This window comes from Chenopodium quinoa, unplaced genomic scaffold, assembly GCF_001683475.1.
Source record: "Chenopodium quinoa cultivar QQ74 unplaced genomic scaffold, ASM168347v1, whole genome shotgun sequence".
In the NCBI taxonomy this organism is placed as follows: Eukaryota; Viridiplantae; Streptophyta; class Magnoliopsida; order Caryophyllales; family Amaranthaceae; genus Chenopodium; species Chenopodium quinoa.
The window spans coordinates 2,430,568-2,502,656 of record NW_018745413.1 but is presented as its reverse complement, the minus strand read 5'-3'; the positions used below and the strand labels follow the sequence as shown (position 1 = coordinate 2,502,656).

Below are 72,089 nucleotides of genomic sequence, written 5' to 3'. Positions count from 1 at the left end.
AACAAAACAGTCTGACGCACAAAAAACAGAGTTGGCGCAAACCCTGCCTAACAAGCGCCAGGCACCAACACTAGCGCCAGGCGCCAATGGCTAGCGCCAGGCCTGGTTCCAGGCACCAATGCCTGGGGTCAAGGGCCCAGCCTGTTTTTAAAGCGTTTTCGAAAATCAGATAAGTTTGCCGCACTGGAGGATAAAATCATATAATTTCCTCGAAAATGCTATTTGATTTTAATTAAAACTCTAAAAAGTCAAAAGTCAATTTATCAATGCTAGTTGAATTAGGTATGAAAACAACCTTCTAGAAGACTAAAACCATTCCTAATTGCATTAGGAATGATAAATCATATTAGGCCCTCCCCTAGATCATTAGGCCGCACATAAGGCTCAAACCGGGCCCAGTTTAGTAAATAGGCCATAATTTCCTCAATATTCATTGGAATTGGGCTTATAATATATCGTTGGAAAGCTCTTGTCAAGCCCCATTCAACTACACTACTATTGGACCCATATCATGGACCAAGCAAACTGGATTGGCTGTTTTCTTAAAATAAGTTTTCAAAAACAGAGAGAAAATAAAAGAAATTAAAACTATCCGCAACACTAGACTTTCCACACTTTCACTTCATTCGATTATGATTCGACGTGAAAGGTACTCATCACTGGGTCTGGTTTTGGGGAGACACAAATGGGTGTCTACAAAAGCCCCCACTTTGACTGAGTTTGGAGAAACGTAAGTTTCGAAAACAAAAGTCAAAGTATCGATAGGGACGGAGAATGATTTTGAACGTTATGCGATCCTAAATCAATCTTGTAACGCTGATAACTGCAAAACTAGTGTTAGGTAAACAGATAAAAGAGTCAAGAAACGCGTATTTTGCACCGTCGAGCACACGTCTCTGAAAGTAACAGATTTGCTGCCGCTTTACTGTTGTTTTGATGACCTCTTGCAAGCTAGAGAATGTCATCCCTCTTGAAAACCGCTATGCCTGTAACCGCTTCCAATTTGGAAGAATGCTTCGCCTGAAATGATCCTCCTCTGCTTTGATAATATTCCACGTCCAAGGGAATACCATTGAAGATTGCTTCTCTTTAAACAAATCCTCAACCGCATTAATAATATTCCACGTCCAAGGGAATACTATCGAAGATTATTTCTCTTGAAACAATCTCCATCCGCATTATGACCATCTTACATGCCTAAGGGAACATGATTGAAGACAACTTCGCCTGAAATTACCTCCAGTTGTTTATGACAACTCTCTGCAAGCTAGGGAATGTCGTCGAAGATATTCTCGCTTGAAGTCATCCTCATTTGATGCGATAATTTTCCAAAGAAATTACCGAAGACCTCACTCTGTCGATCTTTAAAAGTTCGCCTGAACTTTCTTCCGCTATGCCTATACGTCGGCGCTTCTGTTGCTTTGAACCTATACGTCGGTGCTCTTTTGCTTTTGAACCTATATGTCGGTGCTTTTTGCGAATGAACCTGTATGTCGGTGCTTTTTTTTTTTTTGTTAATGAGCCATTGCTTAGGCGCTTTAAGCTAAGTGAGACAACCGTCCATTAGGCCGATCACTTTACGTAATCAAGCCGATTACTAAATCATGTCAAATTTCTTAGTGGGGCTAACTGGCGTACCAAGGAACCCAAAATATGTTACATAAAGGTAGAACAACTTCACCAAGTGGCTGGGTGTTCTAGAGCCGCTGAAAAGCTATTAGCGCCACACAATTAGCCTTAGCGCCAGGCACCAAGCCTAATTTTTGACGCCAATGCTTAGGGCTTGGCGCTAGCACGGGGATTTCCTTAAATACCCCTTTCCTCTTCATTTCGCTGCTTGCTCGTCGCGAAATCGCTCGAAAAAACCCGAAAACTTCAATTGCTCGGTTTTTGCTCATTCCTCAATCAAATTCACTCAAATTTGTTGCAAATTAAAGCTCTTTTCATCTATTTTCCCGATTTATGTAAGTTTTCTTCAAACTCACATCGGTTTTTATGAACTTTTGGCATGTTTATTCACGAATTTCATGTAAATTCGAAATTTATAATGCTCAATTTGCTTTGTTTGTCAAGTTTTATGCCATGAAATTGCTTAATTATGTTTATATATTGCCTAGGGAGTAATTTAAGACTTCTTTGACTCAATTTGGTGAAGAAATGACCAATTTGCCATTGTTGGACCTCCTAAGGTCGTGAAGAACAATGTGACTTGTTCTTGATGTTTTTGCTAGCAATTCTTGTCCAATTTGTCACAATAATTACTGTAGTGTTGCAAGAAATTGTGTGATTGCTTGAAAAAAGCCGTATATGCTCAATTTGAATTTGTGCTCTGTTTTAGTACTACGTACTCTGTTTTTTGCGAACATAGTATCATGCGGCTAGGCAAACCTTAGATAATATAGAACCTTAATTTATGATAATTTTGCACATTGTAGTATGGCTAGACAGCGAGGCTCGGGATCACGGTCCCGAAACACCCGACGGGAGCATGAGCCCGTAGAGAATGACGTCACACCTTCCACTTCGCTTGGTCGGCTTCCTAAGTGGGATGAGCGGACCCTGTTCTTCGCCCCCGTCCACCAAATTTCTGAGAGGGTGAGACGGGGCATCACGGTTGGGAGGATGCGCTATCACGGTTCCGGCTGTGATGGTTTGGGCGATTTGTACAAGATATACATCGCCGGGGATCTTGAAACGAGACTCCTATGGGAGTCTTGCGGACTGGCTACCCTGTTCGAGACCACCGAGGCTATGGTTGCCTCCAGCGGGGGTCACCATGTAGTGCGCGCTTTGGTGGAGTTTTTCTGGGACACCACCAACACTTTCCATTACACGATTGGAGTTCAACTCTGTGCCACTGTCGTTCGACAGTGGAATCGACGTCTTTTCTTCGGAGATCGAGGAGCTGTTGGGGCCGATCACTATTCGGGCTCGAGCTGAGGTCGAGACGACTCAGTTTAGTGCTAGGGGAATTTGCCGCTTGACGCTGGCGGCGGCTTTTAATAACGATGCGACCACCCGAGAGCAGCGAGTGCGCATCTTTGCGCTGATGTTGTTGTCAGGGACATTCTCCCCTGACAAAGGTAGTAGGGCGTTGCTTTACTATCTTCCTGTTGTCCGTGATCTTCATCGTATCGGGACTTATGACTGGGCTAGCTTGGCCTATGCTGATTTTGTTCGTGCACTAAGGGACTCGTGTCGGCACAAGTCCTTTGGGACGAACGTCGCTTTGTCTGCCTTTTGGAAGGTCATAGAGGTAAACATTATTCCCTATAAAGTTTAGCTCTACATTTTAGTTAGCATTTACTCACAATTTTAACTCCTTATAGATCTGGTTCTACGAGCACTTCCCCTGTGCTGCGTCGGCGAGACCGTCGCCGCACGGATTTTAAGTGAGTGCTTCTTGGGGCGGCCGCCATGTGGATATGTCTACTACACATGTCTGGAACTGGATCATCGCGGTACGACTTTTATTATTTATTTGCTTTTTCGCGATGCTTTAGGTATACTCTCGCCCGATTGATGTTCTTTGTAGGGGCCTGAGGTGGTATACCGGCCGTGGGGCGGCTGGACAGTCTATTCTAAGATTAAATGTAGGTCCTCTAAAGGATGCCTACTAGCTAAAGTTATGGATGAGGAGGAGGAAGCAGACAAAAATTAGAAAAGGGCTAGAAAAGAAAAGAAAGATTAGGAGCATTGCTTAGCTTCAAATTATTAGACTTAGTTTATTGTTTTCATTTAAAGTTTAATTTATTTCAGCTTAATTTAAATTCCATTAATAATGTAATTTTATTTTATTAATGAAATTTCAGCTTTTAATTAAATTATTTACTTTAAATTTATTTTATTAAAGCCATGAAAACCGAAAAATTAATTTTCCAGAAATTCTTCGAGTACAGAAAAAAATTTACCGAAAAAACACCGAATTTCGCCCAGAATTTACTTTGAAATTGGCGCCGCTTATTTGTGATTGGCGCCTGCCATTGAAGTCTGGCGCCAGGCGCCTATTTCATCGGCTGACACTGATGGTTATTAGCTGGCGCCAGGTTCTTCTCTGCGACGCCGACATTTGGCCGATTTCAGTCGAATTTTAAATTAATTATTGGCCGCGGAGATGTCAAAAAATAAGGTGGCCGCACCCGTAAAGGGTTGCCTACGTATCCTTTCTTAAGGAATCAGGCTGAACGCGGCTCTCTTGAGTATCCTACTCAAGTAATTATGGGTAGTATTTCTTAAGTTGGTCAAGATTTGTCATGTTCGAGAATTCATTGCCATCCATATCAGTTAGTTTTGCTGCACCTCCTGACAGGATTGTTTTGACAATGTAGGGTCCAGACCAATTAGGTCTAAATTTAGCCCTTAGATCTAAAACATTTTTCCTTAATGCTTTTAACACCAAGTCTCCTACTTTGATATTTCTTGTCTTGACCTTCTTATTAAAATTCCTAGCCAAACGAGTCTGGTAACACTGAGTGTGATGTAGAGCTTTTAGTCGTTTCTCGTCGAGTAGAATCAATTCTTCATATCTTGCCCTAGTCCATTCAAATTCATCGAGTTTACTCTCTAATGCAATGCGTAGAGATGGTATTTTTAGTTCGACAGGTTATACGGCATCCATTCCATATACCAAGGAAAATGGCGTATTTCCTGTTGATGTACGGATTGACGTGCGGTAACCCCACAATGCAAAGTGAAGTTTATCAGGCCAATCCTTATAATTTTCCGTCATTTTTTCGATAGTCTTTAAATTTTTATTAGCTGCCTCGACTACTCCATTTTCTTGAGGTCTATAAGGGGAAGAATGATGATGTTGAATGCCGTATTTTTATAGCAATTCTTCACATTCAGCTTGAAAGTGAGTTCCATTGTCACTTATCATTTCATGTGGGACTCCGTATCGATAAATAATATTTCTCTCGATAAAGAGTGCTACATGTTTTGTAGTGAGTTTAGCTTATGATTGCGCTTCGACCTACTTTGTGAAGCAATCAATTTCTACTAGAATATATTCGTGGCCTCCTATTCCTGGGGGAGTGATTTTGCCAATGATGTCAATTCCCCATGTAGAGAATGGCCATGGCGATGTGTAAGTATAAAGAAAGGATGGAGGGACATGTTGTAAATAGGCATAAATTTGGCACTTAGGGCATCTTTTTACGTATTGGTGGCAATCCCTATTCATTGTAGTCAAATAATATCCTTCTCGCATTATTTTTTGGACTAACATTTTGCCATTTATATGAGTGCCACAGATTCCTTCGTGGGCTATTCTCATTGCTCTTTGTGCATCCTTTTTTCCAACACATAAGAGAGCTCGACCCTTAGGTACCCTTTTATGTAGCTCGTTGTCTATGAGTACATATTGGGAAGCCAAAAGCCTTAATGCTCGTTTTTCTCTTTTGTCAGCATGCAGAGGGTATTCTCCTTTGGTGACATAATTGAGTATGTCCGTGTACCACGGTTCTTCTTCTTCTTCTTCTTCTTCTTCTTCTTCTTCTTCTTCTTCTTCTTCTTCTTCTTCTTCTTCTTCTCCTTGGACTACTTCATTGTCTTCTATAGCCTAGATGTATACTGGTTTGTGTCTATTTTCTATAGTTAGAGGCATTTACTCGATTTCCGTGGGAATCCTAACCATTGAGGCTAATCTTGCCAAGGCATCGGCAAATTGATTTTCCTCTCTAGGTAGATATGTATATTCTACCTTGTCTAGCTGATCGGTAAGAGTTTCTAGATAGGTTTGGTAAGGGGCTAGACTTTCGCTCCTTACTTTCCACCTTTTAGATATCTGATTGATAATCAAAGAAGAGTCTCCGAATATCCTTAACTTTTTTACTCCCAATGCCAAAGCTGTTTCAAGGCCTACCACACATGCTTCATATTCAGCATAATTGTTGGTAACGTCGAAATCAAGCTTTATGGAGATTGGAACATGTTCTTCTTTAGGTGATACTAGTAGTACTCCAACGCCACATCCCTTTTGGTTTGAGGCTTCGTCGAAGTATATGGTCCAAGTATCATCTTCAGTGACCATTAAGTCTTCATCTGGAAATTTATTGTCTTGTATTAGCGTCGAGTCTTCTATTGGAAAATCTGCTAGAAAGTCTGACACCACGGATCCTTTGATAGCTTTTTGTGGCATAAACCTTACGTCAAACTGGGCTAGATTGACTATCCATCTTGATATGCGTCCATTGAGTGTAGATTTCTCGAAGAGATACTTGAGTGGATCTAATCGGGAGACTACGAAGACGGTGTACACCAGCATGTAATGTATTAACTTGGTTGTGGCCCACACCAAGGCGAGGCACAACTTCTCGAGCGGTGTATAGCGTGCTTTGTATTCGAGCATCTTTTTGCTTAGGTAGTAGATTGCGTTCTCTTTTCCTTCTACTTCTTGTGCTAGCATGGCTCCCATTGTCTCTTTGGTAACTGTCAAATATAACCTAAGAGGTATTCCGGGAAGTGTTGGTGCTAATACGGGAGGGTTTGCGAGATAGGCTTTGATCTTTCCAAAGGCTTTTTGACACTCGTCATCCCATATCACTGGTACATTCTTTTTGAGTTTTTTGAAGATTGGTTCACATATTGTCGTTAATTTTGATATGAACCTACTTATGTATTGCAACCGGCCAATAAATCCTCGAATCTGTTTCTCAGTCTTGGGCGGTGGCATTGACATGATTGCTTTGATTTTGGTTGGGTCTATCTCTATTCCTCTAGAGCTTATGACGTAACCCAAAAGCTTGCATGAGGTGACTCCAAAAGCACACTTAGATGGATTCAACCTCATATTATATTTTCTTAGCCTTTCGAAAAATTTCCTTAAGGCTACTTGATGGCCTGGACGGTCTATTGATTTTACAATCATGTCGTCGACATATACTTTGACTTCTTTATGCATCATGTCATGGAGTAAGGCAGTTGCTGCACGTTGGTAGGTAGCACCCGCGTTTTTCAACCCGAATGGCATTACCGTGTAGCAATAAGTGCCCCATGGTGTTATAAAATTTGTTTTCTCCATGTCTTCTTCTGCCATGAGAATCTGGTTGTAACCTGTGTACCCATCCATGAACGAGAGAAGTGCGTGATTTGTCGTGTTATCTACCAGAATATCAATGTGTGGCAAAAGGAAGTCGTCCTTTGGACTTGCCTTATTTAGATCTCGATAGTCGACACACATCCTTACCCTTCCGTCTTTCTTCGGAACTGGGACGACGTTGGCAACCCATTCGGGGTATTTGGATACCTTGATGAAACCTGCAGTTATTTGTTTTTGAACTTCTTCTTTAATTTTAAGAGCTACGTCAGGTTTCATTCGACGTAACTTTTGTTTTACAGGTTTCATTCCTGGAATTAGTGGTATAGTGTGTTAATTAAATCGGTTCTTTCTTGTTTATTCAATGTTAATCCGATTTTAACTTCTCTTTTATGAGTTGAATCATTTGAGATATCAACTGTTTCAGTTTCTTCAATTACCGGTGTTTTCTTTTTGAGTGTTTCCATTGCTTTAATAATTTCTTTGTCTTTTTCATTGTTAGTTAAGCAATGCTCGTCATCTTGGGTTAGAGAAGAACACGAGAAGTAAGGGGACCGAGAAATATTATTATACTTTGAGATAATTACATCAAAGAGTGATATGTCCTCAGGGACTGGATCACTAACTATCCTAGGAGAAGAAATAGGAGGGGGAGGTGTTACTACTAAAGACTTAGAAGACTCTTGGGGGAAGGACTCTGACTCAGACGACTCTTCAAACATCAGTCCTTGCCCTGTCGTGATGGATATTTTCCTTCCGCTTGGAGTAGTAACCTTGATAGTCTTGCGCCACCCTTGTAGTGATCCTTCAGCTGGAGTAATTAGCTTTGAGGGATCGAAGCTTTCACTTTGTAGGACTGTTTGAATGAGCGAAGAGTTATCCTCTTTACAAGTTGGCTCATTCTTTTCTCTCCTAAACAATAATCCCATGACGTTAAAGTCAAAGCATGGGGGTGCTTTCTCCTTGTGGACATGAGTTGGGATTTCATCAGTGAAGTAGCATTCCAAGAAAATCTCGAATCCCGGTTGTCTTATGTCGTTTTACGACAAATGGCTCGGGAAATTCATGGCATGGATAGTCCTCTCCTTCTTTTATAAACTGACCATTAAGCGTAAGAGGATACTGATCCATTGGGATTGCTTTCTTTTGAATGCGAGCATCCCTACGTGCTTTTGACTTTTCCTAGGCTCGCTTGAGATCTTTCCGAGTCGGTTCGAAACCAAGTCCGAAAGTGTCTAACTTAGGGAGGCCAGGTGACTCCAGCGGTTTTTCCATTCCTTTCTTCTTTCCTAGGGTCATCGTAGGAAAATGTCCTTGTTTCTTTAGCGTGGCATTGACAATCATGTTGGAATAGGGGTCATGGCAAAGAGGGGTCATTTCATCCTCCTTGATTAAAGAGACTTCTTCGTTAAAGCCCCATAAATCTTCATCATCTTCATCGTGCTCCACATTAATGATTGGATTCTCTATAGATTTGATCCTCATAGGCGAAGCATCGATGGTGATTGGAATTCCCCCAACCATTGCTTTTACTTGTTGGTGGAGATATGAAGGGACGGCCTTTAGATTATGAAGCCAAGGGCTTCCCAACAACAAGTTGAATGAAGCTTTAATATCTACTACTTGGAAAGTAGTAGCATGTTCTATTGCTCCTGCCGTTACATTTAGGGTATTCTTGCCAAGAGCTTGACGACGAGTGTTGTCGTAGGCCCTTATTCCTTGTGTAGACGGAGTTAAATCATCGTTCCTTATGCCGAGCATCCTCGCAGTTCTAAGTGGACAGATGTTGATGGCCGATCCATTGTCTACAAGTGTCATAGGAACATTCATCCTCTTGCAAACTACTGTGAGGTTTAATGCCTTGTAATGTTTGTCACCTTCTGGGGGTAAATCCTTGTCAGAAAAGGTGATCAAATTAATCGGACTAGGAAGGTCACTTGTGAGGAATTTGGCTAGTCCCTCAGGAGTAGTGTCAGAGTCTATCCCAATTTTGTCCAAGGCATTCATTACAGCCAACCTATGTTCTCGAGATGTTTCCAGAAGTTTCCATACATTCATCTCAACTTTTGTCTTCTTAAACTGTTTAACAATATCATTGTCTTCAATGATAGGCATGGGAACTTGTTGTGTGGTTAGCATAGGTTGTGTTGAAACGGGAGGTTGCATTCTCCCGGATCTTGTGAGGACGTCTATTGATGAGTCTTCTTTAGCCCAAATGTCATCTGTGGTGTATGACACAGAAGGTGTAGGTCCTACTACATCCTTTAGATAGACATCTTCTTCATCGCTGTCCCAAACTCCATTAATGGTTGCATCCTCTTCTTGTTGAACTTGGACTAGTTTCTTTTCATCGATCATTTTCTAAACCAAATCCTTGAATTTGAAACAGTTTTCTATAGTGTGACCCCCTGATTGATGATACTGACAGTAATATCTATACGTTCTTTTCAATGATTCGAATGGTCTCGGTTCGAGAGGTTTCATCTCGCCACTCTCGGAGATCATTTCGAACATTTGTGCATAAGGGATCCCAATTGGAGTGTAGATTATATTGCTCTTCTTAGGTCTTTCAGTGACTTGTAAAGGAAAATGCTTTGCCTCATAAGTCGTTCTCACTTGTGTGAATTCCCTTTTAGGTTCATCTTTCGAAAGTGGAACCTCATCACATTTTTTTGGGATTCCTTTATAACCTTGAGAGTTTCACGTAGTAGATGCGATACCTCCATCATAGACAGTCTGAGCAATTGTATGTCTTCCTTACTTGCCGGTTCTGGAAGGTCATCCTTGACATCGAAAAAGATTTCATCTTCCTTTTCTATGGCACGGATTTCTTTAACAGTTCTAATGAGAGATGAGGGGTTAACCTCGTTTTCCTCATCAGAGATAGCCAGGGTATGAGCGAGAGGTGCATTGTCAATGCTTGGCTTCTTACTGGCGGGGGGCAACGGTAGCTTGTTGTTGTCGATTAAGTCTTGGATAGCTTCATTAAGCTTCCAACAGTTTTCGGTGAGATGGCCCCTACCTTGGTGATACTTGCAGTGTGCATTGGGGTTCCAATTAGCCGACCTCTTCTCAACTGGTGGGTCCCCAAATGGTCCAATAGGAGTTATAAGACCTTTTGCATTTTAATCGATCAAATGCGATGTCATAACTCATACCAATAGGAGTGAAGTTCCTCCTACATGGTTTCTTCTGTCATTGATTGTTCATAGCAAGGACTTCTCCTAAATTAAAAGTGCTAACGTTGTTTGAGTGGGCGGTTTTGAAAGAAGAAGGATTGTCGTTCTTCTTTCCTTTCCAGCCACTGTTGGAGTTATTGTTGGCAGCTTTTAACTTAGCCAACTCATCTTCAATATTGATCCCAATGTCATAAACGGCTTTGAAGGTGTGGAGATTATTTTGATACTTAAGATGCTTGGAATATTTTTCTTGAAGATTTTTTATGAACAGCCTCACAGACTCTTTTTCACTTGGAACCTCAATCATTTTAGCTGAGGTTTCCCTCCATTTGTTAAAGAAAGAGGTGAAGCCTTCATTCTCTTTCTGCTTGAGGATTTCAAGTTCCCTATGGTCAGTCTCGACTTGAATGTTACACTTGTACCTATCGACGAAAGTGTTTGCTATAGACTCCCAGGTAGAGGTCTTTTCTTTCTCGAGTTAAAAGAACCATTGTTGGCAAACGGTCTTGAGAGATAGTGAGAACAGAGAGGGGAAAACTTTCTTATCGATACCCTTAATACTCATTATTGTTTCGAATGCTCTTAAATGAAAGTAAGGGTTGTCAGTTGCCCTGAATTTTGGGATGTCGTTGGCGTTGAACTTCTGCGAAAGAAGATATTTGTCCACCGAGACCCCTTGTGATGTAAGCTCTTGAAACTTGTAGTCGCTAGACAACTTTCTTAAACTCTCTTGCATGAGGTCCATCTGTTGTTGCTTCACGGGATCATCGATCTTGAGTGCGAGAAGCTTCAACGTCTCAGGCACGGTAGCCAGTTGGTTTTTAAGATCATTGACTTCTTCTTGTGTTGCCATTATAGTCTTAGCTTTCCTCTTACGAGCTATGGGTTTGTCGAAAAGTTGGACTTGTACGAAGAGGTTGTCTTTGATTAACCGTCCTTCCTTTCTTGACCACGCGCTGTAAATTAAACCATTTTGCGTTTTAATTACTTCACTCAAATCAACTTGACTTTACGGTTTATTTTAAGGAAGAAAAACAAAAGAAAAGGGTGCATATTTTTGGTAAAAATAATGTACATATTTTTAGGGAACTAAGTACAGTTTTTTTTTTGGAGGATTAATATCCGACTTACCCCCTTAAAAAAATGACGGAAAAAACACGCACACAAGACTCTTTTAAACATGGTCAAAGTATGTGTATTGGTGTGTGCGTTGAGTGTAAGTGACATGCTAGGACTCTTGTATAAGACCATGGGACTTGGTGCCTAAACTCGATCATTGACTCAAATAAGTACTATTGACAGCAAAACTTAACCGAATTAATTCGAAAACTGATTAATTAGACTTTAGGTGATGACTCGACCAATATTCCGAACTGTAGCCCAAACGACATGACTGGCGTCGCACCGTGGAGCTTGGCGCCAGACGACAGAGCTGTCGTCAGGCGCTACACTCCATAATGTGGCGCTACAACTCAGACCTTGGCGCCAATATTGGAGCTTCGGACTGGGACTGTTTCCGGTGTTATTAGTCAATTGGGGTATGCCTAAAGTCGTACTAGGTCAATCCCGATTGTTAGACTTTATTAACTCAAATTAATAAATTAATTAGTTAGGCAAAAATCTTTAAGTTACTACTTTATTTAGTCTCAACACAAGTCAAACAAACGGTTAAGAGAAACATAGAATATATGCACAACAAATAATGCACAATTAGTCAAGTAGGCACAATATGATGCAATGCGTTTGCAACCTAACCATGGCTCTAGTTCTCTAAAGTTCGGGATATGGGTTAGTAAATAGAGGGTCCATGGTTAATTGTCCGGATTCACCGCGCGGAAGCCTAACCGTGAAGGGTTGGCGCGAATGGATGGGACACCGCGAGTTTAGAAAAACTCGCTTCCATGGTTTGGTGAATTCAACATCTCGGATGTACCCTTTGTTGCACGGAGTGTTCAATCGGGTAGATGGAGCATGAATTCCCAAAGGGTTATGTCCATATGTAGAACACATTTGGGTTTCAAAAAAGTGAGAAAAAAATCAATCAGGAAGTAGGATCGAGCAAATAATACGAAAAACCGGTCGAAATTAGCACGCATATTTCTGCTCGGTATTGGGGGGAAATTGGCGCCAGCAAACAGAGACTGGCGCCAGCTTTTAAATGTAGCGCCTGGCGCCAATACTGGCGTCTGGCGCTACGGCTAAAATTCTGACGCCAAGGACTGGCTCCTGACGCTACTTCCCACATGCCTCAGCAGCTTTCTGTGTTCGATAAAATTTTCCAATTTCGCGCGGTGTTATTTCAGTCCTAGTTGTGAAAGATATTCCTCAAATTTCCTACGTGTAAAATCCTATGTTTTTAACTCATTATGGATGGTCTTTCCAATGAGATCTTTTTTATGCATATGACAATAATGTTAATCAAATTACGCACATGAAATACTTAGAACTTTTCGAGTCTCATCCACTCATTCTAAATCGTTGCCGAAACAAATTCAGGAATTAAAATAGAAATCCTCCCTAGTGGAGTCGCCAAAAACTGTAGGGAATAATTTCAAGCATTAAACCCCTAGCTTGAACCCCTAGTTTTTTTAGGAACTTGTAAACCGTTCATAGGATAGAGGTTACACTCCTTAACGATCCAAGAGATCGTCAACTCCATAAGGTCTAGAACCAAATAAGGGTTCGGGGATGAAGGTACAAATCAAACCTAAAAGAGATTGAACCTGCCCTACTAATAGGCCTCTACTTTATTCTGATCGTATTCATGTGCGCTTTTTAATTGACATGCAATCACTAGGATTAACCCTAAACATGTTTAATCTATGTTGGTTGAATTTAATGCATAAACAAATCTATTATTGGCGATCACTTGAAATTATAATCACAATAAACCTAACAAGATTATTAATATCTTATTAAGCGTGATTACAAGTACCAAATTCCCTTTAAACATGCATAAAAGGTGATCAAGCAATAACAATAAGTATAAAGCAACATAATCATAATCAATATCATGAATAATAATTATAATAATCATAATAATAATAATAATCATATTAAATAAAATAATCATCATCAAAATAATAATAACAGTATTCATAATCATCATAAATCATAACAATCATAATCATAATCATGTTCGTGTTAATATTAAAGCATAATAATAGCAAGATCCTAGGCATGGTACTAACAAGATTAATAACAAACCCTAGCATGTCACTAAACATTAAAAATCAAATATTTATCACTAACATGATACTAACAATCATAAATAGTAGGAAAAACATAGGAAGCATCACAACAATCATATTTAATATTAAAAATACACTATACATGATACTAGGAATATCATAATAACAATTTAAACATGATTTCTACATCATAATATCAATAAATCATTAAAGCACTTACTTTGATGCCTCGTATCTCTTTCGAATAACAAAATACATGCGTTAGTAACTTCAAGGAAAATAATAAAACAACAATTAAATTAAATAATTGAAAGAGAGATTTGGGACCAAACCCTCAGAAATTAAAACCTTTCACGTCTAAGGCGAAGGCAACTTCGAATTTGGCTAGGTGTTTCTAGTGCTAATGTATAAGGAATTGTGTTTGTAAAAAGCTAGGCTAAGAAAGAGGGAGAGAATCAAGAAATTCTTGATGAGAGTTGGCGAATGATTAAGAGAGAATTAGATAATTAATGATTGCGAATGAAAACTGATTGTAGGTGAGAACTCGTCAATGATGAGAATCGGTGAATGAAAACGGAGTTTTTAATACGTTATTTATAGAAAAAATCAGCCAAAAAGATAAAATAAACAAAACAGAGTCTGACGCACAAAAAACAGAGTTGGCGCAAACCCTAGCTAACTAGCGCCAGGCACCAACACTAGCGCCAGGCGCCAATGCCTGGGGTCAGGGGCCAAGCCTGTTTTTAACGCGTTTTCGAAAATCAGATAAGTTTGCCGTACTGGAGGATAAAATCATATAATTTCCTCAAAAATGATATTTGATTTTAATTAAAACTCTAAAAAGTTAAAAGTCAATTTATCAATCCTAATTGAATTAGGAATGAAAAGAACCTTATAGAAGATTCTAGAAGACTAAAACCATTCCTAATTGCATTAGGAATGATAAATCATATTAGGCCCTCCCCTAGATCATTGGGCCGCACATAAGGCACAAACCGGGCCCAGTTTAGTAAATTTGCCATAATTTCCTCAATATTCATTGGAATTGGGCTTATAATATATCGTTGGAAAGCTCTTGTCAAGCCCTATCCAACTACACTACTATTGGACCCATATCATGGACCAACCAAACTGGATTGGCTGTTTTCTTAAAATAAGTTTTCAAAAACAGTGAGAAGAGAAAAGAAATTAAAATTATCCGCAACACTAGACTTTCCACACTTTCACTTCATTCGATTATGATTCGACGTGAAAGGTACTCATCACTGGGTCTGGTTTTGGGGAGACACAAATGGGTGTCTACACCGCTGTTGCCGTACCCAAAAACATTTTTTTTTTAATTTAATTTAAAACAAATCCTTTTGTTAAAAAAAATTAATTTAATGTGGTCCAATTAATTTCAAAATTAAAACATATTTAATCTTTAAATTAGTGTTCTTCATGAAATTAATCCCCAATTCAATTTAACTTTTAAATTAATTAATTTGATCATGAAAAATTCATAATTTAACATGAAATCAAATAGATTAAAATCATAAATCACATAGCAATCGATTTAAATCAAACATAAACAAAAAATTCAAAATTTAAGGGTTTAGGGTTTTGAATTTATAAAATTAGGGTTTGGGGGGTCGAAATTTTCCAATCTATTAGGGCAAATTTTCCAAATTTACATTTTACAACAAATACAAGAAAAACAAACAAATGTTCATGAAAGGACTTTTCCAAATGTACAAGCATAAATGAATGTAAATCTTTCTAAATAAGTAAGGGAGTGCACGTTCTAAGATATCTAAGATTGATTGAAACATAGGACATGCTAAGCATAGAGAACTAAAGAAACACGATTCACTTTCTTCTCAAAACATTTTAGCACATTCTCCCAATTAGATTCAAATCTACCTTTCAGTGAGCGTCTCTATAGTTCCTCGAAGGAACCGAAAAAAAACAAATAGGTTTGAGGTTTCTCGACATCTTGACTTTGCATCCCCTTTCCTTAGGCTTTAACTCATAATGCCCTCCCTCGAAATGTGACTCACCTTCTAGGTCGAAAGGTCTTTCCCAATGGTTGTAACGTAAGGGCAAAAGGGTGAGGGTAGGCTTAAAATTTTAAAAATTTGGTGGTCTCCCTACTAATGAAGCACAGAACGGGCCCTTTCTTAGAATCACAATCAAGAAGTCACCAAACAAAAACAAACTAACACCCCCAAGCTTATTCAAAGTTATAACCACAATCATGTATACAAAAAGCGTAAACGCTTCTCCCCCAAGCTTAAATGAAGCATTGTCTTCAATGCTTAGAAAGGGAGAATAAATTCACATCAAAATATTTTTGAATTTTCTCATTTTCATTTTTTTTTGTTGTTTTCATATTTTCAAAGCAATTGTCCTCACCTCTTTTAACTATGGACGACTTTTTCAATTTTTCATTTACTATGTCCTTACCTTTTTTTTTACTTTGGACGGCTTTTTCCATCATTCATTTGCCATTATGCAAAAAATATACACAACACGAGCTTGCTTAAGAAAAGAACCAATATCCATAATCGTATACCACAATCTCTAATAGCATGTCCATTTTCTTCACAAAACCAAAAATGGAACAAAAAGAAACAAAAGGCTCACAATTCTAAAGATGTGGCTTGAAAATAAGGGAAAAGACTCAAATGGTTAGCAAGAAGGCAAATGAAAACCTAATGAACTAAAAATAAAGAAGATTACCCTAGAAAAAAGAAAAATTACCACCCCGAAAAGATGCCTTTGTCCTCCCTAGATGGTTCGGTCACGTGTTTGAGAATCATGAGTCAAGATTCAAGGTTAGGTCTGCAATAGTCAGGGATCCATGCCGCTCATGCAAGATATTGAAAAGGCTTGAAAACAATGAAACCTCACATGGTTGTGGCAAAAACTCACTAAAAGCTTCAAATTCACCAAAAGGGAGCAATTGCAAAATTTCAAAAACAAATAGAATTCGGCTTCAAGGTCCCAATAGTTCTAAACGACTACCTTAGTATACTCTATCCTAGAATTAACCAAACATACTCTAAAACTGTGCACACTGTTACCATTTAAGAATAAAAGCATTCAACTATACAAGTCCAAAAGTATTATGTCCAAAGCAAGAACAAAACAAAAATACATTACAAATTTGCCTTGATAGAAACAAAAATCTTTTTGGTGTTTTTTATCAAAATATAGAACATGAAAATGCATATACAAAGGTGCATGGCATATATGAATCGACACCCCCAGCAAACATGATAGAATACCCTCCCCCAAGATTGAATAAGACAAAACACTCAAACATAAATCATATAAACCATGGGAGTTGAAAACAAGGACATCAATCCAACAAACCAACATAGGTCCAACAAGTCAACATCCACTTGAGAAAGAGCAAGGAAGGATATTACCTGATTTAGGTGGGTGTAAATACCCGCAATTGACCCACTTAAACCTTTCAATTCTAATTTCCTCAAGAATTGAACCTTGCCTTCCATATGCTAGCAAAAATAGGAGTCAAACTTCCTTGATTCTTGATCCAAACCGAAGCACCAAAGTATAATAAGTCATGTACCTAAGCAAGCAAAAGGCACACAAACATTTCCATGATAGAAAATCTATTCTAAAAAAAAGAAAATGAAAGCAATAAAACACGGGTTACTTCCCAAGAAAGGCTTGCTTAAGGTCCAAGCTTGATCGCTCTAGTAAAATAGTATTGCAACGATCGCAAGAGCTTGTCAAATGCACTACTACACATTTCATAAGATAACAAGTAGGCATATGACAAAAAAAGGAAGGCATGCAACAAGCTTAGTGCACACCTATGAGGAGAAAGATGCTAAGAAAAGGAAGAAGAAGAACCAAAAGAAAAGTCAACAAAATGTGAAGAAAAAGAAGAAGAAAAAGAAAAAGATGGCAAACTCTCCTCAAAATATTTTTGGGTGACAGCATCACCCTTTTCCTCAATAATTGACAAATGAGGGACATTAAAATCCTCATAGACAAGGGGGTCCCCAATAGGCTTATTGACAAAAGAAGGGAGGGAAATAGGAGTGTAAGGATATGGTTGAATCTTCTTGAAAAATGGGTATGAGAAAAGGGAAAAGGGGTAGCTACTCCTTCCCCACAAGGTCTCACATCGCCAATGTGGGCATACAAATCAATCATAGAATCTTCAAAAGAAGAACACTTATGATCATCATCTCCCTCAAACATCCAACTTCCAAGAGGAACAACATAATCTCATCCACTACATTCATGAACAACAACTCCCTCAACTTCCTTAAAGCCCAAAGTCTCATAACCATGCATGAATGGATGTAAATTCATTTCAAAATCATCTCTCTCCCATGAAGCATTCTCAATGAACTTACTTAAAAGGCTATGGGTATTCCTTTGACACTCAATAAACACATTGGACATAACCTCAAAAAAGTCCAATTACTCATGGATAGAAGAGTCACATACGTACACTTGAGACTCATAACAATCAACAAAGGAAGAGAAGTCTAGAATTAAAATATCATCAAAATCATCATCACTCTCAACTTCCTTTCCATCACTCATATGCTCAACAATAGGATCCTCACACACTCTTGGTTGCTCGTGAATATTATTATCATCATTCTCAACACACACATTGGATTTGGAATTTTTACAAGGAAGCGTCAAGAGTAATATTTGGCGTTCTAGCTCTTCACCAATCCTTCTTCTCTCCTCCATTAGAGCTTCCAAATTAGCATTAAGAGATTCAAAAGGTGTATGAGATTGAGGCTTAACAAAAGAAGAAGAAGAAGTACAACCAAGATTGGAAGAATCAACATTAAAATCATGAGCATATACATCACATTGGGTGGTGGGGGCACAATTAAACATATGAAATTTGTTAACTTGAGAATGCACATCATTATCATGAACAAAAGGGGAAATAGAATCGAAATCATTGTTTCTAGGTTCAACTATGGGATCATGGGACATATCATGGGAAATCATGCTAGCATTAGAAGAATTAACACATTGCACATCAAAATTAGAAGCATGATTACCCCCATTATGAACTTCCCAAGCAAACCAAACATAGAATTCCCAAGCATCATCAATAGAAAATGTTCTAAATATATCATCATGCATTCCTTCAACTATGTCCCTAGTTTTTTCATTCAAACCAAAATAACAAATCTCACAAGCCTCCCAAAGACTACAACAATTATAGTCAAGAAATCCCTCAAGTCTATTGGAATATTCAAAAAAAGGCTTATTGTCATATTTAGGAAAAGATAGACATGCCATTTCTTTTTCACAAAACAAAAAAAAAATCAAATAAAAGAAAAGTATATACAAAGACCTAGACCCAAGCAATAAAAAACACACAAACATAGACATCGTTCCCCGGCAACGGCGCCATTTTGACTAGGGTGGAACTAGGTCGTTGAAACTAATCCTCTCTCGGTCAAACTAAATTTATAAACACTTAACCAACCTAAATAATATTATAGAGGAAAGTCAAGGGTTGAACCCAAAGGAACGGTAACGTTCAGCGCTCTCAATTATGTGCCTAAGCTAGGTCGAAGTCTAAGGATAAAGAGAGAAACTGATAACTAATAAACAAGGAAACCGAACAAATAAAGCATTAAGAACGGGGATCAACAAGTAATCATGACAATTGTAACAATTCGAAAATTCATGCAAGTTAATGGTTGTGAAGACTAATGGCAAGCTCAATCAAAAGAGTCAACAAGCTATCTCCTAGAGGTCAAACTAGCACCAACTACGAGAAACTCTAACTAGGAGCATCATTAATCAAGCTCAATCGAAAATTGCAATTACTAAATAAAAGGTCCGTATCATTAGAAACTACAATGCAATCTAGCATAATTCTCAAGGCCTAATCGAATTACACACATGCAAACTTCCATTAATAACTTTAATCTCAACAATTAATCAACACAATCCCCAAATTAACCACAATCAATCAATCATACAAGTTTCACCCAATCCCTAGCCAAACAACTACTCTAACATCATCATTTAATCAAAAAACAACTAAAGAAATCAAGAATCAACAATATATAAAGAATAACTACACTAATCAAGCATCAAACATTAAAATCAATCCAAACAAACAAGAATATAAAACAAAGCAATAAAATGAGATAGAGTTAAGAATGCTTATTGATAATAGAGAAGATCTTCAACACAATTGTCACCATTTAATCTTCAATCTCTCAATCACCATTGAAATTCCTCACTTTCTCTCTAAAATCTACTCCTAAACTAACCCTAAAAACTAGAGAGAGAAGCTCTCAACTAAGCTAAGAATATGATCAAAATCTAAAAAGAAACTTTCTCTAAAACTTGCCCCAAAAATCGGGTTACAAAGATATATATAGGAGGCGCGAACAAAAACCGAGCAAGATGGATACCCAGGGAGGTGCGGTCACATAGTAGGGTTGCGTGCCCGTGCTAATCTAGGTTTCTTTGGCACTTCTTGTGGTTTCTTGCGTTCGCTAAGGTCTTCGAATGAACGTGCAATATGATGATGATGATGATGAACACAAAGAGTGGCAGGCCCAAAAAGCACATGATAGTGGGTTTAACACCCCATCTTCATGAGAGCACGGCTTGAGAGCGAAGAGCTAGAACTTGGAGAATCCACTTCCTTGCATCTTAAGCTTTCCAATTGCCATGAGCTTGCTCCAAAAGCATCTTCCACATTAGTAAATCACCAATATCATGACCCAGACCTTGTAAAATACCTACAACCATGAAAATAGAGCAAATAAAGGAGAAAAGAGTAGAAAAACCAACAAAATGCACAAAAACTACAAAATAAGAGAGAAAGGGTAAAATAAAGAGCAAAAGCATAAAAACATGAATTTATAAAGAAGGAAAGCTATGAAAAGAAGGTAAAAACATCCTAAATGCTCATCAAATGGGTGCCATTTATAACACCCATCATTAAAGCACTCATATATTACAACAAACTGAAAGCTTAAACAGACATAAGCTGAACTAGAGTTTTATCTACTTTAAGAGAGATGGAGAACCAACCTGTCTCTTTAGGTGAGTATTTTTTTCTAAAGGATTCTCTAATGATTTCAGAGAAATGCTCTTGCTAACTCTTCCAACTTTGCCTTTTCTTTTTTGGCCTAATTCCCTTTATATAGGGAAGCAAAGTTACATAGGATCCTTATCCTGACTTAGCAAGCAATTACACACCATTGCTTTTTACAAAGATACTTTACGACTAAAAAATTAACAAAACGTGGCTACAATGAAAGTTCCTTGAATTATTGCTGGTGTGGGCACAAGCATTCATAATTTCATCCATCATTTTATCTTGTAGGCTCCCCTCACTATCTTTGTTGTCTTCATAATGAATATACATAGAATTCTCTTCTTTAATGCCAAAGTCTACAACACATTTGGTTTCATATGATTCATCCTTAGTTATGAAGGCTTCAAACAGATACTTATGGCCTTCATATGACAGAAACTTTCCACTTTTAACATTTTCTAAATTTTTGTAGATTAACTCGGTGTTGTTTATGCCATCTACTAAATATTCTTTCATCTCGTTAGGTGCCACAATTGTTGTATTACCAACATGAAATATGACAGGAGGATTTCTTTCCTTTTTATAAAATCGTTAAGATATTGTGAAATATAGAAAATACCCATTTCTCTTTCTTCAGTAGGATCTTGACAATACCTCACTCTCCCAAACACTATCAAGTAATGCGATAGACTAACGTTTCCTTCTTTAACTTTGATATTAGCTGTAGAGAATATTTCAAGTCATCCCAAACTTGAACCCCACTGTGATCATACATTTAATAATAGTGGCGTCCAAAGGGAAGGAAGCTAGAGCAAAAGATTCGCCAACAAGTTTTAGGAACTTGTAAATCGTTCACAGGGTGAAGGTTACACCACTTAACGATCCATGAGATCGTCAACTCCAACAGGTCCGGAACCATGACTGGTGTTCGGGGATGAGGGTAAAAATCCAATCTAAGAGAGAAAGAACTCGCCCTATAAAATAGGGCTCTACTTTATTCTACTCGTATTCATGTGCGCTTTATGACTAACATGCAATCATTAGGTTAACCCTAAACCTGTTTAGTCTATGTTGGTTGAATATTAATGCACAAATAAAACTATTATTGGCGATTACTTGAATTATAATCATATTAACCCTAAACAAGATTATTAATTATCTTATTAAGCATGATTACAAGTACAAATTCCCTTTAAACATGCATAAAAAGTGTGATCAAGCAATAACAATAATAATCATCAAGCAACATAATAATAATCATCTTCATAATAATAATCATAAATCATTATAATCATAACAATGTTAAAGCACAACAATACCAAGATCCTAGGCATGATACTAACAAGATTAAAAACAAATCCTAGCATGTTACTAAACATCAAAGATCAAAGCTTTAGCTCTAACATGGTACTAACATGGTATTACGAAAGAAACATGAAGCATCGTAGAAATCATGATTGATACTAGAAATAATAATTAACCCTAAACATGATACTAGTAAGCAATAAAACATCCTAACATGATACTAGGAATCAAAATAACAATCTTAACATGATTTCTATATTAAAAAAGTAATTAGACAATTAAAGTACTTACTTCGATGCCTCGTACCTCTTTCTAATAACAAAATACATGCGTTAGTAACTTCAAGGAAAATAATAAAACAAACAATTAAATCAAATAATTGAAATAAAGATTAGGGATCAAACCCTCAGAAATATCAAACCTTTCACGTCCAGGGCAAAGGCAACTCCGAACTTGGCTAGGTGTGTCTACAACTAATGTATGAGGAATTTTGTAAAAGGGATAGTTTAGAAAAAGAATAGAGAGAAGGAAAGCTTCTAGCTTTTTAGAGAGAGAAAGAGAGAGATGATTGTGAATTCTGGTTCTCGAAAAACGAAGGTCCAAGGACCCTATTTATAAGAAAATAGTCCAGAATTGATAGAAAAGAGTTAGAGTTCGAACAGGAATTAAACTACATCCTTTCGCCAACGACAGAGCTCGTCGCCAGGCGCGACGACAAAACTGTCGTCAGGCAATGCAGTGATTTTCAAGTGTTTTCAACGCGGAATCCACTTCTCTATAAAATTGAGTCGTAAAATCAGTACGAAGGCTAAAAACGTATTTTCATATAAAACACTTATTTTATTCCAAGTAAAACTCATATACATAATTATCAATCCTAATCCTACTAGGATTTAAGAGAACCTTATAGACAAATCTAGAAGACTATAATCAATCCTAATAGCTTTAGGAATGATAATTAATAATAGGCCTTCCTCTAGATCATTGGGCAGCATATAAGAATCAAACCGGACCCAAGTTTAGTATTTTTGCCATAACTTCCTCATTATTCATCGGAATTGGGCTTATAATATATCGTTGGAAAGCTCTTTTCGAGCCCCATCTAACAACACCATTATTGAACCCTTTTCATTGACCAAACTGAACTGGACTGGCTATTTTCATAAAATAGAGTAGGTTTTCGAAAACTGAAAGAATGAATTTTTATAAATACTAACCGCAACACTAGACTTTTCACACTTTCACTTCATTCGATTATGATTCAACTCAAAAGGTATTCATCACTAGGTTTGGTTTGGGGAGATACAAATGGGTGTCTACAAAAGCCCCCACTTTGACAGAGTTTGGAGAAACTTATGTTTCAAAAACAAAAGTTAAAGTAACGATAGGGACGGAGAATGATTCAGAATGTTCTGCGATCCTAAATCATTCTTGTAACGCTGATACCTGCAAACTAGCGTTAGTTAAACAGATAAAAAAGTTAAGAAACGCGTATCTTGCACCGTCGAGCACACGTCTCTGTGGTAACCGATTTGTTGCATTTGTTGAAGACCGCTTTGCTTGTAGCTGCCTCTTATTTCATCGAAGATGACTTTGCTTGTAGTCATCCTTCGCCGCTTGTGACCAACTTCCACATCGTAGGGAACACGATCAAAGATAACTCTTCTTGTAGCCATCTCCGGTTTTTTTAACAATCCTGCACATCCTAGGGAACATCGTCGAAGATAACTTTTCTTGTAGCCATCTTTAGTTTTTTTACAACTCTCCTCATCCTAGGGAACGTCGTCTATCATTGTTGCTACATCTCGAGCTTTTTCTTGAATCATAGTGACAACCTTCCCAATCATAGAAAAATCCATCAAAGACCGCCTCATCACGAAACGCTCTTCTCAAATCTTGGTGACAACCTCCACAATCTTAGCGAATGCCGTCGAAGATCGCCCATCTCGTGCTATTTTCTCAAATCTTGGTGACAACCTCCACAATGTTAGCAAATGTTGTCGAAGACCGCCCATCTCATGCTATTTTCTCAAATCTTGGTGACAACCTCCACAATCTTAGCGAATTATGTAGAAGACCGCCCATCTCGTGCTATCTTCTCAAATCTAAGCGTGAGACCCTTTAATCTTAAAGTCCCCCTGTTGAAGACTTCTTCATCTTGAATCTTCAAATCGACCCTTCCATCTTTAGAAAATCCTTCTCAAGAACCATATCTAAGATTCTTAAAGGCTTCAAATTGATTTGTGCAAATCTCCTATCCTAGGAATTCTTTGTGACCCAATACTTTGGTGCTTGCGATTAGCCAATGCTTAGGCGCTTTAAGCTAAGTAAGACGGTCTTTTTTCAGGTCAATCACTTATTGCGATTGCAATCAAGCCGACTACTTAATCATGTCAAATTGCTTATATGGGCTAAATGGCGTACCAAGGAACCCGAAAATTGCTGCACTAGGTCCGCATAATCTAATATGGGGGCCACGCATTGTGTCGCCGCACCAGCGCCCACTGGAAAATGTGTTGCCGCAATTTTCTTCTGTCGCCTACAACCTTGTCGTCTGGCGCTGGAGTCAGGTCTTCCCTATTTTGCCCTTGCTGCTGCTGTTCATTGCTCGGTTTTGCTCCAAACTTTGAACTTGGTCGTTTCCTTTCAACCAAATCCGCTCAAATCTTTTGTAAATTAAAGCTCTTCATCTCTAAATTACTGATCCATGTAATTTTGCTCAAATTCCTCTCATCTTGGAAGAATCTCATGCGGTCATATTCGCGGTTTTTCGAAAAAATCCGGGAATGTTCTTGCTTGCTGGGATGTACCTACATTTATATTTTGGACTATAGGACTTTTATCATCTTTTTAGTTATCTTTGGGTTGACCTAAGGCTTAGTGTTACTCACATATGACTTGTCATGACTCGACTCAAAGTGCTTGACACATGTGTTAGACTCAATTCAAGATGATATGACACGACATGACTCAATGTTCATGACTTGTGTGTGCATTATAGTGTGATCGTGCGACTCAAAAAATGCAAAAAAAAAAAAAGCAAAAAAAATTCTCATTTTTTTTGGAGGGTACCGACTTTCTCCCGAAAACAAAAGACGCAAAAAGGAAGAAGTTTTTGATGGTGCATGTTGAATGATCTTAGTTAAATGTTGTTTGATACTATCTCTCAAGGTACAAAGATTAATTCATCCTAAGCTATCTCAATTTTTTACTCAATGATGAAAGTATTTGGGTAACTTAGGCACGGAGGCTAAGCACTTCATACTTTGTGATGCAATGATGAGTGATGAGTGATTCTGTTAAGTGTGGGCAATGTTGTGATACAAAGTATGCTTCAATGTTGTGTTAAGATTTCATGACAAAAGGTTCCTAAGGGAAGGACTATTTGGTCATGTATCTGTGCATTGTGTGAAAGTGGCACTAAGGTTAGGCCACAGGGCTAAGTGTGTGGAAGAATATATTGAAAAAAGTCAAATGGTGGTGACTCTTAGGCTAGGTAGGCTAATGACGCAAGGATCAAGCCCCCGAGTCTAGCTCTAAATGGATAGGGATGAGCATAGGGGATCCCCTGATATGATCATGGTGAATATGAATGCATTTTTTATCACGGTCGCACCCCTTTGTGAGGTTACCTACGTATCCGTTAGGAATTAGGCCAAACGTAGCTCTAGCCGAACCTCGCACAAGTGTGTATACCTCAAAAAGGTCTTTTGAAGGGTTTTTAAGTGGTTAGGCTAAAGGTTTAAAGAAGAAGGGGATAAAGGCTCAAGATCCTCGATAAGCCCCCAAGGTGTGCAACTTTGCATTTGAATCCTTGTATTGGTATGCTTGAGATTTCTCACTTTTGAACTCTCTGTTTTTTATATTTTTGCTCTCTTTCTTTTTTTGCTTTTGCATTTTTTTATTATGATAAGTGTGGGCAATCTTGATCATGTGGTGTAACACCCCTAAATCTCCCTCTAGGAAATACTAGTATAATACGTATAATTATACCGTAGAGATAGACTTAGGCGTATTACCGCCGCATGATTACGCAAGGCTACTCAACTTACTAAAAATAACAATACTTTGCAGCGGAAACTTCAATACTCTTATTTATTAATAATAACCATAATAGTAACCAATGTTATGAGTACTCCAAATAGATACAAGACCAAATTCCTAATTATATGAAAACCAATCCCGGGACTCCAATGCATCATTTATTGACTTCAACCTGAAAATAAGCAACACTGCTTTCCATTACGGTAAACAGGGCGAACCAAAACAAATAAGAAGTACGAGTTAGCAAAATATGCTAAGTACGATAAGTGCAAGATAATTAAACTCAATTTTTTCGCAAACATGTTTTAAAACCAATTTCCAATAAATAATCTAATAATTAAAAACTCATGGTTTAAAACCAATTCTCAATAATTCCAATATCAATAATCAATAAAACCAAATCCAATTATTTTAAAACCAATTCCTCATATTAAAACCAATTCCTCTCCCAAGTGTGCACACCCCCCCCCCCCAAGCTAGTCTCCTTATGTTACAAAGCTATTCTTGAGGAAAGACCCGGTCATGCAAAGTCCAAGGCCTTATCAATAAACCAAATCCGCATAGTGGGATTACCAACATGCTTATAAATAATAATAAATCCATGATTTAATAAATCCTCTTTTAAATCCAATAATTCAACCTTTAATAATAATAATTCAAACTTCTTTTAATAAATTCAACATGCTTTTAAAATCAATCCTTTTTAAACATGAATAATAAATTAATTAATCAAAACATGTTATAAAAATCAATACTCCAATTTAATTATTAAAACCAATCTTTTAAACATACTTTTATTTCATAAACCATAATTCAATTCAATTTAATTCAAATAACATAAATCATTCAAACATGTTTCATTCAAATCGATCACTTCCAAGGTATCTAGCCACCTAACATACATTGATCTTCACTTAGCCAACAACACTTCAAAAGAAATCTCAAGTAGCTTGATCAAAAACACCCTACAAATAAATATAACCTTAATCAATATAAGGTTAACAAATAATCACAAATAATTAAATTAAACCCTCCCAACTAAATGTACATGAACCTCTTAAATTAATTCAACATGAACATTATTAAAATCTTATTTTAAATAATTAAAAGTACTCATAATAATTTTATATTAATCTCCCATAATAATAATAATTGAATAAAAGAAAAGGAGAAGAAAAGAATTGGATTTGCGTAGGAAATAAAAGGCAAAACTTTCAGAGGCTATAACTCCTTTGATATAGCTCAGAATTGGGTAATTCTTGAGCCTAACCTCAAGTATGTTTTGAGAGGAACAACATTTTGTGAAACGGCACTACCCCAAAAACGGAACATAAGTGCCCGAAAATTGGCTTCAAAGATGAACGGGATGATTTGTGTAAAATTGAGGAGAAGAAAAAAAAAAGAATTGGTGTGAAGAATGTGAGAGGTATGAAGGGGTATTTATAGGCTAGTATGAGCATGAATTATGGTAGGAAAATGTAGGAAGAATTACGGTAATTAGGGTTTAAGAGATTACTTGGAGAAGTGAGCAAAGATTTAAGGAAAGTTTTGATATTTGAAGGGATTGTGTATAATTGAATAGGGAACCTAATTATGGTAATTAGGGTTTTGATATTATGGTAATTATGTAAGTCATGAAAAATTTTAAGGAAATTGGAATTTCTTGGGGAATAATTAAGAAGAATGAATGGCAAGAAAATATAATAATTGGATATCAAAAAGATGGAGAATTAAAATTATGGAAAATAGAAGATTTAAGGGAGATAATTAAAAATACAAATTACTAAAATATTTTCACAAAATCTTTATGGGATGGCCGAAATTATTGAGCTTTCCTAAGCTCATATTTTCGACCTTCCTATTTAGTATTTAGGAATATATTTTGCTAGTTTAAAGAAATTAAAAATAATTGTGTAAATAATATTTGTTGTAATAAATAATTAAATAATAAAATACCAAATATTCACCAAATAATTTAACTAATAAAATCAGATTTTATACATAAGAAAATCTGAAATTATTAGCTAAATAAATGGGATTTTCGGACTTATTAAAATAATAATAAAATATAGCTTTTGCCTTAATTAAAATATCTGAAATATATAAATAATCCGGTTTTTAAAATAGGATAAATGGATAATAAATCTTATCCAATATAATGATTAGTTTTCAAAATACTTTTGGCGCCAAAATTCAAATATCATTTTGGCTCCAAGATTTAAATAGTAAATTGAATTACTAAAATACCCTTTTTAAAAAATAATAATTAATTAGGAAAATACGTATGAAAATACGGGGTATTACATGCGGTCTATCACTCACTTGGCATTCATGTTTCTCAGGCACGGTACTGAGCACTCGATAAGAAACGCAATTCGAGACGTGTTCTTATCAAAGATATTTTCATATCAAAGACATTGGAACACTAGCCCTTTTGCACACTTTTATTATTTTTTTGTTATTTTAATTTTTTGAAATCACTCAAGTTTTGAAATTGCACAAGTTACACACCATCCCGTCCCAAGGTTAGGTAGATGTGGGTTGAAGAAATAAAGGTCTATCGTTAGACGAGGCTCAAAGTGGTGTATCAAGAAAGTGATTATATATTTAAAGGTGAAAGTGATATGAGCTACAAGGGGTGCCAATATATATATATATATATATATATATATATATATATATATATATTGATTTTTTTTATGATGCAATGATCATATGCAAGAAATAAAACGCTCATTTTATTAGAGGAAAAGAAAGAATGATCCTACAAAATAAATCTAAGGGAAAATAAAAGGTGTCTATGCTAGACTTATTGGGAAGGGATAAATAAAAGAAATAGAAAAAAGAGGTCACGAAATCTTGTCGTTGAAACTCGCTACGTGTCTTGTGTTTTATCATCACTCGGTCTTCTTTCCAATTGGAGGTATAGGAAGCTTGTTATTGTCAATCAAATATTGGATGGCCTCCTTTAGCTTTCAACAGCTCTCAATAGTATGACCCCTACCTTGATGGTACTTTCAATGTGCATTTGGATTCCAACTAGGCAATCTCTTTTCAGCTGCGGGATCTTGAATACGTCCAATGGGAGTAATGAGTCCATTAGTATGGAGTCGATCGAAGGCAGCATCATAGCTCATCCCAATGGGGGTGAAATATTTCCTTAGTCGCTTCTTAGATCATTGGTTATTCATGGCTAAGATTTTACTGAGATCAAAGGTATTAACATCATTACTAGAATGGGCGTTTTCGGAAGAAGAAGGATTGTCGTTCTTCTTTCCTTTCCAACCACTGTGGTTACTATTGTTAGTAGCTTTTTGCTTTGCGAGGTCATCTTCGATCTCGATGCCTATGTCATAGACGGCCTTGAAAGTATTCAAGTTACGTTGATATTTTAAGTGCTTTGAATACTTTTCTTGTAAATTTTTTATGAACATCCTCACGGATTCTTTTTCAGTAGGGACTTCTATCATATTGGTGGAAGTTTCCTTCCACTTAATGTAAAAGAACCATTGTTGACAAATGGTTTCAAGAGATAAAGAAAACAAGGAATGAAAGATTTTCCTATCAATCCCCTTAATGTTCATTATGGTCTTGAATGCCCTTAAGTGGAAGTAAGGATTATTTGTTGCCTTGAACTTAGGGATGTCAGTGGCATTGAACTTCTACGGAAGAAGTTCCTTGTCCACTAAGACCCCTTGTGAGCTAATGCCCTGGAATCTATAGTCATTGGATATTTCGCTCAAGCTTTATTGCATGAGCTCCATTTGTTGTTGCTTCACAGGGTCATTGATTTGAAGGGCTAAAACCTTCAACACCTTAGTCATGTTAGCCATTTGCTTCTTAAGCTCATTAACTTCTTCTTGACTTGCCATTATTTTCTTAGCTTTTCTTTTTCGACTGACTGGTTTATCAAAAAGTTGAACTTGAACAAAGGTGTTGTCCTTGATTAATCGCCCTTTTCTCCTTAACCAAGTACTGTGGAAAGGGAAATTAGGGATAAGTTTTTTTTATTATTTATTTTGACTCAAGCTCTATTCAGAATGGAAGAGAATGTGGAAGAGAATGGGAATATATTGGACCCCCATTCGAATGAAGGAAAACGACTCATGCATGAACCTATGACATGGTCATGGTGACATATACAAAGTGTGTACTGAGACTAGTGAGTGCAAGTGACATGCTTTGACTCTTGTGAATGACCATGGAACTAAGTGCTTAAACTCAAATAAGGACTAAATATGGCTACTGCCATTAATCAAACTGATCAAACTGACTAATAAATAATTTAATTAGACTCGTCGTGATGACTCGAGTAATAAACTGGACTGTCGCCAAAGCAACAGAACTATCGTCGCACACTGAAGTGCAGCGCCAGACGACAGGGTTGTCGCCCGGTGTTTACCAGCAGCGTTTAGCGCCACAGCCCGAACTTTTGCGCCATTGCTGGAACATCGATCTAGGACTATATTCAGTATTTTTACTCTAAAGAGACAGGCCTAAAGTCGTACTAAGTAAGTTTGATTAATTTATTAGCCTTTAATTAGTCTAATTAGTTAATTAATTAATTAAGCAAAGTCCTTTAGTCATTAATTAGTTTATTTAGACTTAATCACAAGTCAAACAAACGTTTAGTGTAAACACACATAGGTTATGCACAAGCAAAGAATGCACAAGTAGTCAAGTAGTCAAAATATGATGCAACAAGTTTGCAACCAAACCATAGCTCTAGTTCTCTAAAGTTCAAGGATATAGGTTAGTCAAAGAGGGTCCATGGTTATGAGTCAAAATGCATCGCGCGGAAGCCTTACCTTTGGAAGGGTTGGCGCGTGTGGATGGGAACCCGCAAGTTAAACTCGCTTCCATGGTTTGGTAAATTCAAAAATCTTTGATGTACCATTCGTTGCTAGGAGCGTTCAATTGGGTAAATGGAGCATGAATTCCCAAAGGATTATGTCCATATGTAGAGCACATATGGGTTTCAGAAAAGAGAGAAAAACTCAATTAGGAAGTAGAATCGAGCCAACAGTACTAGAACCACTCAAAACAAGAAGGCACAATTCTGGCTCAGTATTGGAAGAAATTGGCGCCAGACAACAAAGTCTGTCGCTAAGATATAGCCCTGTAGCCAGACGACAATGTTGTCGCCAGGCAACAGAGCCATATCATTGGCGACAGGCTCTGTTTTCTAGACGCCAGTTCCTACATGCCTCGGCAGCTTTCTATATTCTTAGAATTTTCCAGTCTTTATAGTATTATTTCGATTCTAGTTGTGAAAGATATTTCTCAAATTTCCTACATGTAAAAATCCTATGTTTTTTACTCATTACGGATGGTCTTTCCAATGAGTACCTTTTTATGCTTATGCCAATAATGTCAATCAAAATTACGCACATGAAATACTTAGAACTTTTCGAGTCTCATCCACTCATTCTAAATCATTGCCAAAATTAAAATTTAGGAATTAAAATAGAAATCCTTCCCAGCAGAGTCGCCACACCGTTAGAAATATCAAACCTTTCACGTCTAGGGCAAAGGCAACTTTGAACTTGGCTAGGTGTGTCTAGAACTAATGTATCAGAAATTTTGTAAAAGGGATGGTTTAGAGAAAGGATAGAGAGAAGGAAAGCTTCTAGCTTTTTAGAGAGAGAAAGAGAGAGATGATTGTGAATTCAGATTCTCGAAAAATGGAGGTCCAAGGACCCTATTTATAAGAAAATAGCCCGTAATTGATAGAAAAGAGTTATAGTTCGAAAAGGAATAAAATTGCATCCTGTCGTCAACGACAAAGCTTGTCGCCAGGCGCTGCACTGCAACGCCAGGCGACGAACCTGTCGTTAGACGATGCAGTGATTTTAAACGCGTTTTCAACGCGGAATCCACTTATCGATAAAATTAACTCGTAAAATACGTACGAAGGCTAAAATCATATTTTCATATAAAACACTTATTTTATTCCATGTAAAACTCATTTACATAATTATCAATCCTAATCCTACTAGGATTTAAGATAACCTTCTAGAAAATTTTAGAAGACAATAATCATTCCTAATAGCTTTAGGAATGATATTAAATTATAGGCCCTCCTCTAGATCATTAGGCCGCATATAAGAACCAAACCGGGCCCAGTTTAGTATTTTGGCCATAACTTCCTCATTATTCATCGTAATTGGGCATAATATATCGTTGGAAAGCTCTTTTTGAGCCCCATTCAATTACACCATTATTGGACCCTTGTCATGGACCAAACTGAACTGTACTTGCTATTTTCATAAAATAGAGTAGGTTTTCGAAAACAAAAAGAAAGATTTTTTATAAAAACTAACCGCAACACTAGACTTTTCACACTTTCACTTCATTTGATTACAATTCGACGCGAAAGGTATTCATCACTGGGTTTGGTTTTGGAGAGACACAAATGGGTGTCTACATTAGCACATTGCACCCTTGCTCCTAGCTGAAAGTCTTCTTTTTTGTCATCACAATATTTTCAAACCTTATTGAATGCGTACTGTTGGAATTTTGTAAGTCTTGGAAAGAATGAGTCATTAGGAGTAGGGAATTCATGGAAATCATGTACCATTCCATAATCCCAATCTTTATAATGTATACTAATGAATAGAGCATGTTGATTAAGAGGATATGGGTAGATTCGTAATGATGCAACTTTAGAGTTTTTGAGAAACTCTACTCTTTATCCCCATAGATGTCAAAGATAAAAAAATTTATTGGACTTTGTCAAAACCAACTCGTACCATGTTCTAAAATAATTATCTTTTATTTTGTTCAATATTATATTTCGTAAACCAGCAATGAGCTAAAATAACATAATTATTAGTTCGAACATCAATAACCTTTGGATTGCCCGATGGCAGCCCTTGATCAAACCATCTCATGAACTTTGTTTTCTGATATGATCACGCCTTGCATTAAGGCCCAACTGGAGGGTGAAACCCGCTCTATGGCTTTTTCTGTTTCATTAATGAGAGTTTTTCTCTCTACATCCATCTTTTGAAGTTGGTGTGTAGGAGGCTTTTGTATTGCCTTGAGTTTCTCAACATTAACTAATTCTCTAGTCAAACTATCTTCCATAGAATTCTTCAATCCTTGAATATGTTCAACACTAAAAGAGAATTGGTTAAGCAATAATTGCCAATGCAGAAGTCTCCCTTGCGCTTGCATATTAGACAAATTCTTTTTAACAAAACCGAGTATGCCTTTGCAATATGTTCTTATTAAGAACAGTTTAGGGGCTAAGAAGACTAAGAACTTCTTGATCCCTCTAATAACTGCAAGAATTTCCTTTTGCATTGTAGAAAAATTTAACTCAGCTTAATTAAAACTTCCATTATTGTTTCCACAAAGTCTTTCTCCTTCTTTAAATTTTAACACGACACTCCAGTACTCATTACTGGAATCTATTCCAAGGATTAAATCATCTTCAGTAGTAGGTAGTGTTAGTACAGGAAGACCTTTACACATAGCTTAAAAATCTTGAACAATTTTAGAATCATTTTCCTTCAAGTTACATGTTATTTATTTCTTGAGTTTTTGTTGTAATGGCTTCCTTAACAAAGCAAGATATTCTATGAAATCAGAAGCATAGGTTAAACATCATAGAAATCTTTCTAGTTGTTTTCTATCTTCAATTTTAAATGGAAAATTTTCAATCTTTCTAGAATGTGTTTTTGCAAGATTATTTGTCCTGCTTTAATTTCTAATCCTAGAAACTCAATCTCTTGTTTAACATAAACACATTTATCTTCTCCAAGGATTATACCATGCTCAGCTCATTTTTTAGTTACAACTTTAAGATCATTCTTATGTTGCTCTAAATCTTTTGTGAATATTGAAAAATCATCTATATAGACCAAACAACAATGATTAAGTTCTATAAAAATATTATCCATTCTTCTCTGAAATATTTGTGGAGCATTTTTTAATTAAAAAGGCATTACTAACCATTCATAATGCCCTTAAGGGGCGCTAAATGCAGTTAATGGAATGCTTTCTTCTTCCATTTTAATTGCTAGTAGCCACTCTTACAATCCATTTTAGAAAACCATGTGGCTAATTGTATTCTATTAAATAACACAGTTTTATTAGGAATGTAATAGCCATAAAAAACAATATTGTTGTAGACACCCATTTGTGTCTCCCCAAAACCAAACCCGGTGATGAGTACCTTTCACGTCGAATCATAATCGAATGAAACGAAAGTGTGGAAAGGTCTAGTGTTGCGGAAAGTTTTATTTCTTTTCTTTTCTTTTCTCTTCTCTCTGTTTCATTAAAACTTTATTTTAAGAAAACAGTCAATCCAGTTTGGTTGGTCCATGATATGGGTCCAATAGTGGTGTAGTTGGATGGAGCTTGCAAAGACCTTTCCAACGATATATTATGAGCCCAATTCCGATGAATATTGAGGAATTTATGGCCAATTTACTAAATTGGGCTCGGTTTGAGTTTTAAGTACGGCCCAATGATCTAGGGGAGGGCCTAATATGATTTATCATTCCTAATGTAATTAGGAATGGTTTTAATCTTCTACAACATTCTAGAAGGTTATTATCATTCTTAATTCAATTAGGATTCTTCAGAGTTTTAATTAGATCAAATAGCATTTTTGACTGAAATTATATTATTTTATCTTCTAGTACGGGAATTTTATCAGATTTTCGAAAACGCGTTGAAATCCAATTTGGCGTCCAACCCCAGGCCTTGGCGCCTGGAATCAGGATTGGCGGCAGACGCCAGCCATTGGCGCCTGGCGCTAACCACTGGTCCTGGCGCCAATGAGCCAGGGCTGGCGCCAAGGTTGTTTTGTGGTCTTCAGACTCTGTTTTGATAAATTATCTTTTTTGGATGATTTTCTCTATAAATATCGTATCAAAAACTCCGTTTTCATTCATCAACTACATCTATCATTCACCAATTCTCTTTATTCTTAAGCTATCATCAACAGGCATCATCGATCATCAACTCTCTTCATTCACAAATTATTAATCAATTAGCATTCATCTACTGTCAAATAATCCTTTTCGTCTATCTCCTTTCATCAACTTTCATCAATTTTCATTCATTCTTTCCATTCTTTCTTTGCTTTTTAATACAAAATTCCGCATTCACAAGGTCTTGAAACACCTAGCCATATTCGAAGTTGCCTTCGCCCTAGACGTGAAAGGTTTTAATTTCTGAGGGTTTGGTCCCAAATCTCTCTTTAAATTATTTTATTTAATTGCTTTGATTTATTATTTTCCTTGAAGTTACTAACGTGTGTATTTTGTTATTAGAAAGAGGTACGAGGCGTCCAAGTAAGTACTTTAATGGTTAAATTGATTTATGATGTAGATATCATGCTTAGATTGTTATTTTGATTCCTAGTATCATGTCTAGGGTAACTTTAATATCAAGTACGATTAAAAGTATGATGCTTCCTATATTCTTCATAATATTTATTATTATTATTAATGATGTTGATTATTTATTATGTTGCTTGATATGCATATTATTTTATATTGTTATTGCTTGATCACCTTTTATTGCATGTTTAAAGGGAATTTGTATTTGCAATCGCGCTTAATAAGATAATTAATAATCTCGTTAGGGTTCATTGTGATTATAAATTCAAGTGATCGCCAATAATAGTTTGTTTGTGCATTTAAATTCAACCAACATAGATTAAACGGGTTTAGGGTTAATCCTATTGATTGTATGTTAGTCAGAAAGCGCACATGAATACGATCAGAATAAAGTAGAGGCCTATTATTAGGGCAGGTTCAATCTCTTTTAGGTTGGATTTGTACCTTCATCCCCGGACCCTTATTTGGTTCATGACCTTATGGAGTTGACGATCTCTTGGATCGTTAAGGGGTGTAACCTTCATCCTATGAACGGTTTACAAGTTCCTTAAAAACTTGTTGGCGACTCTTTTGCTCTATCTTCTTCCCTTTTGGACGCCACCGTACTTTAGTGTATGATCACAGTGGGGTTCAAGATAGTGGGATTTTTAAGGCTTGAAATTATTCCCTACAATTGTCATTTAGCTATTTATAATTAATGACCATTCTAGCTTTACCTCTTTTATCTTCTGCATGATTCCTTATTATAAATGCTAGACTATTATGAGGACTCTTGTTATTCCTAATTAGATTTTTATTTAGCAATTCTTTTATTTGTTCATAAAATTCTTGTATATCTTGGTAGGTATAGACCATTTGTCTTACTATAATAATCTTATTAGGATTTGTTAGAGTTATCTTAGCAAATTCCTTATCCTTTTCCCAATGTTCTAATAGATTTGTTGAATATATTTTTCACATAATTTTTCTTGCTGCTTATTTATTTGATTTATTAATGATGAATCACACTACGAAATTCTAAGTGCAACCTTTTGTTGTGTAGGTGTAACCCTATCACCACGCTGGATGTGCGTAAATTCCATAGTCTGATGGGTAGCCTTTGTTATTTTCTGTATAGGAACAGAATGACCATTAATAGTAAAGATTATTTGATCAATGGTTTGAGTGCATGGAGAGTATAATCTCTAAAAATTATTTTCTATTATCATATCATGACTAGGTTGATCAATTGCCCATAGAATAGGAATAACACATTAAACTCCTCCAATTTCTATTGATAATTCTTTGATTATCTCTGTATGAATATATCATGACACTATTATTAGCAATTCTAACTTTCATAGGATTTTTTAGTCTTTTTCCACAAGAATTCTAGAAATAATGACCTTTTTCCAAAACATGTAGAACAACCACCATCAATATATGCACATAATTTATATTAATTATAATCCTTAACGCATATATCAATTGGAATATAAATGTTATTAGGATTAATACGAGATATTTCATTACAAGCTTCTATTTGCATATTAACTTCATCTTCATATACTGGTTCACTCACCGTTTTGGTCTTATATCCAATTACCTTCCTTTTATCAATAGGATTATTTGAATCTTCATTTGACTCTAAATTAGAATATGACCCCATATCAATGCTATGCTTTGCCGGTTGTTTGAAGGCTTTTTTACTTTCACATTTTTCATTTAGTTTCTTTAGTAGAACTAATATTTCTTCTTCATCCTCTTCTGGATTTTCATCATCTTGTTGTTTCATTCTTATTATTGTTGAATTTCGTCTACTTAGACATGATGTTCTAAGACTCATATTTCTCTGTATTTTAGGTTTTGTAGTCATTCCAATATGAAGTAATCCTAATTCATTAATTAACATCTTACTCGATCTATTTCTAACCGCAGGGTTCATAAAGAATTCATGCCAAGTTTTTTCAACTTCAATTTCATTAGGATTTACTTTCATAGGTGTAATTTTCTTCTTAGGACCTCCTCCTTGCTCATATCTCTGAGCATCAACTATTTGTTTCTTAAAAGATGAGTCTATAGTATTTACCAACTTATAAACCACCTTCCATCTTAATTGTATGGGTCGTGTTCCTTTATCCATTATCACTTCTTCTGTTAATAGTTTGATAGCTAAAAACTTTGACGTAAATGAATCCTCTAAGCTCACATAATATCTAGGTTCACATTCATAGCTTACCGTTCCTTGACTTAAGTTACATGTGATACCACTAATTATTTGATCATAAAATTATTTATGTATAATAACACAAATAAAACTCAAGCATGTAACATCATTGCCAAATTCTTGTAAAGGAGTTATGTATACTTGTACTGCACCATTACAAATATAACTATAATTTCCTTTTTCCTTATTTTTAAATACTTTTCCAGCTTATGATATTAATTATGGCTGCCTTTTGTTCACAATCTTCGATTACTATACTTCCTTCCAGTTCTTCACATACATATTTAGTTCTAGTTTTAAAGAAAGAATTTTTAAATATTTTATCCTTAGTAATCTGGGGAAAATTCATGCTTTCTTTGTTTACTTGATCTAGGCTATTATATTCAAATGAATATTCAGCTCTTTTCAGTTGACCTCATTTTGCTTTTATCCTCATCACTGTCATCTGATTCTGAATTTTCTAATTCTTCTCGTTCCATCATATTATTTGTTTCTTCATAATTTTCTTCTTCAAATTCGCTATCTTCAAGTTCCTCATTATACTTATTTACTCCCTGTATTATTTCTACTATTCCTTTATTATTACTTAAAGCTAACTCTAAATCCCCGTCTTTAGGTATTTTTATGTAGTCCTAACTACCTAAGGCTTCCATTAATTTATGATTAGCTTTCTTCAATTCATTAGCATAATGTCCTAGTTCTCCACAAGACCAATATTTGCATGTTTTCTTTTTCTCAGGACAATATGTTGCCTTTCTGAAAAACCTACATGGTTTTCAATATTTATGTTTATAATACTTTTGATTATAAGGTTATCCTCTTGATCTGTCAAATTTATTTTTCTTATAATTCCTTCTCTTATTATTGTCGTTTCTTTCACATCCATAGTTATTTGAAAAATCCCAACAAGTGAGAAATTGTCTCTTCATTTGTAGAGTTCCTACAACCTCTCTACATTTCTTTTTAATCCACTTTCTTAGGAAAGCAATTTTGTTACCTAGGGTGTCCCTAGCTAAGAATTTCTCTCTCCACTCTTGATATTTTTCACTAATTTCTTCATTAAGAGGACTTGGTAATTTATCATAGAACATTCCAAAATTTGTTTCATTTTCACCAATTTTATAATAATATGTTTTAAATTCCATAATATAGTTCTCGGCATATTTCATATTATAGATGGAGACATTACTTAACTTTCTTTGATTCCATTGTTTTCTAATTAGGATCATCACTAGGACCAATTATTCCAACTCAATGTATTGACGTAGCTCTCTAAACATTCTAGTACTAGATTCATTAGCTCTTAACGTAGTTTTCACTTCTTCTTCTCTACCATCATACCAATCTTCTACACAGCCATAGAAACTATGTTCGATATAATTTAAGAAATTTTCAGAAGTCCATTCTATGTTTAGATTAAGTACACTACTCATACTCTTTTTCCATAGATCTAAAACATCTTGTCTTTCTCTTACACCATCTAATTTAAGCTTATAACTAGTTTGAATTATAGGTTCAAGAGTCACTTCTTCTTGTTTAGGTAAATGATTAGGCATAACCTTGACACTAAACCGGGTAGTTGTAGGCGTCGCTCGAAGTGCGCCTACGTTAAAGCATGTTGTGAATATGCTTGGCACTCATAGGAAGTGGGAATTGACATTACGATTAGGGACAAATAAAGTAGGGAGCCGCCAACAAGTTTTTAAGGAACTTGTAAACCGTTCACGGATCATAAAAAGGCAACCACGAATAAGGGACAACGAATGCAACAACGATTGACCCGTGAAAGTTACACCCCATTCATGATCCATGAGATTGATAACTCCATATGGTTCGGAACCACGAAAGGAGGATCGGGGATGATGGTATGAAGTGAGTCATAGAGTCACGTTCGCCCATATTGGCCTCTACTCGATTCTTATAGTGAAAAATGATTCATGCGATCTCAAAGGCATACAAACAAAATATTCAATTTGCTCCAAACTATTATTAAGATAAATTAGTTTAATATTAATGCAAAACATAATTCTAAAATATTTGTGATCACTTGAATTAATAACAAGATTAAAAAGGAACCTAAACCGGTTGTCCAAATTATCCTTATTAGGCGTGATTTTCAATTACATATTCCCTGTAAACATGCAATATGGTGATCAAATAAAAAATAATAGAATAAACATTAATATTGGAAGCAATTTAACAATAAATTGTTATTCAAATAAAATAATAATAATAACCTAATCATGATACTAGCAATAAAAAAATAAAATAAGAGTAATTAAGTGAATAATTACTCACTTTCCGTGTTTCCTTGAATTGCTACATCATGAATAAACCGTTAGTAACTTCAATAAAACTATAAATCAAATGGAAACAATTAAACTAAATAAAATTATAGTTAACTTGGTCCAAACCCTCAGTTAATTAAACCTTTCACGCCTTGGTTTAAGTATAGAACTTCGGGTATTGTATGCACTCCTAGGAGTGCTTAATTAGGGGAAATATTTAGAGAATAGGGTGGCTAGTATTTAGGCTAAAGAGGGAGAAGAGAATGATTTGATGATCAAGCTTGTTGATGATCCAAAAGGGGTAATTTGACCTCTATTTATAGGGAAAAAATAGGGTCGAAGAATCAAGAAAAAGATAAGAATTCGAATCGGATAAAACTCTTGCGATAGACAGCAGTTTTTGCGGTTTTTGTTTTTATCATATCTTTTGAACCAGAAATCGGAATAAGATGAATAAGATATGGTTGGAAATTTCTTGAAGTATACTTTTTAACCTAATTAAAATCAGATTAAAATATTTTGTAGAACAAAAGATATAGCCGAAATAGTGAGACGGTGTCAGTTTTGGATAGAGTTTAACATTTTATTCATATATTTTCCTTTATAGCTCAAAATTAATATTATAATATATCATTGGAAAGATAATTTCAAGGGCTATCCAACCATAAAAATTTGGATAAAAACTATGAGGCACGAAAATAATATCTTTCTATCTTTGAACGTCTTTCAATTCGAATATAAATAGGATTTTCAAAAAAAGGAGTTTTATTCAATTTCAAACTATTTAATCTTATCTTTTCAAAAAGGATAATTAAGATCTTTTAGAAAATTATAGAATCTTCCAATTAATCCTAATTAGTTTAGGAATGGTATTAAATAATTTGGACCCTCCACATGATCATTGGGTCGTAGGTCAGGTGGGCTTAGGTTCGGTTTAGGCTCAGTTTAATATTTTGGCCATAACTTATTCATTATAACTCGGATTTGGGCTTATAATATATCGTTGGAAAGCTATTTTCAAGACTCATCCAACTATTTAATCATTGGACCCATATTATGGACCAAAATAAACTGGATCAAACGTTTTAAGAAAAAGGACACGAACTGAATGATTTTAAAGGACACGAAATGAATTATTTTAGGTTTAAAGGCACCAAAAGAGGAAAATAAGTTATGGTTTGGGGAAATAAGATAGGAATTGGGTTGTTTTATGAAATGGAAATATGGATTTAAGCACTCCAAAAGTTAAATACTCAACCCGACCAATAATGGCGGTGAAAGGTTGTTCATCATTGGGTTTGGTTTTGGGGAGACATTTTTAGGTGTCTACCAAAGCCCCCACTTTGACTGAGTTTGTAGAAACGTTAGTTTCGAAAACGATAGTCAAAGTAGTTGATAGGGACAGAGAATGATTTAAGACGTTCTGCGATCCTAAATCATTCTGTATACGCCGATACCTGCAGAAAAATGTTAGTTCTACAGATAAAAGAGTAAAGGGATAAAATGCGTATCTGACACCAGTGTATCGGTGACAAATGAGTTTGGTAGCTTCCTATGCTTGAAGGAATACACCGGATGACGTATGTTGAAATGCTTTCCATGCTTGAGGAAAGCCGACAGATGAGTTTGGTAGCTTTCTAAGCCTGAAGAAACCTACCGGATGACACTTTCCATGCTTGAGGAAAGTCGACGTATGAATTTGGTGTCATTCTATGCTTGAAGAATTCTACCGATAATGCCTTCCATGTTTGAGGAAAGCCGACTACTTGGCGGTTTTCTTCACTTGAAGAAAAATCCACCAATAACGCTTTCCATGCTTGAGGAAAGCCGACTTGACGGTTTTCTATGCTTGAAGAAGTCCACCAAATAATACTTTCCATGCTTGAGGAAAGTCGACAGATGATGAGATTGCAAATCTCTGTGTATCAAGAACCTTGCATCATGAAATGATGGTGGTTCGATTGTCCCCGAAAGTGGGCTGTAGATGGTCCTCTTGTCCCCGGACGTGGGCTGTAGATGGTTCTCTTATCCCCGAACGTGGGCTGTAGATGGTCCGCTTGTCCCCGGACGTGGGCTGTAGATGGCCCGCTTGTCCCTGGACGTGGGTTGTTGATGGTCCGCTTGTCCCCGGACGTGGGCTGGTTGCAAATGGGCCGCTTGTCCCTGGACGTGGGATGTAAATGGTCCGCTTGTCTCCTGACGTGGGTTGTAAATGATACGCTTGTCCCCAGACGTGGGCTGTAGATGGTCCGCTTGTCCCCGGACGTGGGCTGTAATTGAGACCTGCAAAAATAAATTTGCCAATGGACTCGTATATACTGTGATTGACTTGACCATTGACTTGACCAAGTTTGACTTGACATGACATGACATGTGTATGACTTGTGATTGTATGTGTCTTGAGTGAGTGTGTGCACTGACACAAGGAATTAAAAATGCAAAAGCAAAAAATTTCCGTCATTTTTGTCATGAGTGGAGGGTACCGACTTTCTCCCGAAAAAGAAAGACGTGAAAAATGAAGTTTTTTTTTTTGAACTTCCCCAAAATAAAAGTCATGATAAGAAAAGGGAAGAAGTTTTGAACTTCCTTATTGAGCAAGACGAAATGAATCACATGGATTTCCTACTTGTCATATTGAACTGCCTGTCTTGAGTATAATTTATGCATGATGTATGTTCTTAGGCTAGGAGGCTAAGGACAATTACATCATGTGACACGATAGATGAATGAACTTAGGTCATGGAGCTAAGCATCACATATGGTGTAAAGAAACGATCTTGAACGTTACTTAGGTTTGGAAGCTAAGCACGTATATAGATGAAGTGATCGATGAGTATCGCATAATGAATGTCACATAGGTCAAGGAGCTAAGCACAATATGCGATGTATGAAACAATGAACATTGCTTAGGTCTAGAAGCTAGGCAAGTATACAATGTCTCTTTTGATGTTGTCTTGAAAGATGACGAAACATGCGCATCGTTGAAGTAAGATTTCATGATAAGGGCTCTTAAAGGGAAGGATGATTTATATGGATATGGATGTGTGAGTGAAGTGTGTGAAAGTGATACTAAGGTTGGCTGCAAGGGTTATGGTGATGGAAAGAGATGTGAGAAGAGTCAAAGATGATGACTCTTTAGGCTGGGTAGGCTAAAGGATGTGGGTTCAAGCCCCCAAGTCTAGATCTAAATGGGTAAGGGTAAGAATTGGATATTCTTTGACTCGATCATGCATGGATATGAATATGAATGTGCAGTGGATGCACCTCGATGTGAGGTTGCCTACGTATCCGTTAGGAATCAGGCCGAACGTAGCTCTAACCAAACTTTGCACAATTGTATGTACACCTCGAAGAGGTATTTCAAGGGTTGTAATGTGGTTAAGCTGATGGTTTAAGGAAGAAAGGGGTAAAAGGCTCAAGACCCAAGAGAAGCCCCCAAGATGTGTAATTGTGTATTTGAAATTTTGGACTTTGCAAGTTTATTTTATTTTCTTCTTTTTTTTGCTTTCTTTCATTCTTTTGAATCAATGTGGGCAAGCTCATATCATGCGGTCCATCACTCATTTAGCATTCATGTTTCTCAGGCACGGTACCAAGCACTCGATGAGAGACGTAATTTGAGACATGTTCATATCAAAGACATTGGAACACTTGCCTTTAGACATTGTTTTATTGTTGTTTTGCTGCTTTTTTTTTTTTTTTACTTGCTTTTTGAATGTTATGCAATTACACATCTTCCAATCCCAGGGTTAAGTAAATGTGGGTTGAAGAAATGAAGGACAAACGCCAAACGTTAGACGAGGCTCAAAATGGTTGATGAAGAAATGGAATGTGATTGAACGGTTAACAGGGAATGATAGGGTTGCAAAGGTGCCTCAAGTCATTGGTGTACCTTGGGTTTAGTTCGATAATTGATTTTTTTTTTAGAATGAATGAATGAATGAAAAAAATTCTATGATCGAGATGTAAAGGAAATTTGCTCATTTTATCAATGGAAAAGGAGAACGAAACACATGAAACATATAAAAATTCAAAATGGAAAACCTATGCTAGACATGAATGGGGGAATGGAGATGAATGATAAAGAAAGAAATCATGAAATCTTGCACGAAGGATCTGTTGTGCGCCTTGTGTTCATTACTTCTTGCCGCCTGGAGGGACAAGAAGTTTGTTTGCATCCACTAAGTCTTGAATGACATCCTTGAAATTCCAACATTGTTCAGTAGTGTGGCCCCTTCCTTGATGGTACTTGCAATGGGCATTGGGATTCCATTTGGCGCTCCTTTCTTCAGGTTTTGGCTCTGGAAATGGCCCAATAGGTGTGATCAAGCCTTGACCGTAGAGGTGATCAAAGACCGCATCATAAGTCATTCCTAAAGGAGTGTAAGTTCTTTTCTTCTTGGGAAATGGAGCATCAAGAGCTAACACTTCATTGAGATTAACTTGGCTCATATTTTTGGTAGTATTTTCGTGCTTAGAAGACGAAGAAGAAGAATTGTCGTTCTTCTTGTTTTTCCAAGTGTTATTATTGTTACTACCAGCAGTCTTTATAAGCTCATCCTCAATATTGATGCCGATGTCGTATACAGCTTCGAAAGTGTTCAGTGGAAGAAATTTGAGATTTTCCCTATACTTGTGAGTCAGATTTTGAATAAAGAGGCGAACCATCTCTCTTTCTTTGGGAGGATCTACCAAGAGTGAAGTCGTTTCCCTCCACCTTTTTGGATAAGCGGTGAAGCCTTCATTCTCTTTCTGTTTGAGAATGGAGAGTTCACGTTTAGAAGTTTTAGTTTAAATGTTACACTTTTAACGATTCATGAAACTTTCGGTGACATCTGGCCAAGTCGTAGTACGCTTGGCATCTAGGAATAGAACCATTGTTGGCAAGCATGTTCTAAGGAGAGAGGGAACACCGTAGGGAATAGTGTTACGTCCAATCCCTTAAGAGCCATGGTAGCAGAGAACGCCTTCAAATGGAATATTGGTTTGTCGGTAGGCTTGAACTTTGGAATATCAGCAGTGGAGAACTTTTCAGGTAGTCTGTCCTTCACATCCAAAGGAGTGGGAGGTCATTCCACATAGGTGAAATCCTCAGAAATCTTGCTCATTTGCTCTTTTAATTTGTGAAGGGTGGAAACAGTGACCTTGTTTTGTTCCATGGTAGTGACCCTAGTGGTAAGGGTTTGCATCATGGCAGACAGTGCCTCGATGGATTTGTTGATGTTCTCAATATCTTCTTTAGTGGCCATTTAAAGGTGATAAGTAATGTGGAGATGGAAAAGTTCTCTTTGAATGCCTATTAGATCTAAGAGATTGTTGCGGTAATGACTCGAACCGTACTAATCTATCCCTGCTCCTTGACCAAGAACTGTGAAATAAAATAATTCACTTAATTGTTCGACTCATTGCTCAAGATAGGAAAGGAAGGGAAAAAATAGACATTTGAAAACAAGTGAGAAAAATCTCCACTCGTTTTTACTACGACAGAAAACGATGCATGCATGGTCCTAGTATACGATCATAAACAATATAGTGCATTACTCGAAGACAAAGTGTGTGCAATGAATCAACATGTGTGATTAGGTGAGTTTTTTAAAACTCGTGGTATGATCGCATGGCTAGACATGAGGCCACTGTGAAAAACAAAGGACCCAATGACCAAATAGCACGGAAGACTAAAAGACAAACTAACTTGATTAACTTTGTCCAATTTTAATGTTTATGCTATTTACTAGGTGAAAACGGTCCATTGGAAATCGTTAGTCATAAATAAGATCAACCACAATCAAAGATAAAGAACACATGTTAAGGTTAGCACAAAAAATCACAAGACACTGGGAAAAGGACTAGAATTCTAGAAGGGTTAGGATTCATGGGTATAAAAAAATAAATAATTAAAACAAAAATCTATAATCCTATGTTATACGAGTTGACACGGATTAAAGGACTTGGATAAGACTAGCTTAACACTAAAAGTTTAAAAATAAATAAATAAATAAAAATAAATAAATAAGAAAATTGACGCTAAAAAGACACCTAAACTGGACAGGCTGTAGTATATCGGTTATAACTTTTGATCTATGACTCTGATTGGGACCAATTCCAAATGAAAGATAAAACTCGGGGCTATAGATCCATATGTGGCACAACACGTAACTCTTTCTAGAATTCCGGCTATGACCAAAACAAGTTGACTCTTGTGCAGTATACGGGAATTAAAATTCCGGTGACTCAAAATTTAAAAAAAAATCTATGGCTCGACTCTAATAATAAAAAAAAAGGGTTTGATAAGAGAAAAAAAATAATAAAAAAAGGTCAATAAAAAAATGCACACATAATCATATCGTCACGCATGATGCAATGAAGTTCGCAACCTAAAGTCAAGTTCTATGTTCAACTATGGTCAAGCTTTTGGGTGTCAAAAGGTACCATGGTTAAGAGTTTGGACGCGTTAGCAAGGCAGCCTCCCTTGAGGGTGTATGCCAACAGGCAGCTCAGCGAGTTCGTGATGAAATCAAACTCGACTCCATGGTTTGGGTGGATTTAAAAACTCGGATGAACCCTTATTGCCATGAGCGTTTTTGGGTTGATACAGCATAAATCCCCCGGGCTAGCCACATACGTAGAACACGTACTATTGTGGCAAAGTAGGTAAGCTAAAATGCATATGCATATGTGACAATGCCAATTAAATCACAGGAATATTTTTCAAGACTCTTTAAAGTCTCATCCATTCATCTTAATTAAATACCGATCACTCAAATCGATAAATAACCAAGAATCCTCCCCAGTGGAGTCGCCAAATTGTAGGCGTCGCTCGAAATGCGCCTACGCTAAAGCATGTTGTGAATATGCTTGGTACTCATAGGAAGTGGGAATTGACATTACGATTATAGAAAAATAAAGTAGGGAGCCGCCAACAAGTTTTTAAAGAACTTGTAAACCGTTCACGGATCATAAAAAGGCAACCACGAATAAGGGGCAACGAATGCAACAACGATTGACCCGTGAAGGTTACACCCCATTCATGATCCATGAGATTACTAATTCCATATGGTTCGGAACCACGAAAGGAGGATCGGGTATGATGGTACGAAGTGAGTCATAGAGTCACATTCGCCCGTATTGGCCTCTACTCGATTCTTATAGTGAAAAATGATTCATGCGATCTTAAAGGCATACAAACAAAATATTCAATTTGCTCCAAACTATTATTAAGCTAAATTGGTTTAATATTAATGCAACACATAATTCTAAAATATTTGTGATCACTTGAATTAATAACAAGATTAAAAAGGAACCTAAACCAGTTGTCCAAATTATCCTTATTAGGCGTGATTTTCAATTACATATTCCCTTTAAACATACAATATGGTGATCAAATAAAAAATAATAGAATAAACATTAATATTGGAAGCAATTTAACAATAAATTGTTAGTCAAATCAAATAATAATAATAACCTAATCATGATACTAGCAATATAAAAATAAAATAAGAGTAATTAAGTGAATAATTACTCACTATCCGCGTTTCCTTGAATTGCTACATCATGAATAAACCGTTAGTAACTTCAATAAAAATATAAATCAAATGGAAACAATTAAACTAAATAAAAGTAGAGTTAATTTGGTCCAAACCCTCAGTTAATTATACCTTTCACGCCTTGGTTTAAGTATAGAACTTCGGGTATTGTATGAACTCCTAGGAGTGCTTAATTAAAGGAAGTATTTAGAGAATAGGGTGGCTAGAATTTAGGCTAAAGAGGGAGAAGAGAATGATTTGATGATCAAGCTTGTTGATGATCCAAAAATGGGTGATTTGACCTCTATTTATAGGGAAAAAAGAGGGTCGAAGAATTAAGAAAAAGATAAGAATTCGAATTGGATAAAACTCTTGCGATAGACAGCAGTTTTTGCAGTTTTGTTTTTATCATATCTTTTGAACCAGAAATCGGAATAAGATGAATAAGATATGGTTGGAAATTTCTTGAAGTATACTTTTTAACCCAATTAAAATCAGATTAAAATATTTTGTAGAACAAAAGATATAGCCGAAATAGTGAGACGATGTCAGTTTTGGATAGAGTTAGACATTTTATTCATATCTTTTTTGTTATAGCTCAAAATTGATATTATAATATATCATTGGAAAGATAATTTCAAGTGCTATCCAACCATATAAAATTTGGATAAAAAATATGAGGCATAAAAATAATATCTGTCTATCTTTGAACGTCTTTCAATTCGGATATAAATAGGATTTTCAAAAAAAGGAGTTTTATTCAATTTCAAACTATTTAATCTTATCTTTTCAAAAAGGATAATTAAGATCTTTAAGAAACTTATAGAAGCTTTCAATTAATCCTAATTTGTTTAGGAATGGGATTAAATAATTTGGACCCTCCACATGATCATTGGGTCGTAGGTAAGGTGGGATTAGGTTCAATTTAGGCTCAGTTTAATATTTTGGCCATAACTTATTCGTTATAACTCAGATTTGGGCTTATAATATATCGTTGGAAAGATCTTTTCAAGTCCCATCCAACTATTTAATCATTGGACCCATATTATGGAACAAAATAAACTGGATCAAACATTTTTATAAAAAGGACATGAAATGAATGATTTTAAAGGACACGAAATGAATTATTTTGGGTTTAAAGGCACGAAAAGAGGAAAATAAGTTATGGTTTGGGGAAATGGGCTAGGAATTGGGTTGTTTTATGAAATGAAAATATGGATTTAAGCACTCCAAAAGTTAAATACTCAACCCGACCAATAATGGCGGTGAAAGGTTGTTCATCATCGGGTTTGATTTTGGGGAGACATTTTTAGGTGTCTACAGTAGTCTTCCCTGGTATGTATCTTGGTTGTGTGCAACTTCCTTCTCCATGGTACCTAGATCTTTGGATAATATTTATTTCATTAATAATTTATTCTCCAACATCATTATTATCCATTACTCTTTTACCTATTATATTTTCAATCTTTTTTCGAACAACTTTTATGGGTAGAAAGTCTAGATCATTTAACTTCATTTATCCCATTTGTTGATATGAATTAAATATTCCTCTAAAGTAACATAATTATTTTCCTCTATTTTATTATCAGAAGCAATCCCTTTTTCAGAAATTAAGTTTATGATTTCGTTAAGCTTATTAGGGTCTTCTTCCTTATCGAATAGGGCTTGTAATTCGTTAAGCATTTTCTCCTGAAGATGAGGGTTCATCTTTAGTTTCTTTATTCTTTTATTGGTTACTAGTAGGTCTTTTAGGGAGTGATACAGTAAACGTTTTATTTTTATCTAAATATTGAAAAGGATACTTATATTTATATGGGACAATCTTCTCTTAATTAGGCGATACTTCCTTACCAAATTGATGCCTAACTTCGTTTGTTAAAGCAAGTTGAACTTGTTTAACCTGTTCTTTTATATCGCTTACTTTTTTTTATTAATATCGGTTGTGGTTATTGATATCTTATTTTCGATATTAATACAACGAGCATGTATGTTATCAACTTTCGATCTTAATTTGCCAATTTGATCTGCTATATAATTAAGGACTGGGCCAAAATTACTAGTATTTTCAGGAATATGATGATAATTCTTGAAACTAGGTTTCTTACACTCAGTAGAGAGCCTAGTACTCTCTAGTTTTACTTAATTATTAATTAAATTCACAACCTAGTTTAGCTTTTAACCGCATGGCTCTGATAACAAATCGAAGTAGCTACTAAAATTAAGATGTAAAATTATAAAATAGTTATTAATAAGACATCTAGTAAAATTTTCTTGAGAAAGTAGGTTTATTTAGGGTTCTTTACTGGATACTATTTTTGTACTGCTGAACCGTAGTTTCCTACCACTGAGACTATTTATAATACCACTAAAGATCGACAAACTTAATAGTTTATTTGAAATTTTTCTAACTTTTAAAATGTAATAAGATATCTACTACTACCAAATAACTTAATAATACTGAATAACAATTTTGTACTACTAGGAATTAAAATACTACCACTAAGAACTACAATGGTACTAATTCGATTTACAGAAGTACTTTAGATATTTATGGTTTGCAAAAAGTCTAAATTACCCTTCGTTATATATTTTCTCATACATCACAGACCTTGATTAGTACTTCTTCATTAAATAGGTTACTAAAAGGTGATGTTCCATTTATAGAAAAGGGGAGTGAAAGGTTGTTATATTTGAAATAAACAAAAGGTGGTTTCATTATTGGAATATGACTTAAAGGTGGTATTGTTCTTAGAAAATTTTCTTTAAATAATAGGGTTATGACGATGAGCATATGGGGTTACCTTGACGTAGTACGTGATTAAAAGACACTCCATGACACCAGCAATGATACATGTCAATTTCAAGTGTGTCCTTAGTATATTTTTATAGACACCCATTTATGTCTCCCCAAAACCAAACCCGGTGATCAATACCTTTCGCGTCGAATCATAATCGAATGAAGTGAAAGTGTGGAAAGTCTAATGACGTGGATAATTTTTTTAAAAATCTTTCTTTTTGTTTTCAAAAACCTACTCTATTTTATGAAAATAGTAAATACAGTTTAGTTTTGTCCATGACAAGGGTCCAATAATAGTATAGTTATATTGGGCTATAAAAGAGCTTTCCAACGATATATTATAAGCCCGATTCTGATGAATAATGAGGAAGTTATGGTCAAAATACTAAACTGGGCCCGATTTGGTTCTTATATACGGCCCAATGATCTACAAGAGGGACTATTATGAGTTATCATTCCTAATGCAATTAGGATTGATTATAGTCTTCTAGAATCTTCTAGAAGGTTCTTTTAAATCCTAATGGGATTAGGATTGATAATTATGTTTTATGAGTTTTATTTGGAATTAAAGAAGTGTTTTATATGAAATTACAATTTTACCCTTCGTACGGATTTTACGACTTGATATTATCAAAAAGTAAATTCCGCGTTGAAAACGCGTGGAAAACCTTCTGCATCGCCAAACGACAGTTTCGTCGCCTGGCGACAGAAGAGTGTTTTATCCTTTTTGAACTCTGATTTGTTTCTATCAATTCCGGACTGTTTTCTTATAATAAGGTCCCTGGACCTCCGGTTTCCAATTCTCAACCAGAATTCTCTAATTTTTCTCTCTCTCTAAGCTAAAGCTTATTCTCTCTCTTCCTCTTTCTAGCCTAGCCTTTTAAAAACACAATTCCTCATACATTAGCACTAGACACATCTAGCCAAGTTTGAAGTTGCCTTCGCCCTACACATGAAAGGTTTGGTATTTCTGAGGGTTTGGTCCCAAATCTCTATTTCAATTATTTAATTTAATTGTTTGTTTTATATTTTTCTTGAAGTTACTAACGCGTGTATTTTGTTATTAGAAAGAGATTCGAGGCATCAAAGTGAGTACTTTAATTGTTTTATTGATAATTTTGATATAGAATTCATGTTTAGATTGTTATTTTGATTCCTAGTATCATGTTAGAATGTTTTATTGCGTCCTAGTATCATGTTTTAACTTAAGTTTCTTATATCAATTATCATTTCTATGATGCTTCCTATTTTATTTTTCCTAATATCATGTTAGTATCATGTTAGGGTTAAAGCTTTAATCTTTTTTGTTTAGTAACATGCTAGGAGTTGTTATTAATCTTGCTAGTATCATGCCTAGGATCTTGCTATATATTAGTATTATGTTTTAACATGATTGTTATAATTATGATTGTTTTTATGATTATGATTATTGTTGCTTGATATATTATTATTGTTATTGATTGATCACACCTTTTATGCATGTTCAAAGGGAATTTGTACTTGTAATCACGCTTAATAAGATAATTAATAATCTTGTTTAGGCTAATATGATTATAATTCAAGTGATCGCCAATAATAGATTTATTTGTTCATTAATATTCAACCAACATAAATTAAACAGGTTTAGGGTAAACCTATTGATTGCATGTTAGTCAGAAAACGCACATGAATACGAGTATGATAAAATAGGGTCCTATTTTATAGGGCGAGTTCTTTCTTTTTTAGATTGGATTCGTACCTTCATCCCCGAACTTCCATTCTTGGTTCCAGACCTATTGGAGTTAACGATCTCCTGGATCGTTAAATGAAGGGGTGTAACCTTCACCCTGTGAACGGTTTACAAGTTCCTAAAACTTGTAGGCGACTTTTCTACTCTAGCTTCCTTTCCTTTGGACGCCACCATGCTTAAGTGTATGATCACAGTGGGGTTCAAGTTTGGAGTAATGCTTGAAATATTACTTATATTTTTTTTTAATAATTAATTAATAATTTTTTTTCTTTTGTATGAAGTGTTTAAAAAAATATATTTTTTGTCAGCTATATAAATGAGCAAAATATTTACCAATTTTATGTTCATACGTAATTAATTATGGAATAATAAGGAAATATATAATATTTTTCAAGAAGATGTAATTTTGGTGGAATATTTTTTAAGAATTTGATTTGATCAAATATTCCATGTTACTTTAATTTTGTTCAAGACAATTAACAATTTTTATTGTATGCTATAAAGAAATTAATTTGTTAAAAGAAGTTATGGGGTAAGTAAAATAAATGTACATGACACGGGACCTAACCTAATATTTATATACTGGAAATTTTGGTATTATTAATCCCAAGTTCCCAACATTGGGACATTTACATTTATTAATATGGCTTATTCCTAAATAATCCAACTTTGAGGGTTATTGACTTTTATCAGGCCCTACAGGTTACCAAACCAGGAACAGCAGGTCACTTGCTACAAGTCAACTTTCTATTGGTTTTAAAAAAAGAAACCATATTTAGAAATAAATGAAAAAAAAAAAAAACCCACCACCAATTCCCCCTTCTTCCACCGGGAAACACTCCCACCCCTTCCTTCAGCCGGAAATCGCCCCACCCTCTTCCCACCCTTCCCCCCCCCCCCTCCCGCCCCCAAAAAACGCCGACAACCCTGCCCCACCTTCAAAAGTTGCAAACATATCAATTACAACAAGAATGCATCAGACCACTACAACAACCACCTTTCCTCTGACGCAAATAACAACAACAAACTTCAGGCAATGACAACAACAACAGCATCAATTCCACCAAGCTCAAACCTCCACAAATTTCTCCTATCAGCCAGCAACCAAACCACCAAAACAAAATGTAATCAGCAATTCGCTACCCAATTTCATTAATTTGAACCGCTTTTTTTAGAAAAGGTTAGGAATTGAAGGAGTGTGGGTGCTGGGGAAGAGGCGAGGACAGCGAAGGGGTGGGTTATGGGCTGGTTATGGGTTGTGTTGGTGGTGTGATGAGAGCGAGTGCTGGTGTTGGTGGTTTGAAAGGCGTCAGAGGTGGTAGGTTGAGAGGCGTCACTGGTGGTGGGTTGAGGGAGACTGAATGCTCAAGTGTTGACGCCGGGTCAGGGTCGGTGCGAGTCGAGTCAAAGAGGGTCATATATTATAGGATCAATATTGGGTTGGGCCAATGCGAGTCGCGAGTCAATAGCGGGTAGATAATGGACGGGCCTATAAAATATCAATTAAAAAAATATTGGACAAAGCCATTATTACGTATATATGAATATAAATTTATCTATGTAATTAATTTTATACTATCTATTTTCTTTAAAAATAAAAATAGTTTTGCGTCCGTGCGATGCCCGGGTTGTTTATTGAATTTTAAGATATATTTTTAATCTATATGTCAAATTTTAAAACATATCATTGATACAAAATTAGTTAGGAATTGATGTGTTTTTTTGATAATTTAAACTTGTAGACATGTAATGACTAATAATAATAATATTGGTGAAAAATATTTCTTGACCGTAACATGAAATAATGACCCTGCCTAAAATGAATGTGACCCGACCTGATTTACAGGTCTACACACAGTACTAAAATTATATTAGGTTGTGAAGTATATTATTTTAATTGATTAGAATATATTATAAACAATCGATGTGGTACATTTTGAATTAATTCCTTCACTCCAGAAAAATATTATGATACAAAAAACAAATTTATATGATAATTTATAAGAGTTATAATCTAATTATTTTTTGAATAAAATTATAATTTAATTTGTACCTATGAAATATTGGTACTTTATCAAAAATAAAACTCTAAATTAAAAATTTTATCTTAAAATTCTATCCAAATTTGATTGAAAATAAAATTCTAAACTAACTTTTTTATCCTACAAATTGAATTCGATATAACTCTATCTTACGTGGCACGACACTTGGCGAAAAGTTGGAGCGCCAAGTGTCGATGTCTTATCGCCTGGCTAAAAGTTTAGCTTTATATATTAGTTATATGATTGGAAAAATATTTTGGCCCTATATTGACCCTGTCCAATAAGGGTTTTGTTCATTAACGACCCTGTCCATGAAAAACCCTTTAAGTTTGGCCCTGACCCTATTATTATTGGGCTACCCTACCCAATAATCACCTCTAGTGGTAAGGAAAGGGGAAAAGGTTGGGTTGGGTCGGCCGCGGTTGGGTCATCTGCTGGTGGTAGGGGCTGGTTCGACTATGTTGGATGGGAAAGGCAATGATTTCATTTTTTTTTTATTATTTCAATTTTTTTTTTAATTTTTAATATATATATTTTTTTTAATATAGTTTTTATTTGTTGGACCATTAAACGCGTGACATTTAATTTGGCAATTTGAAAAATAAAATAAAAAAATTCACCATTTCTTCAGGTCACCGGTCATTTTAGAGATGTTAAAAGAAAACGACTCTTAAAGTTGGAATTATTCAGGAATAGGTCATAGTTGGGATTAATAAAAGTAAATTGCCCAAAGTTGAAATAAATAATACTCCCTCCGTCCCTAAATTACATTCCTATTTCTAGCATTTATTCCTCATATAATAGAGGAAAACAGGAATGTAATTTAAGGACGAAGGGAGTACCAATTTTCCTTATATACTTGTATGAGTAACTTCATTTATTCATAACAGTGTGTAGATAGTTTGATAGGCTAACAAATGATCAGGATTTATATTCGAGATCCCCTTGATTCTTTGGCCAAGTCATCTTTCAATAATTTATGTCTTATCAAACAAGTTTCCTGATTACAAAAAATAAAATAAAATGAAAAGTTTGTTGTTTATATTATTGTTATTTTTTTTAGCCCTTCTTATGTGTGGATGGTCGGACTGTGTGACCGTTCATATAAGAACAAAGTAATCAATTTAACACTGGCCAAGTAATATCACACTGACCAATTAATCCCTATAATACTAATAAAGTAACCCCTTTAACATTGACCAAAGAACCCATATTACACTAATGAAGTAGCCCTTTATGATGACTGACCATATTGCGTAACCAGCTATATATAAGAATTTGTGTATTTTTTTCAAGGATAAATGAATATAAAAGTGTAACTCCTCTAACAGCTACTTGATTTTTTAAAAAAAAATTTATAACTGTTTTCGTGCTTCATAATTAATGCATTAATTTTTTATTATTATTATTTGCAATTTTGCAAAGGTTAACGGTTTGTTAATGTGTGGTTAGTGTTGCATTTAAAAAAGAAGAATTTATCTATATTATTACGCAATCAACTAAACGTATTAAATATACAAATTTGTCTTAATTGTCATGAAAAGAATGGAACAACTAATTATAAGTATGAAAGATTAATTACTATCAAGTACCAAACATGTACAATACAAGAAAATTAAAGCTCATTAAAATAATAAAACAAGAACATGAGAAATATTGAGGCTACATCATCATGGATGGGGATGGTACTCTTATTTACATTCCCTTATACAATAATTTACATCTTTCTACGTAGAAACCAACAAAAAATAAATAACCCATTATATTTGCAAATAAAGCACCATTGACTTTTTCGTTTTTTTTTTCCACCACTCTTTTACTTTTCTTGGTCAAAATTATCCAAAGCAATTGGCTCAAATATTCAACCCCACTTTTCCCACCAACGTAACAATCTCAAATATGTAGCTGGACAACACAAATTAATTAATTAAACTAACTTGTACACAACAAATAATTGAACTATTCAAGGAATATGATTATATGGTACTTGCTCATGTGGATTATATGTCGACGGCGGTGGCGGTGATGGCGGCGGAGGAGGAGGTGGCGGCGGTGGTGGCGACAGACTTCCTTGACAACCAAAGGAGCTACAATTAGGAGGGTAGGCTAGGAAGGGTGTACATTCTTCAGGAGACCTTTGGTATGGCCTTAAAGGTGGACAATTATACTTATCATCCCTATCTTGTAACCTCATACATTGTAAAGGTTCTCCACAAAAATAATTGTATGAATAAGTGAAGTTCTCCAACTTAGGCAAACTACAAATACTGTAAGGTATCTTCCCATAAAACTTGTTATGTGCAACATTAAGTTGCTCTAAGCTCTCCATTTTTCCCATGCTTTCGGGCAAGGTGCCCGTTAGCTCGTTGTAGCTTACGTCGAATACCGTTGCTTTGTTCAACTCCCCTATACTTGATGGTAGACATCCCTTTAGCCCCGCATTCATGAGAATGATCTCTTGTAGAGTTGCTCCCATTTTGGTGATTTCGGCAGGAAAACACCCGTTGAGGTTATTATTAGCCACGACAAACACGGATACAGGGGAGTTTGCTAGGTTTGTAGGGAGGGTTGAGGTGAAATTGTTGTTGTTTAAGAAAAGAGCGTCGAGTTTTAGGTCAAACACGGCGGAGGGGATAGAGCCTTCGAAGTGATTGTATCGAATATCGAGGAATTTGAGTGATGAAAGACATAGAAGAGCCTTAGGGAACTCACCACAAAACAAGTTGTTGCTCAAGTCAATCTCATGTAAGAGTTTAAGGTGTGAAAAAGAAGAAGGGATAGTCCCAAAGAAGCGGTTAGAGTTAAGGTGGAGTAGGGCAAGATCGGTTAAGAGATCGAGTTCCTCCGGTAAGGAACCGGAGATGTTGCCATGGTTAAGATCAATCCCTGCAACCGTCATAACGTAAGAGTCATCGGGTGCATTTGCACAATAGACCCCCTTGTAGCTACACACGTCGTAACCATTCCAATTCGAGGTGAACCCGTTAGGGTCCGAGTTTATCGCCTTTTTCCATGCTTGAAGGGCTACATAGGCATTTTGAAGTCTTACTCCGGTTGATGGAGTGACTTGTGGTTGTTGAAGTGAAGGAGTTGGGAAGGATAGTAAGAGGGAAAAAGTTGCCCATAGGGCTAAAATGATTGATGATTTAAGGTTAGTCCTCATAATAATAATTGTAACGATATTGATTTATGAGATGAAGGATTTATATTAGTTTTTGGGGATTTATATAGAAGAGTGTATGTTTAAAGAGTTGTTGTTGACTAGCATTTTGTCTTGCAACTTAAAATTAAACTAAAGCAAGTATACATTAGAAGTTTCCTCCAAAAAAAAAAAAAAAAAAAAAAAAAAAAAAATTTGCGTGCACCAAATTGAAGGAAAAAGTATATATGTCCTTTGGTTGTATTAACTAAGAAATAGTCCATAGTATATCTTATGCTGTAATATAAATTATTAAATATTAGTTTTTTTAACAAATTATTAAATATTAGTTGATGTCTCTAAACATGATCTAACCTAAGCATATATGCTCCCTGAATATTGCCATATTGTTGTTATATATGCCACTGAGTTTTTAAGAAATTCATCAAATATCATTAAGGTTTTCAAAATTCACTAAATACCATTAATATCTAACGGTCGTTAACTTCGTTAGTCATTAAGATAAAATCCTATCACGTGTCATGATATGATTGATTTATTTTAATCATTATATATTTATTTTCTCGATTTTTGTGACAAAAATTGCTTGGTTAAGTTTTGTGGGCCATTTGATCCTTTATGGATACAAATTAAGCTCAAAATTGGCAAAAAATAACGTAAATGCGTCGTTTAGTGTGTTTTAAAATATCTCGATTAGCGTGTCGTTATTTTTTAACCATAAAAATTAACCGGTAAGGTTTTGAGGGTCATTTTGATTCTTTAGGAAAACAAATTATGCTCGGAATTGGTAATAAAATAACGTAAAGGGTCAAAATGAGCTTACAAACTTTATCCGTTCAACTTTTTTATCATGATTAGCGTTTTTGTTACAGGGTATTTGTTATTGCCGATTTTTAACTTAATTTGTATCTATAAAGGGTAAAAATGACCCACAAATCTTTACCCGATCAATTTTCATGGTAAGAAATATAATGACACGCTAATTGAGATATTTTTCAGCACACAATACGAGGCATTAACATTATTTTTTTTGCCAATTTTGAGCTTAATTTGTTTCGGGTCAAAATGACCCCCATTAATTTTAAAAAGTAATGGCAATTAATGAAATAATTTTCCCAAATAATGGGATTTAGTGAAATAAGAATTGCATTAAAGAACAACTAACGTCCATATGCAATTAATGACACGATGTGTCATTGTATTGTTTGTCAGCGACATTTGGTGAATTTTGAAAACCATGATGGCATTTGGTGTTTTTTTTTAAATAATCAGTGGTATTCGGTGAAATAGTCGTTTCTTTTTTTGAAATTTTTTTTCTTTAAAAAATATATGATTTATGTCATACAATGAATCAAAATTTTGTCAAACTTATTAAAATCATGATAATTTTGAAACCTAACAATAAAAAGTGAAAACACTGCTTTCTTGTTCTTGTGTTTGGTTTTTTCTTTTTTAAAAAATCAATAAATAAAAAAAAACAAAAAAAAAAAAAAAAACCATGTCAAACAAGGCCATAGTTTTTAGAATTTTCATTAATAACTTTTAGGAAATTTTGTCTTTTACCACCTCACAAAAACACAAAAATTTCTTTTACCACCTTCCAATCTAAAAGTTTTACTTTACCACCTCATAAAAAAAAAAAAAAAACAGCTTTTACCACCTCCACTTGACTCCGGTGATGGAAAGTTGATGTGGGGCCCACTAGTTTCACTTCCCTCCACATTTAAGACAACAAAACTCGATTTCCCTCTCTCTCTTCCTTTTCTCACCTTCCCCACTGAATTCTCATCAATTTCTTATCTCCCTCCATTAATTTCTCTTAAATTCAACCTCTCTCTTTCTCTCTCTCCTCACATTTTCTGTTCTTTCTCTCTGTAAAAAGGTAAACCCTAAGTTATGGAAGACATTGCCTGCTGCAATTGACATTTTTGATGGTGATACACTTATGGAAGACATTTCCTACTGCAATTGACAAGCAACAACATCAAAATTATTTCTATTGAACACAATTACCATTGCCAAACCCTAATTATATTAAACAATTGTAATTTAAAAAACCCCCCAATTTAATTGAAACTAACATGAACCCTAATTTTTAAAATATGAAATTGGGGGTCAATTCTTAAGTCATATCCACATTTACAATAAAACATCACAATTGCAACATAATTGACACAAAAATTGCGAAAAATGCATACTATTTCATGGTATTTGCAATTTAATTGAAAATCGTACCTCCTTCCAATTTCTATCTCAATGGACTTTGTTAAATAGCACAAATCTTGAACAATTCGATGCTGGGATTGATAGGGCACATCGAATTTGAGGTTTTGGGAAGAAATTCAAAAAAAAAAAAAAAAAACAAGGATTCAATGGATTTTTTTTTTGAAGAAAATGGTGAGATAGGTTATTTATACCTGAAAATCGAGGAAGAATGGGGTAAATTTGAAAAATTAGCCGTTAGTGTGGGCCCCACATCAACTTTCCGTCACCGGAGTTAGGTGGAGGTGGTAAAAGCTATCTTTATTTTTTTATGAGGTGGTAAAATAAAACTTTTGGATTGGGAGGTGGTAAAAGCAATTTTTGTGTTTTTGTGAGGTGGTAAATGACAATTTTCTAACTTTTATATCAAAAAATAATTAACTAGTTATTGGCCCAGGCGATACCCCATGTCATTATAAATTTATTACTTTAATCGAACTATATATATTTTGGCTTGTTTGAACTGATAGCTTAAGTGGTGGTTTTTTTTATTTAGCTTAAGTAGTTTGTTGTTTGTATGAGCTAGTTTGATAATAAGAATAAATTTTTACATTAATAAATATAGGATTAATAATAAATCAATCTGTTGTGAACTAAATGATAAAGCAAATATGTATAAATTATATGTATACATATAATATTACTGTACTCTATAATTACAATTGTATGATTTAATGCACACAAAAAAATAGAGTAATGTTTAATTTCTTACAAATTTTATTATTGTGCAATTATTAAGGAGTTACTCCCTCCGTCCCCTTTTGATAATGCCTTATGGGAAAATTATAGTCTCAAAATGTTCACCCCATTTGCTTTTTCCAACAATCATAAATATTAATTTTTTACCAAAATTCTCTCCAATTTGCAACAATACTTGTGCAAATTTATATTTCCCATGTAACTTTTGTTTTCCCATGTACTTTTATTACTTTATTCTCTCTCTACTTTTTTGCATACCCAATATCAATTTACTTTTACTATTCTTATTTGTGTTTATTAATTCTCGTGAAAAATGCCCATAAGGGACTATCAAAAGGGGACGGAGGGAGTACATTCCAAGGGAATTTAAATGGAGTGTTATGCATATATATGAAAAGTTTTTCAATTAAACTATAAACATTAAAACATGGAGGTTAATACATGAATTTTTTCAACCATTAAAAAACTAGTATGATGTGGTGTCACATCATATGCCAAATGGCGAAATACGTGACACATGGCAAAATAACATGTCTTGCCATGAGTTTTAAAAATATATATATTGATATATTGATATCTTCATTTTTTTTTCCTAATTTAGAAATTTACCGAATCCAGAGACAACCACCAATACTCGTCCCTAATTTTAAATTTATATATAAACCCCCAATCTCACGTTTGAGGGGTGGGATCTCAATTAGGTCACCTCCCACTTGATGAACTCTTAGTTCTTATGCTTGAATTAATCATCCTATTGAATTGGTAAATTGTGCCCCTCTCTAGTTGACATGGTATAAAAGAGAGAACATTAGGGGAGAATTGCTAATTGACATGGTTTAAAAATAAAGATAGAGAAGTATTGTAAATACAATGACATATGAAACTCTTAGGCCTACGTATAAGGAAGAGCACAAAATTAAAATATAAAATTAAAACAAACATTAGTTAAACAGTTTGACGTATAATTTAATAATGCTATTATTATTTACACACTAAATATTATATATATAAAACAATGTTTTTTTAAAAAAATGTTTACGGACTCAAAGAGCTGCATATATAATTATCTTTGAACTGAAGATCTCTAATCATTTTTTAAAAAAGGACATCATTGTTTGTACTATTATCTACTTCTACTTAAATTAATAATTAGTAGTAACAACAAATATATAAGTCAAAGCAAATAATGCCTCATAGGAATTAGGAGAGTTAGCATGAACCTATACATTTATATATTCCTTAACATGATCCCTACACATTAAACAAGGGATCTCCTATCTTCATACAATATTCTGATAAATTATCTACTACTATTTTTATATACCAAATTCCCATACAAATTAAGGTTCAATGGACTTCACTATTTTTCCAAAATTAAGTCTTAACAACGCATATAATTGTTGTAGTAAACCCTGTTAATTAGTTGTTATCGATAAATTATTTTAAAATGATTTGTCACTCGAAATAGATCATATTCAATTAGTACCAATAATTAATTTATTAATGTGTGATAAAAAGTCGACAACGAGACTAAGTCTGTTTAACAATGTTAATAAGAAAATGAGGAATATAATGTAATATAGTAGTTGGCACATCAATACATATTTAAAATGGAGTTAATACTTCGTTGTTCAACAAAACAAGATCAATGACCAGATCTTATGTAAAATAAATAGTGTAGTTACTACAATTACTTGTTGCATTAATTAAGTAGAGAATTGGCTGGCATGCATATTTGAAATAATAGTTTGTTAGTTTGCGTGTTGAAATTCTTGGTCTAGTAGCTCAAAAAAAGTAAGCAGCCTATTCTCACCAAAAACGCGGATTGTGACATTTTTTGGGCCAACTTGCCAATTTCATTTAGTGTATTGCTTAGTACTCGAGTTAGAGAACTTGATTGAGCCCTTAGAATTCAGTCATTCACCCTATATATATTGATGTCTAACATTACTCGCATTTCTTTGCAATTACAATAGCTTTAATATAACCCGAGTATAAGTTAGTTTAAAATTTAAATGTATAAATCTACTTTACATAATACTCTCTCAATAATTTTTTTTGGAGACATACTCTCTCATTAATTTTTTTATAAAGAAGTTCTAAAGGACTCTAAATTTCATTATATAAGCCATACGAGTATACGACATCTACAATTGACAATGAACGATAATGAAAACGAATTTAACAAAATCAAAAAAGAATTAATTGGGGAAGGGCTAAGAATCCAAATACATAAATATAACAATTCGGCATATTCTCGATTCGTTGTCTCATATAACTTTTTGAGTGGATCCGTCGTCGCTTCACAATTTTGTGAGAAATTAAATTCTTGTGCATATTCCGTAACCCTAACCCGAATTCGAGCCATAATCGATAGTAGCCCCGCACAACCGGAGACTAAATGAAGCACAAATAAAACCTTGTCTTTCGAAAGAGATTAAAAAACCTTGTCTTTCGAAGGAGATAAACCCTTTCTTTTGAGGGAGACGTTATTGTAACCTAAAACAAAAAGCTTAAAAGAAAATAAAGATTGGGGCTTTCCACCGGTGAAATCCGATGAAAGCCCCTTTAAAATTGACAATGGAGACTAGGTTTAGGTGAAAGAATAAAGAAAAGGAGGCTAGGGTTTTTTAATTTTATTGAATAATTTTTACTCTCTCAGTATTTTAAGGTAACTTGAGTATTTATTTATTATTATTATTTTTTTTTTTTATTTAGAACTAAGGCTAAAATCAGAACTAGGAACTAATCTAGGTCCTTAGATCATGTTAATCGGACGGCTCACGTGCTTCCTGTGTCATTAATGGCATTTTTGTAATATTTTGACTTTATAAAGTAGTTTCTAGTTTTATTTCTCAAAAGTAAATGAAGATTTAGTTCTTTTAAAAAAAATGAAAATTTAGTAACAGTACATGAAATCAGTCTTAAAGTAAAGAAATTGCCTTAAAAATTAAAAAAATTGGAAAATAGGATGAAAACAGCAAAATTAAGAGAATGTCATTAATGAGAGTGGGTGCAATGTGAGCCATTAGGTGGAGTGCGATCAATGGCTGAGATTAGTTCCTAGTTCCTAGTTCCTGTTATTCACCTTGGTTCTCACATGATCTCAATTCTATATATATATATATATATATATATATATATATATATATTGATTAATTCCTACTTCTTATTATAGCCTTGCTTCTCATTATAACTTGGTACGACAAAAGTGGATAAGAAAAAACAATCAAAAGTAGGGGATGTGATAAAGATGTGATGAGATGAGATGGGATGAAGTAGAGGAAAAAATAATATTTACAAAAAGAATAAAGGATATTGTAGGGAATAATTTCAAGCGTTAACCCCTAGCTTGAACCCCACTGTGATCATACACTAAAGTACGGTGGCGTCCAAAAGGGAAGAAGATAGAGCAAAAGAGTTGCCAACAAGTTTTTTTAGGAACTTGTAAACCGTTCATAGGATGAAGGTTACACCCCTTAACGATCCAAGAGATCGTCAACTCCATAAGGTCTAGAACCAAATAAGGGTTCGGGGATGAAGGTACAAATCCAACCTAAAAGAGATTAAACCTGCCCTAATAATAGGCCTCTACTTTATTCTGATCGTATTCATGTGCGCTTTTCGATTAACATGCAATCAATAGGATTAACCCTAAACCTGTTTATCTATGTTGATTGAATTTAATGCACAAATAAACTATTATTGGTGATCACTTGAATTATAATCATAATAAAATAATCATCATCAAAATAATAATAATCATAAATTATAACAATTATAATCATAATCATAATCATGTTCATGTTAATATTAAAGCATAATAAAAGCAAGATCCTAGGCATGATACTAACAAGATTAATAACAAACCCTAGCATGATACTAACAATCATAAATAGTAGAAAGAACATAGGAAGTATCGCAACAATCATATTTAATATTAAAAATACCCTAGACATGATACTAGGAATATCATAATAACAATTCAAACATGATTTCTACATCATAATATCAATTGAAACCATTAAAGTACTTACTTTGATGCTTCGTACCTCTTTCTAATAATAAAATACACACGTTAGTAACTTCAAGGAAAATAATAATCAAAACAATTAAATTAAATAATTGAAAGAGAGATTTGGGACCAAACCCTCAGAAATTAAACCTTTCACGTCTAGGGCGAAGGCAACTTTGAATATGGCTAGGTGTTTTTAGATCTTGTGAATGCGGAAATTTGTATTTAAAAACAAAGTTTAGAAAAAGGGAGAAAGAGAGAGAGATGAAATAATCAAGAAAACTTGATGAGAATTGGTGAATGATTAAGAGAGAATTAGAGAATTAATGATTTCGAATGAAAACTAATTGTAGGTGTATGTAGATGAATGTTAACGAAGTTTTTAATACGTTATTTATAGAGAAATCAGCCAAAAAGATAAAATTAACAAAACAGAGTCTGACGCACAAAAAACAGAGCTGGCACAAACCCTGACTAACTGGCGCTAGGCACCAACACTAGCATTATTATTATTATTATTATTATCATTATTATTTTAATTAAAACTCTTAAAAGTCAACAAGTCAATTTATCAATGCTAATTGAATTAGGAATGAAAAGAACCTTCTAGAAGAATCTAGAAGACTAAAACCATTCCTAATTGCATTAGGCATGATAAATCATATTAGGCCCTCCCCTAGATCATTGGGCCGCGTATAAGGCTCAAACCGGGCCAAGTTTAGTAAATTGACCATAATTTCCTCAATATTCATCGGAATTGGGCTTATAATATATCGTTGGAAAGATTTTGTCAAGCCCCATCCAACTACACTATTATTGGACCCATATCATGGTCCAACCAAACTGGATTGGCTGTTTTCTTAAAATAAGTTTTCAAAAACAGAGAGAAGAGAAAAGAAATTAAAACTATCCGCAACACTAAACTTTCCACACTTTCACTTCATTCGATTATGATTCGTCGTGAAAGGTACTCATCACTGGGTTTGGTTTTGGGGAGACACAAATGGGTTTCTACAGAAGCCCCCACTTTGACTGAGTTTGGAGAAACGCGAGTTTCAAAAACAAAAGTCAAAGTATCGATAGGGACGGAGAATGATTCAGAACGTTCTGCGATCCTAAACCAATCTTGTAACGCCGATACCTGCAAACTAACGTTAGCTAAACAGATAAAAGAGTTAAGAAACGCGTATCTTGCACCGTCGAGCACACGTCTCTGAAAGGAACCGATTGTTTTGATGACCTCCTGCAAGCTAGAGAATGCCATCCCGCTTGAAAACCTCTACGCCTGTAACTGCTTCTAAATTAGAAGATTGCTTCGCCTGAAACAATCCTCTTCCGCTTTGATAATATTCCACATCCAAGGGAATACTATCGAAGATTTCTTCTCTTGAAACAATCCTCATCCGCATTGATAATATTCCACCTCCAAGGGAATACTATCAAAGATTATTTCTCTTGAAATCACCTTCAGTCGTTTGTGACAACACTCCACAAGTTAGGGAAGGCCACCTTGCTGTTTCGATGTTCACTCATCTCTGAACAAAGAGCTTCTTTTTGATATGTTCATGTTCACGCGTCTCTGAACAAAGAGCTTCTTTTTGATATGACTCCAATTTCCGCTGTGATAGTCTTCGAAAAGATCACTGCTTTTTAATCCTTAATACTGCCATGCCAGTACGTTGGCGCTTTGCTGCTTGTGAACCAATATGTCGGCAATCCTCTTTTATTTGGAAATATTTGCCAACACAACTCTTGTATGATGTATGACAATCCGATTTAGGGAAAGTTGTCAATGCCACATAACAATCCATCCTTGGAAATGTTGCCACGATGAAGCAACAATCCGTATCTCGAAAAATTTGCCAAAATCCAATTTTTGGGAAAGTTGCCAATGCTTCGTAACAATCTTTCATAAGAACTTTGCTACGATCGACAATCCACATCTTGGAATATAACTCTTGAAAGCAATCCACCTTGGAAATTTGCCAACGCTATGCGACAATCCTTTTGGGAAAATATTGCCACTATTGACAATCCGCGTCTTGGAACATTTACAAAAAAAAGAGTCGACCGACAATCTACTTCGGGAAAATTTTCCACTTACTGAAATGAATGACAATCCACGTTGAGGAACTTTGCCGAAATTTATGATGAATAGAGACCTACAACAATCCTTTAGGAAATTTTGCCATAGGGAACTGGGTGTATGACAATCCAATCTCGGAAAACTTGCCAACGAGCCGATGAATGTATGACAATCCGAACTTGGAAAAACTTGCCAAACAAAGAAGGAGAACGAAAATCCACGCTTGGAAACTTTGCCAGAGATGACAATCCAATATTGGAAAAAATTGTCGTTGAAGAAGATGCACGACAATCCATTTTTGGAAATATTGTCAGTTGGAGATGACAATCCAATTTTTGAAAAACTTTGTCGTTTAATAAGAATGCGCGACAATCCATATTTGGAAATATTGTCGTTTAAGTGCTTGCTTTTGGACCGATTGTAATGAGCCAGTGTTTTAGGCCCTTAAGCTAAGTGAGACGATCTTTTGTCAGTCAATCACTTACTACGACTATAATCGAGTTGACTACTAATCATGTCAAATTGCTTATATGGGCTAACTGGCGTACCAAGGAACCCGAAATTGCTGTATGAGGTCGAAATCATCTTTCTGAGAGGCTTCGAGCTCGGTCGTTGCTGAGATATCTCTGGAGCCGGGAATTGGAGTAGGGTCTTCCCTATTCTGCTGCACTTGTATTTATTTTGACTATAGAACTTTGCCAATTTTTTCAATTATCTTAGGGTTGACCTAAGGTTTAATTATCTTAGAGGTGACCTAAGGCTTAATTATTTTAGGGTTGACCTAAGGTTTAATGTTGCCTGACTCAATAACTTGACACGACTCAAGGTATAAACTTGACTCGATGTGATTGACTGACTCGAGGTTGACTCAACTCGAAGTGAAACGACACGTGTGACTCATGACCCGTGTGTGCATAGTGTTGATTATGTGACCCGAAAATGCAAAAAAAAAGAAAAAAATTTCCGTCATTTTTGTGGAGGGTACCGACTTTCTCCCGAAAAAGAAAGACGCAAAAAAGAATCGAAGTTTTGAAGGTGCATGTCGAATGAGCTTAGTCAAATGTTGTGCAAGGATTAACCCATCCTAGGCTATCTCAATTGTTGACTCAATGATGAAAGTATTTGAGTAACTTAGGCACGGAGGCTATGCACTTGATGCAATAATGATGATTATGAGTGATTAGTGATGCGACAAGGCATGCTTCAATGTTAAGGTTTCATGACAAAGGGTTCCTAAGGGGAGTATGTTTGGTCATGTATCTGTGCGGTGTGTGAAATTGACACTAAAGCTAGGCCGCAAGAGCTAAGTGTGTGGAGAAAATATTATTTAAAAGAGTCAAATGGTGGTGACTCTTAGGCCAGGTAAGCTAATGATGTAGGGATCAAGCCCCCAAGTCTAGCTCTAAGGGATGAGCACAGGGAATCCCTTGATATGATCATGGTGTGAGTGTGTGAATGTGAATATGAATGCATGTTTATTACGGCCGCATCTCGATGTGAGGTTGCCTACGTATCCGTTAGGAATTAGGCCGAACGTAGCTCTAGCCGAACCTAGCACAAGTGTGTGTATACCTCAAAAAGGTCTTTTAAGGGTTGTAACGTGGTTAGGCTAAAGGTTATAGAAAAAAGGGATAAAGGCTCAAGACCCTAGATAAGCCCCCAAGGTGTGCAACCTTGCTTTTGAATATTTGTTTTTATGCTTAAGGCTTGCTTCTCTTCTTTTTTTTTTTTGCTTTATTTATTTTGCTCTCTTCTTTTTTTTTTTTTTTTGTTTTGCTTTTTCATTTTATATTTTTATAAGTGTGGGCAATCCCGATCATGCGGTCTATCACTCACTTGGCATTCATATTTCTCAGGCACGGTACCGAGCACTCGATAAGAGACGCAATCTGAGACGTGTTCATATCGAAGACATTTTCATGTCAAAGACATTGGAACACTTGCCCTTTTGTACACTTTTATTTATATTTTCTTTTATTTTTATTTTGATCTTTTGAAATCACTCAAGCTTTTTTTATAATTGCATAAGTTGCACACCATCCCTTCTCAAGGTTAGGTAGATGTAGGTTGAAAAAAGAAAGGTCTATCGTTAAACGAGGCTCAAAGTGGTTTACCAAAAAAGGATGTATAATTGAAGGGTGAAAGGTGATATGATGTGGCTACAAGGGGTGCCTCAAATCATTGGTATACCTTGTGCTTAATTCGACATGGATTTTTTTTTTAATGCAATATAATGAAATGATCATATATAAGGAAATAAATGCTCATTTTATTAAAAAGGGGGAAAGGAAAAAAAAAAGACTACAAAATTAATCTAAAGGAAAAGAAAAGGTGCATATGCTAGACTTATTGGGGAAAGGAAAAAAAAGGAAAAAGAAATAGAAAAAGAGGTCATGAAATCTTGTCGTTGAAGCTCGCCTCTTCCTTGTGTTGTTTGCTCCGACATCATCCAGTCTTCTCGCTAGCTGGAGGCAATGGGATCTTATTTGCCTCTATGAGATCTTGAATGAGGTTTTGAAACCTGTAGCATTCATCAGTAGTATGACCGTTTCCTCAATGGTACTTGCAATAGGAGTTTGGATTCCATCTCGCAGATCGATTTTCTGGTGTTAGATCCTCGGTAGGGCCAATAGGTTTGATTAATCCTCGATCATAGAGACGATCGAAAGCAGCATCGTAGGTCATTCCAATGGGTGTGAACTCTCGCCTGGGTTTCCTTTTAGATCCTTGATTGTCCATGGCTAAGACACCATTATGGTCAAAGGTACTTACATTATTACTAGAGTGGGCGTTTTCGGAGGAAGAAGGATTATCGTTCTTCTTTCCTTTCCAGCCACCGTGGTTACTATTGTTAGTAGCTTTTTGCTTTGCAAGGTCGTCTTCGATTTCAATTCCTATGTCATAAACGGCCTTGAAAGTATTCATTGTGTTGATATTTTAAGTGCTTTGAATACTTTTCTTGGAGATTCTTGATGAACATCCTCACAGACTCCTTTTCGGTGGGGACCTCAATCATCTTGGCGGAAGTTTCCCTCCATTTATTAAAGAAAGAAGTAAAGCCTTCATTCCCTTTTTGTCTTAGCATCTCAAGTTGTCTATGGTCGGTTTCAACTTGGATATTGCACTTGTACCTATCAATGAAAGCGTTTACTATCGATTCCCAGGTAGAGGTTTTCTCCTTGTCAAGGGAGAAGAACCATTGTTGGAAAACGGTTTCAAGAGATAGTGGGAACAGAGAGGGGAAAACCTTCTTATCGATACCCTTAATGTTCATTATAGTTTCGAAAGCTCTTAGATGGAAGTAAGGGTTATTTGTTGCCTTGAATTTAGGGATGTCAGTGGCGTTGAACTTATGTGGAAGAAGTTCCTTGTCCAGCGAGACCCCTTGTGAACTCATGCCCTGAAACTTATAGTCACTAGATAGCTTTCTCAAACTTTCTTGCATGAGGTTCATTTGTTGTTGCTTCACAGGGTCATCGACCTTAAGTGTGAGGAGCTTCAACGTTTCAGTCATGGTGACCAGTTGATTCCTAAGCTCATTGACTTCCTCTTGAGTTTCCATTATCTTCTTAGCCTTCCTCTTTTGACGAATCGGTTTATCAAAAAGCGAGACCTGAAATAAGAGGTTGTCCTTGATTAATCGTCCTTCTCTCCTCGACCAAGTACTGTGTAAAAGGAATTTGGGGATATTTATTGTTAATTATTTGACTAAAACTTCATTCAACATGCAATGGATGGAGGAAGTGAAGAAATATGGAAGAATGTGAAGAAAAATATGGAGATGGAGGGATATGAAAAATTAGGAATAGAGTGTACCCCCCAACTCAAATGACGGAAAAACAAAAAAAACCGACTCATGCATGAACCTAAGACGTGGTCATGGTGACATATAATCAAAGTGTGTGCTAAGACTAGTGAGTGTAAGTGATATGTTAAGACTCGTGTCATGATCATGTGGCTAGACTATGTGACTAGACTCAAGCAAAGACTAAGTTAAGACTTCACGTATATGCATTAAACTGGACAGACTGTGGTATTTTAGTCTTAACTTTTTATCTGTGACTCTGATTAGGATGAAACCAACGCCAAATTAAAGATAAAACTCGGGGCTACAGATTCATAGGTTTTACGACTCGTAGTTCTTCCTAGAACTCCGGCTATGACCAAAACAAGTTGACGCTTGTGCAGTATACGGGAATAAAAAATACGGGTTGGCTTAAAGGAACTATGACTCGATTTTGTATTTATTTATTAGCTCAAATTAATTAATTAATTAAACAAAGTACTTTAGTCATTAATTAGTTTATTTAGTTTTAACACAAGTCAAACAAACGTTTAGGAAAAAATCACATAGAGTATATGCACAACAAATAATGCACAATTAGTCAAGTAGGCACAATATGATGCAATGAGTTTGCAACCTAACCATGGCTCTAGTTCTCTAAAGTTCGGGATATGGTTTAGTCAATAGAGAGTCTATGGTTAATTGTCCGGATGCACCGCGCAGAAGCCTAACCGTGAAGGGTTGGCGCGAGTGGATGGGACACTGCGAGTTTTTAGAAAAAAAACTCGCTTCCATGGTTTGGTGAATTCAACATCTCGGATGTACCTTTTGTTGCACGGGGCGTTCAATCGGGTAGATGGAGCATGAATTCCCAGAGGGTTATGTCCATATGTAGAACACATATGGGTTTCAGAAAAGTGAGAAAAAATTCAATCAGGAAGTAGGATCGAGCAAACAATACGAAAAACTGGTCGAAATTAGAACGCATATTTTTGGCTCGGTATTGGAGGAAATTGGCGCCAGCAATCAAAGACTGGCGCCAGCTTTTAGCTGTAGCGTCTGGCGCCAATACTAGCGTCTGGCGCTACGACTAAAATGCTGGCGCCAAGCTCTGGCCCCTAACGCTACTTCCCACATGCCTCAACAGCTTTCTGTGCTCGATAAAATTTTTCAGTTTTGCGCGGTGTTATTTCAGTCCTAGTTGTGAAAGATATTCCTCAAATTTCCTACGTGTAAAATCCTATGTTTTTAACTCCTTACGGATGGTCTTTCCAATGAGATCTTTTTTATGCATATGACAATAATGTTCATCAAAATTACGCACATGAAATACTGAGAACGTTTCGAGTCTCATCCACTCATTCTAAATCATTGCCGAAACAAATTCAGGAATTAAAATAGAAATCCTCCCCATTGGAGTCGCCAAAAACTGTAGGGAATAATTTCAAGCGTTAACCCGTAGCTTGAACCCCACTGTGATCATACACTAAAGTACAGTGGCGTCCAAAAGGGAAGAAGATAGAGCAAAAGAGTCGCCAACAAGTTTTTGTAGGAACTTGTAAACCGTTCATAGGATGAAGGTTACACCCCTTAACGATCCAAGAGATCATCAACTCCATAAGGTCTAGAACCAAATAAGGGTTTGGGGATGAAGATACAAATCCAACCTAAAAGAGATTGAACCTGTCCTAATAATAGGCCTCTACTTTATTCTGATCGTATTCATGTGCGCTTTTCGATTAACATGCAATCAATAGGATTAACCCTAAACCTGTTTATCTATGTTGATTGAATTTAATGCACAAATAAACTATTATTGGTGATCACTTGAATTATAATCATAATAAAATAATCATCATCAAAATAATAATAATCATAAATTATAACAATTATAATCATAATCATAATCATGTTCATGTTAGGCATGATACTAACAAGATTAATAACAAACCCTAGCATGATACTAACAATCATAAATAGTAGAAAGAACATAGGAAGCATCGCAACAATCATATTTAATATTAAAAATACCCTAGACATGATACTAGGAATATCATAATAACAATTCAAACATGATTTCTACATCATAATATCAATTGAAACCATTAAAGTACTTACTTTGATGCTTCGTACCTCTTTCTAATAATAAAATACACACGTTAGTAACTTCAAGGAAAATAATAATCAAAACAATTAAATTAAATAATTGAAAGAGAGATTTGGGACCAAACCCTCAGAAATTAAACCTTTCACGTCTAGGGCGAAGGCAACTTTGAATATGGCTAGGTGTTTTTAGATCTTGTGAATGCGGAAATTTGTATTTAAAA

At 35.5% G+C, this 72,089-nt stretch overlaps 1 protein-coding gene across 1 annotated transcript; it reads right to left on the bottom strand.

Annotated features, from left to right (window-relative positions):
- Window positions 1-55,356: 55,356 nt before the first annotated feature.
- LOC110713386 (leucine-rich repeat extensin-like protein 6) lies at window positions 55,357-57,067 on the bottom strand. Its single transcript, XM_021891836.1, has one exon. The coding sequence runs from the start codon at window positions 56,917-56,919 to the stop codon at window positions 55,720-55,722; it is 1,200 nt and encodes a 399-aa protein (XP_021747528.1). The 5' UTR covers window positions 56,920-57,067; the 3' UTR covers window positions 55,357-55,719.
- Between the last annotated feature and the right edge of the window lie 15,022 nt (window positions 57,068-72,089).

Bases quoted from the DNA above. Each gene is read 5' to 3' on its own strand.
- LOC110713386 (XM_021891836.1), bottom strand. From the start codon at position 56,919: ATGAGGACTAACCTTAAATCATCAATCATTTTAGCCCTATGGGCAACT.